The sequence below is a fragment of the Motacilla alba genome, chromosome 2 (genome assembly GCF_015832195.1).
Source record: "Motacilla alba alba isolate MOTALB_02 chromosome 2, Motacilla_alba_V1.0_pri, whole genome shotgun sequence".
NCBI lineage: Eukaryota > Metazoa > Chordata > Aves > Passeriformes > Motacillidae > Motacilla > Motacilla alba.
Window position 1 is genome coordinate 106,297,219 of NC_052017.1, and position 56,521 is coordinate 106,353,739.

The 56,521-nt window shown below is 38.3% G+C and overlaps 1 protein-coding gene across 3 annotated transcripts; it reads right to left on the reverse strand.

Annotated features, from left to right (window-relative positions):
- Positions 1-6,554: 6,554 nt before the first annotated feature.
- On the reverse strand, positions 6,555-49,498 carry SS18 (SS18 subunit of BAF chromatin remodeling complex). 3 transcript variants are annotated; one of them, XM_038128003.1, is made up of 11 exons: positions 49,148-49,498; positions 45,545-45,621; positions 44,194-44,278; positions 32,184-32,337; positions 25,620-25,841; positions 17,433-17,600; positions 16,617-16,721; positions 14,352-14,444; positions 13,508-13,630; positions 10,788-10,921; positions 6,555-8,645 (listed from the first exon to the last, which is right to left on the reverse strand). In XM_038128003.1, the coding sequence occupies exons 1-11, from the start codon at positions 49,214-49,216 to the stop codon at positions 8,619-8,621; spliced, it is 1,257 nt and encodes a 418-aa protein (XP_037983931.1). In that variant the 5' UTR covers positions 49,217-49,498; the 3' UTR covers positions 6,555-8,618. The 3 variants fall into 3 exon arrangements, with proteins under 3 accessions (XP_037983931.1, XP_037983933.1, XP_037983934.1); XM_038128005.1 differs by lacking the exon at positions 14,352-14,444 and having other exon boundaries at positions 49,148-49,493; XM_038128006.1 differs by lacking the exons at positions 14,352-14,444; positions 16,617-16,721 and having other exon boundaries at positions 49,148-49,496.
- Positions 49,499-56,521: the final 7,023 nt, after the last annotated feature.

Here is a 56,521-nt window from a genome sequence, read left to right on the forward strand (position 1 = left end):
TAGAAGCAGTGTACCTCTAAGTGTATAAAGGTAAGCTAGCAGGAAGACCGAGCCAGGAACATCATGGCAGTGCATGGTTGGAGGGCAAGAGACAACAGACATGAGCTGAAGCATAAGAGGTTCAGACTTGCTAAGAGAAGAAACTTCTTCACATGGAGGAGAAAAGTCAGTCAGAGGAACATGGTTCCAAGAAGATTGTGCAGTCTCTGTTCTCAGAAGATGGTCAACCTGATCTGAACCAGGCTTTGAGCAGCAGGTTGGACTAGAGACATCCTTAGGTCCCTTCCAATGTGTATTAGCTTATTATCTGACTTGCTTCCTTCTGAGAATGTCATCAGTCATCAAAGTTGTTGTAAACCACCAAATTCTCCCCTTTTCCCATCTGTATTGGCACTGGCGTTACAGACCCTCCCTTGTCCTTGCAAGTCTCCTGGGTTACATTAATCCTTTATGCTTATTGCTGTTTCTAAGTTACACCATCTATTCCTCCCCCTAAGCTTTCTATATCCTCCTTTTACTCAAACATGATTTTTTTTTTTTTTTGCTTTGAGAGGCTACACAGCTCTCAGTTTCATCAGTGTGCAGTATGGTGGATAAATAGAATATTTTCATGACCCTATGTCACAACTGTGGCACAACTTCCCAGAGAGCACTTAGGGAGCCACTCTCCTTGGACATTTGTTTATCTGGAGAAAACAGCACTGGTCCCTCCTACTATCAAGATATACTTGCGCAGAAGATGGTGGAAAGAAAGGTGTCCCAGTTTGGTCCAATGAGGTCAGTCAGTGCATCTGTGAAAATCTAGGAATCCTCATATAAAAGGATAGCAAACTCTTCTTGTTGATGGAGTCACAGGTGCTCACAGCACTAAAAATGGAGGACTCACTGCTGGGATAGGTTCCACACAACCTTACAGATTTTTCAGGCAAAATTAGCCAAAGCAGATTTTGTTGTCCATCTTCCTTGCAGTAGATTTTCCCACTCTTAAGTCATCAGTCAGTGAGCAATAGAATCAAACCTCTTGGGCACTCTCTCCCTCACAAGCAATGGTGCTTGGAAGATGCTGTGATCTTTTAGAAACTCAGGGAGCAGTTCACTATAGAGGTCTTCACCCAAAGGCCATGATTCCAAATATAATGCAAGTCCACTAATCCATAGCTATCTCTTGGGCTCAGAGCCTACTCACAACAATGGAGAAAGCAGTCACAAAACACACACCATGTCACAGATATCTCCCAGTATCTCCAGCAGCAATTCTGCCTTTGCATCTTCGTCAGGTGTCCAGGAGAGTCTTGCCTGCTACCCTTCCAGAAGATGAGCATGGTCAAAAGGTAAGCTGTCGTGGCTTACAACAACAAACAGATGGCTAACATGGTCTCATTGCTGTATGAGAAACAGCAGCAAAGGAGAGAGCTTCTGAATATTCATCTATATATACAAACTGTCTGCACTACTGATGCCATAACATCAAGTTACATACCTAGTCATATACAAGTTACTGAGTGATTAGATCAGCCTGTTGCAAGGACACAACCACACAGTCACCAGCACCACAGCATGCTCCAGCATCCTCCTGCAACAACTCTCAGTGAAAAGCAGGCAGCCCAAGAGGTGCTTTGACCCACAAGTTCGCTCTTACCAAATAGCTGATACAAGCTGGATGTGCAGCCAAGTGCCAAGTGACCAGCTGCTGTAAGTGGTCACTTAAACAGTGATAACGGAGCATAGTATCAAGAAATCCTGGACAGCCAGTCACCTCCATCATGCTTGGCCTGCAGATCTCATTCAGGTCTGTCACATTTTAAACTCCAAATTTCTAAAGTCAAAAGAACTACTGAAGCAGTCAAATCAGTTAGTCTCATGTTCCTTGTCAGCAGATTCTCATATAAGACTCCTGATTTTCTGCCTTCCTTTTTTTGCAGACAGACAGGCAGAAAACATGAAGCAATGTGAAACTGATGTGCAAATAACACAGGTAACTCAGAACTAAGCTTCTGAGGCAATAGAGTATCAGTGCTGTCTTTACAGCAAGACCACAGCAGCAGCTGTAACAAGCACCAATGAACACAGGCTCCATTAGACACGTTTGCATGCACACAAGGTGCTTGTAGCTGTGACAGATATCCTCGTACTCACCACATATCTATTTCGGTCCTAAAATCAACCTCTTGCCATCAACCAAAAACACTGGGGGATACAACAGAAACCTTCATGCTGCCTCAGGTTTGCCAAATGCACTTTTCCCGAGCCTACGTGGACACTGAAGCAGGAAATAAATCTTAAGCCAGTGTCACTCCAGCAAACACTTCGTCATACTCAGATGGGCCGGATCTCTGTGCTTATGAAATCAGAAACTCTGGTGTTTATAGGCAGAACCCTTTTCACACACCAGTAAGCTAAGAAGGCATTCCAGGATAAAAGGCAAACATTTTTGCCAAACTGGAAACAGTGTTGCAAGCAGATAGGTAGTTACCTAGGTGCCCAACTAAGAGCTAGCTCTTAAATAATCTGCATCCTTCCTGGGGTGGGACAAAAGGAAAAAAAAAAAAGAAAAAAAGAAGAGAGACAGAAATTCTGATCATTAACCTTTGAGACTAACACTGCATAAACTTGCCAAAAATCTATCTTAACAAGTAAGGCCATAATTAGCATTTAGAAAGAAACTCTAAGAACTGCAGCAGTTGTTTACATTGTAGCCCTGTGGAAATAAAGTCTAAAGGCTCTGGGCTGATAAAAGCCACACGTAGAAAAATGTCAACGTGGCAACTTAATACCAGAGACCAAAAATTCTTGACTTGAAATTTGCTAAAAGCATCAGGAAGAACAATTGATGGAACTTAATTTCATAAAAACAAAATGTGTGTCTCTACCAAGCCTGCCCTCACAAATGGTATTTTTCTATAAAAGTATCTGTAATGAACCTGTGTCAAGATGCCAGCGCACTTCTGGCAACACCAACTGCAGTAGGTGATTAGAATTTATGCTGTGTAAAATTAACTGTGAGATCAAATGAAAATTATGCACCAAAATGCAAAAGCATTTATATGGCAATTCACCTACACCATTTGTTTAAAAAGTGCCAAGGCAAGTGAAAATAACCCAGTGCCCTGAAGAGTTCACAGACTATTAGGTCTGGCTGTTCCAGCAGCTTCCCTTCCAGCCCCACAGCTCTTCCCACCAAAAACCCAAGGTGTACCTATGTGAAGCCACTGACATACCGAACTACCTTCATTTCCTAAGACAAACATGTGAATAGTTAAGAGAAAATTAGAAAACTTTATCTATGGAAAACAGAAAAATCTCTTGTAAAATCATCAGATCTCAAGCAGGGAAAAACAGGCATTCTGCTGGATTAGTCAGAATTTTCCGAAAAAATTACATCATGGGAAGCTTAAGATAGTCGAGTGAAAGTACCCAGCCAGCATCTTGCAAGACTGAAATATAAGTATTTATATCACTATTCATATTATTTTGGAGATATATTTCACCATAGCAAAAAAATAGCTTTCTGGATAGAACGCCTTCAGTTCAGCTCCAGTTTGATACTGGAACATACAACAGTCTTCTGCTAGTGCTGCCTGCTTCCAGGTTTTGCAGAGTGACATTCCTAATGTGACAATTGTAAAAAAAATCAAAATATACTCCCAACATTTACTGTCAAGGCACCAACAGAGTTCTACACTCTGGAACACTGGTTATTGCACAAAGCTGTGAAACATGAGGTTTCAACATTCTTTCAAATTAAGCTTTTCATCTGCCCGTATTTAATTGTTCACGTGAAATGAGGTTGCAGCAAAGTGGGGGTCAGGCTTCTCTCCAAGTAACAGCTGACAGGACAAGAGTCCTATTCTCCCCTCACCAACTTACCACACTGCACATATGGAGGTTTAGATTTGGTATCTGGAAAAAGCTTCTCTTCCAAAAGAGTTGTCAAGTGTTGGAACAGGCTGCCCAGTGAAGTGGTGGAGTTGGCATCCCTGGAGGTATTTAATAAGCCATGGCACTTGGGGACATGGGCTACTAGTAGACTTGGCTGTGCTGGCCTAATGGTTGCACTCACTGGTCTTAAAGGTCTTTTCCAACCTAACCAATTTTACATTCTTGTACATCTATCCAATTCATTTTTTAATCCTACTAAACCCATGGGACTGAGGCTGCAGTCTGCCATAAAGAAGCATTTATCAATTTCAAAGGTGTTGCTTTTAATCTTGGTCATGTTTTCTGTATCCTTACAAAAATTACACTATCTGTTATTTACTGCTGGTTTACACATACTGACATCTGAAATAATCCCAAACACGCTATATTTATCCTTGGCCGTTTGTTACCCGCTTACCTTTTACCTGAGCTATCTTCTTGATGTGGGAGAGACAAGGTTGAACAATAATTCTGAACTAAAAAGAATTAACAGTATTAGAGTATTTTGTTAAGCATTCCACAGCACAGCTTTTTGAGTATTTTGGTAGCCCTGTGACTCCTGACACCCACTGAACAGAACTTTTACTGTGTTAGCTGCTGGACTACTCCTGACAGCTGAATAGCTAGGCACGAGTGAAAAGGAATTATCTCACCCAGTACTGTATTTATAAACATCAGTAATTTCTTAAGTTCTGCTATGTATGTTCCATTGCATTTCTAGTTTTAAGTCCTGCATAATCTAAGTAGCAGCACTTCCACCTCATGTTGCTGTTGAAATACATACTCTTTTCTCCAATTTATTTTTAAGTGTTAATCAGTGATCCCTAGAGAGCTCCAGCATAACTTACCACCAATCTCTATCACTTGTGATACTTAGCATTTATTCCTATTACCTTTTTGCTGTCTTATCCCATTCCTAGTGCTTCACAGTCAACCTTACTTCATGCTTTTTTTTTAATGATAGCAGCTTCTCAAAGAACTTCAGGTTTTTGTGAACATAAAGATCAATTCCATCAGACTGTGCTATAAGTTGTTACTACAACTCTACCAGACTGAGAGTCAGCTTTTATTGTTTTGTATCTTTTTTTTAAATGAACATATTTAGTTTAGGTTGTTTGGGTTTTTTTACTTACTACTTTATCCAGGTATCTATTCATGTCAGAAGGTTTGTTTGGCTTTAATTTCACAGGATTTCACTCTTATGCTTCTGGTTTATTATACAGCAATTCTTGTTCCTGTAGGGAAAGCCCACTACTTTCTTTTTGAACTTCTTCAGGGCTTCTGGCAGAACTCCACCTAGACTTGCTGCAGTAAGTTTCTCTTAATTTTGTAAATTTAAGTATTCTTTTCAAATCTAAAATCTGGGGTTTTTTTATTGCATTGTAGTCTTTTAGCATCCTCTGTGGTGAAAACGGTAGAAATACAACGATATTTTTGCACGGAAGCCCTCACCCCTCTTTAATCAAGTGCATTTTCTCAAAAAGAAAAATCAATTACTTTACACATTTTAAGAGTAATTTAGGTCTGAAAATGGAAGTGTGTCTTTTGCAAAATGATACATTTAGCCTATAAAAGCAGCACATTTGCTCTCTTATGGCATACATTGTGAAGTCAATTTCAACTGAAACAAGGAGCCAGCTTCTCCCTTCTGCGAGTCATTCACAGAGCAGAAAAGGACATACAACAGCCTGAATACAGAAAAAATGCAACAGCAAAAATCATAACCCTATGATAACTAAAAGTCACTGAATGTATTAACCCCTCTTCTATACTCTTTTAACATTTTTATCATTTCTGCTCATGTGTTTGATTTGCTATGTCAGTCCCACTCTTATTTTCTATATTCTGACTGTAAAATGCCAATTGCAACACCTTTTTCACTAGTTTCCTGTTGGCTGGATTTTATTTAATAAAGAAGAATTACTAAAATGAACTTTGTATCTTGCCATTTTCTCCTGGCCCTGTCATGTACTTCTGCTTCTTTTGTTTAGGGAACACATGTTCCTTTTTAATATATAGTTTTAGTAGAAATACTTCTGCATGGAGCTAGCTCCTCTCAAGTTGTTCTTTTGGCATAGTATCAGAGGAATAAGGTAATTTTTGTCACCACCAATTAAAAAGTTTTACGAAACAGGACTGTTATAAAACAATTAAACCTTGCAAATGCAGTAGTCTCTAGGAGGGAAACCCTGGAGGAAATTCTGCTTATTAAAACTGCAATTTTAGTTTCCATTAAAAAGGAGAATAAGACAACAGAAGATGGGTTGGCAAGACAAATTATTTCTTAATGTCAGTTGAGCCTATTTCAAATGAGATAACGTATCTATACCAGGTTGGGTTCAACACATTTTTGCCTCGTCAACTCATTTATCTAATTCAGTCATCTTGATTATAGCCTCATGGACCTTCATTTTCAGAGAAAGAATTTCTTAACAAACAACCTACACAACATGCTGATTACTGAACAGTTAATTCTAATTAACTTGGCTATGGCAAGAGAATTTTGATAAAGTCCTAGACTGCAAATAAGGTCTGGTTATTCTGGCCAAACATCTTTAAAATCAAAACCCACAGCAGAGTCTCCAGATGAGACATCAGAGTGATAGGGATCTAATTTAAAGAAACAAATGAGAAAATTAAAATCACAAATAATTTATTCTTCCGTTAGAATTGATGGAGTACAGTTTTAAATAGCAATGAAGTACACAGTGGTGGAAAATTGGCACAGAACCTACAAGATTTTAATTCATAATGTTCCTCATGCCATATCTGTTCAAATCTTGATGTGTATTTTCGATTGACTTTAAGAAAACTGTTTTCCTTTTAAAAAGGATGCACAAATTTAAAATCTTGTCTTCCATTTATAATGTCACACATACTATGAACACGAGTTGTTTTTTATCCCCCGAACATTGATTGCAAACTGAAAAACCACAAAATATTATTTTACTCCTGGGTTAATTTTAGGTTTTATCATTTATAAAAGTTGCAAGGGATTCTTGAATGCATGTATTTCTGCAGAATAGAATATCCATTTATTTATCTGATACACAGTAGTAGGGCAGTTTCAAAACCAATTTTTTTGTGTACTGTTGTTACTGACCACGGTACTGCCTCTCTCACATGCAACACTATAAGCATTAATGCAGTTCCAAACAAAATTTGGCATTTGCCTCATCAACAGGTTTTATACTTAATGGTAGAACATCCCCTTGGTCTCATGTTAACCAGTAAGAAAAATGGGCAAAAATAAAAATGCCCCTTTTCTGAAGTTATTAACTCCCAGTTAGGAAAGTTGTCCTGGTTCCGGCCAGGACAGGGTTAATTTTTGCAGTAGCCAGGAGGGGACACCTCATTTTCAGGGGACCCTTCTAGGGGACCCTTCCAGGTAGTGTAGCATGGGGTGGAACCGGGCTCTGTGTGGTGAGCATCAACCACGTGTGAAGCCTTCACCTCTTTCTTGCACCCTCTGGCACTCGCATTGCTGCCGTTACCTTCATTTTCATTTTGCTGTTTCCAGTAAACAGTTCTCTCAAGCCGTGATCTTTACCTTTTGTGCCTCTGATTCTCCTCTCCAACCTGCCACAAGGGAAGGGGAGGGAGAGTGGGGAGCAAGTGAGCAGCATGTGGCTTGGAGTGTGTCAGTGGGAAGACTAAAATTGTGGGACACCATTCCTAAACCATGACAAAAGTTTAGATAGGTTTTACAAAGTCCTCTAGGCTATTTCGATACATACAAATTATTCAACTAAAGGTTAAAATACACTTATACAATACAGTCCTGTTCTCCATATTCTTTTTCAAGTTCTTTGCATACTCAAGCCAAGTAAAATTAACACTTGTCATTTTCTTTGTTATTGCAATTATTAAGAAGGATTACAGCTTGCTTATGCAAAGCTCTGACAAAACACTTGAGAAATAAAACCCAAACGTTTATCTTGTTACCCAAAAAATGTTGCAAAAAATTGTCAAACTATGTTAGAAACAATTTTTACAAAACCGCTTCACTCAGAAAAATTGGAAAGCTTAAAAAATTTATCTTTGCACAAGACTATATTACACTGTCCTTAATTATGTTCCCATTTAGATAACTGGGATTCTCAATCTTTGTATGTGAACCCATCAGTGACATAGAATGCTCTCCATCTTTTCACTGTTATCTTTATTGTACACCATTTCGAGACTAATACAATCAAGCATTTACCATGCCCATACCCATTTTAACAGTAGATTTGTTATCCTGCCCAGCGAGTAGTGTACTGTCTTGCATATTCACCACATGTAAAACATAATATACAAAATATTGCTGCTGTAAAAAGTGTGCATTTCCCCTTTCCCCCTACAAAAAAAAATCTGTGGAAAAAATATTAAATTCCCATAACCTTCATAAACATACAAAGCTGTTCGCACCTCTCAGTCTGTAACAGTATATTTGACATACAGTTCTCGACTCACTGCAAATTGTTATGTCACAGATTTTCTGTCCAATATTGCCATCTAGAGTAGAGATGTGAAACTAGTTTCGGAGAATCTACAGTCTTTAACAATTAACCCATAAAGACTGTATACCATAAAACAGCCACAAGATTTTTCCAAAATCTAGATGGAATGGGAGGTTCTCATCTCGGGAAGATGTCCACAGTGCTGAGGAGACAATATGGCTGCTAATAGATTTTGCCTACCGGAATGTGAGTACTTTTTCACTGTTGATAATTTCCATATTGACCCTAAAAAAAAAAAAATTCAAAATGCATAATTAGACCACAAGGCATATTTTCCTGCATTTAAAGCTGAAATTGGAAGACCATCCAAATAAACCATGATATTAAGAGATGGAAACAAATACGAGTAAACGGTATACTGATAGGAGTAACCAGTAGAGTTTCATCTCACTAAAAATATTTTGTGCTCTAATGTAGAAGTAAGACCAAAGACATGAATTTAAGCCCAGGAACTTAATTTGATCAAAAGAGTATACCTTTATATTCAGTAGGCTGCTGTGAAATTAGCAGAACATCATAAAAAAAATAATATGGGGATTACTTCCTACCTAAACTTTGAAGATTATTTCAAAAAGTCAAGGTCACCGAAATTCAAAGTAATTTAGGAAACTAACCATGACACAGAAGGAGCTAAAATTATTAATCTATCAAGCATGACAAAATAATGGTACATGTATTTCAAAACCAAGGCACATCCTCTGGTGAACATGAACAACTAGTCCACATATCCTACAGGAGGCAATTATTCCACAGATCAGATACACAGAATTACCACCCTTATTGATATGCTCTATTTCTTTTGACAGAATGTCATGTACTGCACAGGTGGACAGAGGTGAAAGCATCATATAAGCTTATCATGATCCTTCACCACAGGGTTCAAGGCTTGCAGAAAGAAGTACTGTGCTAGGAAAGGAACATGCTCCAAACTGATCCTGCCACCGTTCCATGTAAACTACTACCACAACAAGGCAGTATTTTACATTTTAGTTTTATGTTGCAATGTGAGTTATGTTCCATTATAATATAACAATCAGTCACAAAGAAAGAGTTTCACAATAGCTGACAGATGAGAATTTAAGCAGCATAATTCCTATGGGAATGGCCAGTATGAAAAAGAGGTCTTCTGTAATTGAGTTTCCCCACGGAACTTACAAGTGCACAAACTGGAGGACCACAGCCTATCAAAAGAGAGAATTATCCACCTCTACTGCAAGGAAAGCCAGAAAAAACTCAGCAAATTGTGATTAAGTTTCCTTGACCCTATACTGGCCATAAGCAAAGAATTCTCCTGTAGTTTATTGTTTTCAGAGGAAGCTACTGGTTCAGTGCATAAACATTTTATCTGTTAAATAATTAAAAGTAACTGCATCTCTAAACTACCACACAGAGAATTTGTTCCTTCTTCCTTGTCTTTTCTACTTTCTCTAGAAAGAAAGCCAACTGTTCTTCAAAATTGTGCACAATTCTCACTTCCTCAGAGAAGTTTTTCTTGAAAGTTCAACTGATCTTCTACTGACATAACAGGATTTTATTTAAACATTAGAACCTCAACTTTATTATTTACTTAATCCTAACATATATACCAAGGAAAGTAATAGTGTCCATTTTAATGATGTTTCTGAATGGTTCATAGTAAAAAGTTTGGATTTTTACAAGTTAGTACCTTTTACAGGAACAAAACCTCTTTCATCCTTTAATTTTAAGACAGCTTTTTTACATGAGCCCTTCACTACAACTCCAGCCTGAAGTTTTGGTGGCAATTGTTTGTTTGTTTTTATCTTGTCTTAGCAGTGATAGGAATGAAGCAGTTGATTTTCAGGTCACTTCTTTCCCATGTTCACTACCCCTTTATACTGCTCAGATAAAATCTGTGCAAAAACAAGTTCATGCCTTCCCATAAGCTCTGCAGCTGAAAGACCTCAGCTGCATGCCTCAGGTGCTTTTGCAACTGAAGAGGAAGATTATGATTAGGATTTGTGTTTGTGGAAAACAAATTCAACCATTTCTATTGCAAGAAGCAAGGGAAAATGATCCACCATGAGATTTAGAAACCTCATCTTTCATATTAGTCATTCACCATAATGCTATGAAACACATTACCTTCATTTTTAACATCCAAAAATACTGCTGGGAAGGCTTCACTTTGCCAAACTCCATTAAAACTTAGCAAACTCAGGAGAGAATGACTAATCACAATTCCATACAAATGATTCTTGGTAACTCACCAAGAAATAAACTCCATGAGAATTGTACATACATACCTGAAAGACCATGTCCTAAAATTTATTAATTTAAATGTCCAGAATCTAAGATTATCAACTGAGTGTGTAAGAATCCCAACTTTCTCATCAAATGGAAGAATACCTGGTCATATCCGTAAGGCCTCTGCTGTGGTGGTTGTGGTGGCCCAGGCTGCGTGGGTCTGTATCCCCCATACTGCTGTCCTTGTCCCTGTGGATAATTGGGATACTGGGGTCCTGGACCACTCTGGGAAGGACCTGGGGATCATTAAATTAAAAAAAAAAAAAAAAAAAAAAAAAGAAGAAGAAGAAAAAAAAAAAGTTCTTAAGATGTTGGAAAGAAGAGAACAGGAAAAACACTGCATTTTGCAGCTAACCAGGACTAAGAAATACCACTACTATTCAATTAGGTCTTTTGAGCGCCCCATCCCCCTCCCCCTGGAAAGCACCTTGGCTGCCAAGGCCTGTGCTCCAACCATAGAAACATTTACTTTTATTTATATATTCATTATTTAATATCAATGCATGTAGTTCCACGTACAGGACAGAGAAGAACAAGGCAAGAAATTTTAAACATGAGCCCTTTCCAGGATTTAGGAAGGCAGTCTCCTTATGTATGCCGCTTGAGTTCCAGAATTTTCTAATGCCAAGAGCAGCCAGATAATCAGCTATGTTTAACAGCTGGACTTTTTGAAGAGACCAGCAGTACTGTGCTGCCAGAAAGTGAAGTCTCACACCACAGCAGGCAATGGGGTGTCAGGCAAGCAAGTTATGTATGTACAAAACACGAGATGTGACAAGCAGTAAAAGGTATTGTGAGATGGAAAAAAGCACCCTCTACTCCATACTTCTTTGGTAATATTAACTTTCCAGAAAAAGTTCAGAAAAAACCCAAAACTTGGACTCTAGTATTTTTTGTCTGTAAAACAAGTAGTTCTTTTGCAAGTATAACTCTCTGTTACTATTCACAGGGACTTGGCCTGTCTACCACTTGAAGCTGCACGTTAACACCATCAGGCAGTGCAGTCATCTTCCAAACAAAATTATCCCCATCTCCTCCAGCACTGGGAGAGATGTACTCTTTATTTCACTGGCACTCCCTATGAATCCTCTGCAGTGGATCTGTTAGCATTTTCAACAACACTCCTTAAAAACTGCATCTCTATTTTTCAGAGCTGAAGATCTGCAGCTTTTCAGAAGGGCTTTTCTTTTAAACAAACCAACACTTTTGTTTCCCTCCCTTCAGAAGAAACAGATGTGTTTCTAGCAACAGTGATTCAGTGCTAGAGAGGGCTAGTTTGAGCTACAGGCATTGGACATTAAGATGACATCAGCTGGTAACTCCTTCAGTAATTCTGGACCTGTAAGACAGTGAAAAGATGACCTGGAGAAGAAAAGCTCCATAAGCTATTACCATTCTCCTCAGGCCTCAAATCCCCTTGAACTATGCAGTTTCACCTTTCCACAGTGAAACAAAACCTTAAAGATTGATAATAATGTCTGAGGTATTGATTTATTTCTGAAAATTAGAAAGCAATTAAATATTAAATTGAGCAAGAATACGACATCCTAAAAGTGCTGTGTTCATCTGATAAATGAACATGGGTTTATTTATTCATGGTAATTCTTTATAGCTGAATTCTAAATATCCATTGACACATTTCACAGAAAAAAAATGGGACTTCAGTAACAATTCCTGCTAAAAACCAGAAACTGAAAAATATGTTATTTTGTTTTACAAATTATGTTGGGTAAGTGGTGCCAAAAGATTTCCTAATCCCTTTTCTTCTAGTATTTCCTAACCCAAAATCAGGTTTTATTTCTTTACTTACAATGTTCAGAGCAGTGATCTACACGCACCTCTACTCTGACCTTTAGTCTGTTCCTATATTATGTTTAGTAGAATGTAGGTACAAGTATTACTTCAGAACTATCAATTCATCCATAAACACCAGAAGAACTTGGTAAATCTCAGTGGATCCTCTTAAAACTTAACTCTCTCAACATAACTGGATTTCACGTGAATCTGACATCTTATCTACATGGCAAACAAATTACCCGCGCATTTCCTCACATACACACAATGCTGAAAGCTTTAGCATTTAAGCCTGCAAAAGAGCTGAAAGCTAAAATACATGGAATTTATGGAATTTCAGGGATTCCTTCTTCTGTCATAAATTCACGTATATTGCTTTACAGTGCAAGCAAATAAATCTTAGAAGAACGGCACCAAAATTACATTCTACTGCTTTTAGTTTCCTTTTTGGGAGATTTTCCTTGAATCCAGGGACTTGTGGCAGAGGATTTCTCATTCCTGCCATGTAACAGAAAGTTTTGACTACTAGTGCAAATTCATAAGGCAGTTTCTTTAAAGGCGTGCTGTCAATGCTTACAGTCGTTTCTCTACTGATCAGTACAAGAATTTGAAAATAATGATTCATGTATGTTGAATGAAGTTTGAAACCAGTTTTTAAAAGACTGTTTTAACTGGCAAATCCACAGCTGAAAGTGGTTCTTTGTCATCTTTGTGAGAACATTTACCTACAGAAGACAGAAAAGACCAGTAACTTTCTGGGTCCTTCTAAATTACAGACACCCATTGCAATGCTGTTTAGTCACCCTTGGTTTTCTGTGCTTCCACAGTCTCCTAGACTGCCAACAGATCTAACTCCCAAAAGGCGCTGCCTTCTACGTTTTCTTGTCTCAGCCCAGTGAAACTGCAGGCACAGAGCTGTTCTGTCCAAGCCTGGCCTCTGGACATAGTCGAACAGGGATGGAGTAGCACACAACATAGGTCTCTCTTAGTCCTTTCTGTGACAGCTGTGTTTGTCCTCAGGCTCTTACCATAACCCTGCTGTTGTCCTGGATAGCCTTGTTGGCCGGGATATTGCTGTTGCTGTGGTGGATAACCCTGCTGTTGGGGTGGTCCTTGATATGCATCTTGCTGCTGACCATATTGCGAGTTTCCTGTAAGATCATTGCAAGAAAGCAAAAACTCATAAAGATACCTATTTTATTTTTTTTTTCCTTCTAAGATGCACAGCCAACAACACAAGAACAAAATGAAAATGCAATATTGATTTCAAAAACTGAACAAAACAAAGAAAACTCAAACCAAACAGAAGGAACTCGGCCAAACAAACTGCAGTTAAAGCCAATTTTGCAAAGTTGAACTGCAGCATTTTCAGCATCTCTGCCAAACGAGCATTACATTTACTGGAACATCACAGTCATAAGATCATGACTATGCTAAATAAAATAAAAATAAAAAAAAGACAAAATTAAGGACAGCTACAAGAGCACAGACTAGCTACACAAGATCAGCAAGCTGTTTCCTAACGGCACTATAATTATACAAAATATATACACACACAAAAAGATATATAACTGAACCAACAAATTTATGTTAAAATAAAAATATCCATTGAGGTAAAAAAAAAAATCTCTAGAGTGTTTTAGTCATTTTACTGTTGTTAGAATGGCAAATTGTGGTTATATATTTAAGGTGTTTGCAAGAAATTATTCTGAAGGCTCCAAGTTCCCTGCCATTTCCAAGACAGCCAGCAACTAGTATTCTACAAGAGCTTTGCATGGGTATAAGTTGTGTTGTGCAAGAATTTCTGTTCCCGTTGAGGGTGGGGGAGGAAAGGGAATGTATGTGCGTATGTGTGTGAAGGTATATAGATACCTCCTTCGTAGTAATGTTGTGAGGAATCCTCATAAGGCCTATCGTAGCCTTGTTCAGGATACGACGGTTGCTGATAACCGTAATCATTATGACCTACATCAATTCGACAAGAGACAGGAAGAAACGTTAATGGCCTCTGAGTGAAAACCCTAAAAATATTTCATTTCTCAGAAAAATGAAAAAAAAATTTAACTGGATATACATGAAAAAGAATTTTCAATTGTATTAGCCAAAGACTTAGTAATATGATTTCCTTTCATATTGAATTAACATGTGACAGGGGAGAAAAAAGGCTTAATGCAGTAGTTCTAGAAACATCACAGTAAGGGATGGTCTTAACCTTCCAACAATCCTTGTTGGGGGAGTCGGAGGGGGGAGAGTACTTCATCTTTCACTCAAAAAAAAAAATGAAAGCATTTAGGCCTTTCACATGTAAATAACCTGAATTAAATTAGAATGAACAAAGAAAGCAATTATCATACTTTGTCTAACACCTGTTCTGCTGATCTCCAATTCAAAAGCATATGCTAAAAGCAGTGTGAAATATAACAAATAAAGTTCAGTGAAGTTATGAACCATCATCTACATTAAATTCTGGTTTTGAATGACAGAAATACAACACTCTCAAGGTTTTCCCTACAAACAGAATTCCTATTTAAAGTCTTCAGAAAACTTTTCCTCTTACATTCCAGTCCTGAGCAGATTCATTACAAACCTTTTTACTCAAAGACTACAGGCATCTCTGATTAAGAAACCAATACATGCAGTAAGCACCCCACCTGTTGTTGTTTTTAGCACACATATATTTTGTATTATAGATGATCAAAATATATCTCATTGCTAACTTGGTCAGGAATACATACCAGAATTTTGTTTACATTTGAAATTAAATAGTATAAATTTGGAATAAAATTTTTAGATACAAGTAAGGAAAGGAGGAAACAGTTCTGAAACTCAATGGTTTTGTCATCAGGTCTGCAACTGTATAATATATCACTGACTGAATCTTACATGCATACATAACCATTAAAACAGGTCTTAAAATATTCTACTTGTATTCTACATAAGAGTAATAATGAGGTAAGGATAAAGATGACTCTTTCGAAGGAATAGATCCTAGAAGTCATCTGTGCTGCCACAAAGCTGTTGATGGTAACATCAAACTGCCCTTACTAGAGTAAATTGCCTGTAACGATTTAGTGTTCTTGTGTATACATAAGTGTTCCAAAATGAAATCTGAATAATTACCAGTTAATGCAACTTGTAAAACAACACTGCACACACACCTCCAGAAATTAACACATGTAAGCTTATACAGATAAGGCTTGATGTACCTTAAAAACAATTTGACGGAAATCGAATTCAAACAACTGACTTGCATCCCTTTATTTGCTGTGAGTAGTTGCTTTGGCAATTACACAGCTTTGCTTTGTATATATTTTTTAAACATTAACATCTACCACATTTCTTGAGCTTCATTAGATACCATTAAGTTGCACACATGGTTATCACAGTAGTCAAGAGTTAGCATCTTTGTTGTCCCAGTCTCTGCTCAGCCTGAAAACAAGTTAATTTCAACTTTTCTAACTTATAACACAATCCAATAGTCTTCAGCACTCCATATTCCAAGAGGTAGGAGGACAGATTTATGAAATTCAAAGTTTCAGTCTTGTCTTGAAAGCATTGAGGGGACATCTAAAGAGGATTCATGTTTTCAATATCGTCAGGGCAGGGACCACTTTATTCCTATATAAATGTTAAACTGAAGGCCCATACCATGTCAGCAATAACACATTTGTGCGACTTAGATGAAAACTAAACACTAAGTTTAAAAAGTATTTACAGAAAAAACCCACATCTGTTTAGCAAGTTTTTTCAGTTCAGTAAAATTTTTAATAAAAGGATATCGCCCCCTCTCTTATTGATAATAAAGTTATGACTGTTTAAATTCATCTCAGTCATAATAGATATGCTAAGGAACTCTCCATTCTTTGAGAGAAACAAATTATTTCCATTCTTTTGAAATACTAAAACTGTTTTTAAGAGTTTCAAATGGGAGTAATACAAATTACATGCTTTAAGTTGCAAATTTAACTAGTCGTAGTAACTTAAACTGTAGTAACAATTCTGAATTTGAAAGTTTTTTAAATGTGAGGTATGATATCCAATTACTATTCTTGCCTCATCCCCTAATTTTGGGCATATGACTACATTAGTATTGGGCAGGTATAGAAAATGGGAAAGTTAACATTTATGAGAGATTACCATCAGGGTAATATTGCTGGTTCATGCCTTCTGGAGGACCTTGTCCACCATGACTGTATTGGTCCCCATAATAGTCTTCCTGGCCTGAGTACTGCTGTGGTGGGCCTGAAAAACCACAACCAGTCAATACGTAAATAACTTGTTTTCTCTGTTATAAAGCCTGCTAATTTCTGATTTTAGTATGAGAAATATTTCTCAAATGTATTCCCCACCCATATCGTTGCATTACAGACAACATATGTAATCTGGTTTAGTTAAAAAAATAAGTAAATGTATCTATCTACATATACAAACAAACAGTTGTTTGGCTGCACTAGACTGAGATTAGATATACCAAACTTCCATTCTGAGCTCATTTTAGGAATATGTGTATAACAGACTAGGTTGTTAAAAATAAAATTATTCTTTGTTGAAAAGGACTAAAAAGAAAAAAGAGAACCAAAATCGTGGAACATTGTTCCTTTTTTATAACTGAATGAATCCAGAACCAAGTAGGTATTCTGTTCCTTTTCTGTACCTATCATTTAAATATCAGAATATCAAATTCTGCATCAGCATATCTGAGATGCGCAATTTCAGAACATATAATCTCAGAAAGAACCAAAAGAAAATAAACTTGTCTTCACATTTCATGGTGATAGCAGTAATCTCTTGCTGCAAGAACCACCCTTAAAATGGGTAACAAAAAGAGTGTGCAAACAAAGTCTGTCACACCAAATGACTTGATAGAAATTTGGTGTAAGCAAGAAAGTGATGTAAAATGGTTTTAAACACAGTTATTTAAAATCAATGCAAAATACTGAAGTGAATTCCTACCTTGCTGTGGTGGCCTGTATGGAGGAATCTGTCTCTGCCCCATCATGTGATTTCCTTGGTTAACTTGGCCCATCATTCCCATCGGTGGCTGCTGCCCCTGGTAATGCTGGCCACCTGCCTGTGGCATGTTGTATTGCTGGGAGGGAGGCTGCTGGTGCATCATTGGACCTGCAAAAGGAGAAGCAGCAAAAATGTCAAATACACAAAAATGATTTGTGACTAAACCTTTCCAAAAGAACACGGAAAACTCAACCTTTAAAAATGGACCAAAAAAGGCTCTGTATATCCACTGCTCCAGTAAGGGTTTGTGGTTTCTGGACCTATACAAATGTAGGTGAACAATTCAGCAGCCAAACTACAAAACAGAAATCAACCTAAATAAGGTTGCTTTTTAGATGATTTTTCTTCAAAACCATAGATATTAGTTTACACATACACAAAGATATGTGAAACACTTTCACCACTTTTTGTTTTAAAAAATATCTTCAAAAAAAGTGTAGGTGAAAACCTGATGGTGAAACCTTGGTAAGTCAGAAAAATTATTTAACATTTGTGATCTTCTCAGAGCATAGTTTCAATACACATACCTAGTTGCTGTTATATTCCATCAGCAAACCACTCAGCTGTTATCACAAAATCAACAATTTTGTTTAGCCTCTAAAGACAAACCACACAAACCAGACAGGCAATTACACAACAGGCATATGCAGAAGGCCCACAGAACACAGGCTCTGCCTGTCACTGAACAGTCTCGAACAATCTGTAACAAAAAAATCTTTCATACCTAGTTGCACCAAGTTTCAATGAACCACAGGAAGAGACCAGGAGAGATCAAGTACTGTCCATGTTTTACCAACTGACAAAATCTGATTAAGGCTGAACTTGGAGAAATGCAAATTTCAGTAATGAAAACAGACAGTTAAAGAGCACCCTACTGACACCACACAGCAATGAAAATGATGATTACACAATTTCATTATATGAGATTGCACATTAGACTGATACAACATTTAACAAAAAACAGCCTCTGTGCTTCCTCTGCAGTACCACTTCAGAAAACTTATTCCGGTATCAAAAACATGAGGAGGAAAAAAGTTGTGACAAGGAGCTAAACTTTTTTAAACAACAGATTTTTGTAATATATTAATTCAAACCACTTCACACATACTGCCCAGTCTATGATGGCAAAACCCTAAGCTTTCTTTGACTTTTTAAAAAATAATTTATTTTATAAACTTCAAAGACAACAAGAAACTAGCAGCCTCACTAAAAACTAAAACAAACCATGACATCACACATCAAACTAGCCACTACTAAGTGCCATCCAAGGAGAAAATGGAAGATATCCCTTCTTTCTGTATGCTTAGATTTTTTCATTCCATTCAGTATTTTTGAATAGCTACGTGCTGAAGCACAAGCAGAAAGTCCTGTGTGAAATTACAGTACTGGAAAATACCTAGATACAGCCAAGTGACAATGGATTTATACAGGCAAAGGAATATGTAGTCACTTATATACTGTCTATGCAGAATTATGAAGGAAAGTTATGACAAATTAATTAATGGTTTGAATTCACAGTGCATTAGTTAAATCCCATAAAACTCCACTGTGTGATCTCTCACTGAGAAATAAAGAGGCCTAAGCTTTATTTTCCTCTGAAGATAAATATTGGCCACTCTTAAGAAGATCCAGTTATGCTTCTGTCCTTCAGTATGGCAAGTTTCTGTGTCCTGACTTTAAAGTAAAAAAAGGGGTTAAATTCAGATGTACTTATTTGAATTATTGGCAAAATGCATTTCCTTTTCTGATCTTCTAAATGAGTAGGTAATTTAGATTATTCCATTTCACTGCTCCTCTGTTTGGAGGTACTGAGAAACATTAGGCAGTCTTGACAGAAAATAGAAACTTGTTGCCATAATATTCCTAGATCTCAAGAAAGCTTGTTAATTAACAATATTAATATTAGTCACAATACAATGTGATAAAATGTGTTGGGTCCCTGTGGTGCAATGTAGAGATTTTCTGTTTGCTTTTTAAATTAGAACTTCATTAACGCTTTGTAGAGCCACAATGAGAATTCACTATCCTGTATTAGGCTGTGTGTTGTCTTCATAACAGACGGCCTGGCTGCCTTCCAGTTTGGCTCTTCTTATTAAAAAGATACCTAAAAGAACCACCATGGTCTCTACTGCCTCATGGAACACAACCATTTTATACAGTGGTTTTGAGGGATGAGGGAACTTTGAATTTATTCTTCCATTTGAAAAATCTAGCCTAAGAGAAAACTACATTTATTCATCGTGTAATACTTAATATGACATAAAATCCCAAAATTTAATAAAACACTTAAGAGTCTTAATTCATTATCTACTTGGATATGGACAAACTTGAGAAGTGGGCCCAAGAGAACCCCATGAAGTTCAACAAGTCTAAGTGCAAGGTGCAGCACCTGGGTCGGGGCAAACCTACATATGAGTACAGAGTGGGAAACTCACTGAGAGCAGCCCCGAGAAGAACCTGAGGGTTTGCATTGATGAAAAGCTGGGTCTGATCTACCAATGTGGGCCTGCAGCCCAAAAAACCAACTGTATCCTGGGTTGCATGAAAAAACATAGGTGGTCAAGCAAGGTGAACCTCCCCTCTACTCTGCTCTGATGAGATCCCATGCAGAGTGCTGTATCCAGCTCTAGGGTGTCCAGCACAGAAAGACACAGACCTGTTGGATGGAGTCCAGAGGAAGGCCACAAGGATTATCAGAGGGATAGATAAGGAAACATTAAGAGAGCATGGAGCAGAGAATGCTGCAGAGAGACCTCACTTTGGCCTTCCAGTATTTTAAGGGGGCTTTATAAAAGGGAGGGAGACAGACTTTTTACACAGGCAGACAGTGACAGGACAAGGGGCATTAGTTTTAAATTGAAAGAGGATAGGTATAGAATAGATATTAGGAGGAAATTCTTCAGTGTGAGGATGGGGAGGCACTGGAACAGGTTGCCCAAAGAAGCTGTGAACGCCCATCCCTGCATGTGTTCTGGTCACCAGGATGGATGGGGCTGAGAAACCTAGGCTAGTTGTAGCACAGGCAGGGAGGCAGGAACTATGTGATCTTTCAGGTCCCTTTCAACCCAAACCATTCAATGATTCTATAGTGTTTTCTAATATTTGTGGCACAGATATTTACAAGCACCCTAAAACACAGCTCTTGAATCTCCGATCAAGTAACAACAAACAAGAAACTGCAGCAGCCCTCACCAAAACTTTATTGGTGTTTTTCCACGTTTGAAAAAAAAAAGCTTATTTTTGAAATGACAGTTTTAAGCCTTGTGTGAGCTATCTTAGAAACTATAATGCAGGGTCAATTTAACTTGACAAATGCTACAATTCAGACATCCTTAGTCAAATGAACCACCATCTTAAAGGTGTTTTAACACTGGAAGAAGTTTAAACATTATCTCAAAAGACAAGACTTTGAGGATATAAAACTTTTGGCTACTTCTAATGTATGATTCAGGCTGCAAATTAAAGACAATAGACGCTTCTCCACTTTATTACTCCACAAACTTCTCATCTCAAACTGAACCACAATTTCAGGTATCATTTTAAAAAAACTGTAACACAAAATGTCATAGAAAAAAATTCCTTAGTTACCAACACTGCCTTTCATGTTTTACTCCAGGGAAAGAAGATGAAAGCACAAGTTCTGTGGTAGCTGTTTATATCTTTTGGTTTTTCATGACAAAACTACAGTATCTTCTACAGCTAGACATCCTACACAATGCAGCTACAGCACGATGGCATTTCAGAACAAGGAGGCAATTTTATTTCCCTTTAATAGGCTAGATTTCAAAAAACACCGAGACTGCCCTGCTTTTTACATAACATCCTGACTACTGTAAACAGTCCAGGTACTGAAACCTAACAGTCTCAGCTTACATGGGAGTGAACAGATGGGAAAACATTCACAAAAGGTAGTCAAACTCAGAAATCACTTTATCCTGATCTGCCATACCCTGAATATATTTACATTTTAGCTAACATTGGATGTTCCTATCTTTATGTGCACAACAATACAACCGGAATCTACATCTGTCTCATCTCTACTCTTTCCATATCTTCATATTTGCTTGTAAGTGAAAGAGCTCTGAAATTTTAATGGAATTTTTTCCAAGGTTATATAAATGAAACTATCATTAAAAAATTTCAGTACCAGATTTGACAACTGGTATGCAAGCGACTGAGTCAATATGATCTTGTCCTGTAAAAGTCAGTTGTAAACTTGTTCTCCTCCCTTACCACAGGAAACATATAATGCTCATTCAATAGACACTGGGAATTTGACAACCTTGTGTCAAGCTCTTCTAGCATGGGAATGGAATCCCAGCAAAGCGATCTGACAAATGAGAAACAGTCTCTGGAATGGCCACACATACCAAACAGAGTTTCTGATATGACCAAGCTACAATTGCTTGATTCTTACTTATAAAATGTATTAATTCCACGATTAAATATTCCCTGAGTGTGAAAGATCTGTTCAACATAAAAAAAAGCGGAACTTCCATGCAAGTTTCAGGCTTCAGAAAAATTATGCCTATATCTTCCCCCCGAAAAGTCAAAAACTGGCAACACTTGAAATTTTTTTTCAACCTAAGTAGTTTACCATAGACAAAAAGAAATGCACCCATAAGAACATAGTTTCTTCAATATTCATTCAGTTCCTTCTGCTTCCTATCTTTTCCAAAAAGGTAGCCAATATTCCTTGCAGATGTCCCGGGCTGCTATATTAACTTTTCAATGAAGAGTCATCTACGGAATCTTCCTCTTAAAATATTCTGCTTTTTAAGTCCAAAATTACTAGAATTCCTCTTTTAAACTGGACTGACTATATAAAATCAATAGCATGAAAACTTTGCTCCTCACTTAAGGCATTCCTCTTGACAGCTTTTTATAACTAGTGCAAATCAATAATGAGTACAGAGTGAATACAGGAAGTAAATCCAGCAAACAGTCCTGTTACTATGCATTTTATTTCTTAATTAGCACTTTTTCATTTTTTTCTTGCTAACACCATCTGCCTCACAAGGTGTATATACAGCAAGATGTTTTGTTAGCAAGTGCATATAAAGAGGTTATGCTCAAGCATAACCCAAGTGTTAGAGCAAGCCTTTCTGAGTGTTATGGTGGTTTTATCTATTACATAAAAGTATGCTTCTTTTCCCCTAGAAGTACTGGCTTCATCCAATACATGGTAGGTATTACCCACTGAAAAACTGTTTCAATATTTTATTTCTTCCTAATAGTTCACGTGAGATGTGATGCCTAGTCAAACACTGAAGACAGAATTAATCATTTATTCATTGGTTTTCTTATGGCACCCATAAGTAATTTGTCCAAATCTTCATAATGAATACACTTTGACAACTCTCCTGTGAAAGAAATCAGATGGTGTTGTAATCTTACCATCAGATTCATTCCTCTACAGATGAGGAACCCACATAGGGAAAGACTAAGGCCAAAAACCTCTACTAATATTTAACAGCCAACTTGAGATGCTAAGACCTCATCTTGTGGAATACTTGGCATTATATTTAGCTAGTGTTGTTATTAATTGACAGATGTAGTAGGATCCCTCATTTTCAGTATACATCAGTCCTGCAAGACAAAGAAACAAAGCATACTTAGGGGTTCACAAATGTCTCCTGACCAACAACGCTGAAGTTCAGAAATTTTGGTTCACTTGTGTTTCTGAATTTTTGTACATATGACCAGTTAAGAAATTTTTGAGTCCTAATCTGTTTATTCCCCTTTTGTTAAATTGCAGTGGGTGCATTTCCTAGGAGCTCATTCTTGTTTCTCCACTTAGGAGAGAAGCCTGAAGTAGCCATGCTTGGCTGAGACATCTGCCCAGCCAGACTGGGGCTTGGCTACCTACCTCTAAATTTCTCATGGTCTCACAGATTGCTGTAGTTCTCTGCCCAGCTGTCTTGGAGTCACAAGAGAGTGAAGTTACAAAAATACTTCCTCTAATTTGTCATCAAACATCAATACACATGTAACATCTAAGAGTAGAAAATTGAGGAAATGTACTAAGCAGACCTGATTGGGAATCATTTAGATCAAAATAACAAACACCCCCATCTTCAGACTTAAGACTTCCTCTCTCACAGGTATTTGGAACAGTATTTTCATTTAACAGCAAATAACACTTTGTTTGCATAACAGACAAGTTTCAAAGCCTTGCTTTAAAGAAAGGGGCACGTGCACTCCTACAGTTATACACGAAGTGCTCTGTTTACTAATGTTTTTGTGAGACATTGAAACATTTTAAAGAATATAATTTTTCACCCCAATGGCCTCTCCTTCCGTGAAACCTCTGCAAAAAATAGAACCAGCCTTGAAGCAGACACTTGAAATGGGAAAAGTCTCAGCCTAAAGGGTCAAAACTTGGCAGAAATAGAGTTACACAATGCAAAAGCTTGCTGTGGCCCTAATGGCATTGATACCATTGTTCTAAGTAAAGATTTTGCTCTTGTTCTTGAACCTATAATTTGGTTAATACTATTTTATTCTCTATTCCCCAAAGTCACTTCAGTACCACTATTTGTTCAGCACAGAAATTTTTTCAGTTTATTTCTGCTTAGCTTCTAATGACCAATTTTCAAGTTTTAACAGAGTACTGAAAATACAACAGAGGAATATTATGTGGAAAAGTAAAAAATGCTACTTTGGGACGGAATCGTCTCCTAAATTTTAGGCCAGTCACACAAAATTGTTTTCTGTAGAGTGACTTACTAGATGGCTCCCTCACATATACTGCTACATAATTATTGCTAACTCTGCAACTAAAAAATCTGAATTGAAACAGCATAGGGCTTTTCCAAAGCAACATTCACAGAATTACTACACTATGTAATGCCCAGAATACAGAGATAACTTCCCAGTTCAGAGAGACAGTCAAAAGTATTCCCACTTATCATTTCCCCTACGATGTACCTATCTTTTGTTTCTTCCATTGTTATACATTAAGAAAAATGCTATTAACTATGTGGATGTTAAAGGCCTCAGATCTCCCCCTTTCTCTACTGGTAAGAAAAGTGCAGAAACAGCTTCTCTCATCATGACTTATTTTTAGCCTCTCATTAAGTTAGTCTTTTGTCTGTTTTGCACCTTTCTGTAACCTAATAATCAAACCGATCAGTATGACCTGGTCTGTCTGTACAGCTCAGGAACAGATGGTATCTACACATAAAAAAGTGGAGCTCTGGTTTGTCATATGTCTTCTGGCAGGTGCTATGTACAGATCCAGTGCAGTAACAGATTAACAGATAAGCTGAAAATACTGATTGCTGACTTGTAAAGCACCTCCGTAAGAATATGCAGTACATATACAACTTAGTAATTTGCTGTGCTGTGACCCTAATGCAATATTTTAATTCCACAATGTCCTTGCACTTCAACAAGGACATCAAAACACCATCAGTTTATGCAATGGAAATACCTTAGATACAAAATTAGCTTTGATTTTTACTATATACACAAGGACATTTCATGAAAACAGTAGGGAGTACCAGATTTGTTCCTGGAACTGAATTTTGCTTCTCTAAGACTAAACAGACATTCCATGCTAAAAATGCTGGAACAGCATGCAGCAGAAAACAAAGACTAACTAGGTATAACAATCTGAGGGCTATCTGACTTTGATTTTTCCATTTAACCAAGAGACTTAAAAGTAGAAATGTATTTTATCAACCTGAATGACAATAACACTTAGCTAGAAGTGTAATGTCTGAAAAAGACAAACAGTAGCTCCAGCTTATAACTGCTGAAAGTAGTTCCATTTCCAAATTCTCACATTGTACCTGAAAACAGTTAAATGTTTGCAAATAAACAAAAAGTCACAGATATACGGGAGAAAAGAGGTGCAGAATCCTCCAAACATGAGTACAGAACAGTCACAGAGTATTCTGAGATGATCCTTCCACAAGGATCACTGAGTCCACGTCTTGGGTAAATGGCCCACAGGGTGACTGAAGTCACAATTTTTGTGTTCTTAGCACCATGTTCTAAGCACCTGAGCCAATCTCAGGGTACAAACACATTTAGAGAAGGAAATCTACAAGATAAGACCTTTAAAAAAATTTGCACCCAAGATGTTTTCCTTTTACAGAAGCTAAGAGATACCTCATTTACCTTGGTTTGGTTGCATATTCATGTTTGGTCTGGGCCCATAGTTGCCCATCGGCTGTCCCTGGCTCATTGTCATCTGATTCTGCACTGGCATGCTCTGTGATGATGGCACTGAGTGATTATAGCCACCCATGGACCCATGGCTACTTGAAGGCATATTCATGGAACTGTTTGTCATATTGAGCTGGTTAGGTCCAGGTCCTTGCATAGGCATATGGTTGGGCCCTTTAGAAAGAAAAACAGGAAAAATAATTGTGCATTAACTATCATAAAAGCAGGTGAAAACAGTCATACTGAATCACAAAATTAAACAGAAGTCATTAAATACAATTACACGAAAATCAATTTAAAATACAGTTTACATATGAGTTACTCACTTTAAAAATAACAAAGTGAACAATAAAGTTCATCTCTACTACGAAGTACATTTTCTTTCGTTGAGTAACTAAAGCTACTGAAACAAAGGTGAATTATCATTTTATAGCTCATCTCTTTTATAGCTCATCTTTATCCATATCACACACAAAACTAGTCTTTTTAGTATTTGCATAATACAGCCTGAATTTCGTTCTGAATGGCAGAAGACCAGTGTAACAGAGAGCATGAACCTTCATCAGAGCTGTAATTGTTACAATGGATGTAACATTTCTGCGTATTCAAACAACCCATGTTAGACAATTTTTTTGAAACTAACAATGATTATTATTTTTAAATGCAGACAGTATTAACATTGGCATGGTGCAATTACACAGAATCATAGAAACATTTTGGTTGGAAAAGACCACTAAGATTGCCATGTCTAAAAACAAATTTAACACTGCCAAGTCCACCACTAAATGCTAACTGAGGCTAACTTTCATTCAAATGATTATACAGTTACCCAGAGAAGAAAAAGAAGGTGACAAGCACTCCATGGATCACTGATACAAGAACAAAGGCTTTTATGGAAAACCTGTGAGCCAAACTTACTCTACACAAGTGTTTTAATGCCACTGTAGATAAAAATGTAACCAAAAATTTGCTCGTGACAAGGAGACAACTCCTGAATTTATCTCCTGAGATGGGAATGAGAACAAATCTACAAATCTTTGTGGTAAGACATCAAGACTTTTTTTTGGATACTTCAATCATGACTTTTTTATAAGAATGACATGTAAATGGCAAGCATCACCAGACCTAGGCTGGTAAACACATCACCTTTGCTGTGAATACGTAAAAGAACAACCTTGGAAATCAGAGAAAGGTGTGAAAAAAGGAACAAAGGGAAAATGTCACAAGCAATGTGCTGCATCTTCTCTACTTGTAAATAAGGTGGAAAATTTCAACACAACAGAAAATCAATGCTTTTAATTTCTAATGGACCTAGCATTGCAGTGATTCAGACAGTATGAAACAATGTAGAATAAAAATGGTTGAAGAACGATTTAACATTTTTGATCATATACTATATAGCCAATATTCTGCAACTGTATTTGCAGATTACTAGAGTGGGGGATGATGACTGGAAGGACAGTCTCCAAATTATCCCTTCAGCTTGTGAAGATGCAAAGGAAAAGCAACTTGCTCCAACACCCATGTGCCAACAACATCTTTTCACCTTTTATTTCCCATCTTCCTGACCAGAGGCTGAATTCGGATTATTCTCTGAATTCCGTCTACTCTCAATGGGTACTTTAACAAGTACAACATTATAATACCATCTGGTCCGTTTACTCATTACTTTAGGTGGAACAGGTGAACAGCTACTAGAACTAAAATTAGTAAGAAGTGGGACTGGATACAACTATAACAAGGAAAAAAGTAGATGAAATGCATGGATTATGCCCATGACAAGCACCACACGAGGACCTCACGAAAATATGTAGAACCAGAGGACATGATAGACCAGGTCAACTGTAAACAAGGTAAATGCTGATATGTACAGTTAAGCTGCTGTTGCTTAACATGACACAGGTTTTTTGTTAAGCTAGAAAAGTCTAAGAAGAGGAATCTAAAAGAAACTACATTAGTAGAGCTGTAGGAAGGTACTGATTTGTTTACATATTTCCCAGTGAAAATTAAAAAAAAAAAAGTAAACACCCCCCCATATGTAAACAGCTCCTAAGTCGTTGGCTAATGAAAAAAATGCACTAATTTAGGGTAGAATTAAGGCAGAAATAAAGGACACAGAGAGCTTCACACAAGGTCACAGATACAATACGAACTGACTGAAACAAAAAGATGCAGAAGAAAAAGATAGCAATGATAAATGAACATGGCTACTAAAGCCAAAGTGAAGAAACAGAGAATAAGTTTTAAGATGTGTTTATGCTCTTGCCCTTAAGACACCTTACCGAAATAAACACAAATCTATTTTGTCAAAAAAGTGCAAAAGCTGAAAAAGGCATCAAACATGCAGTTCACTGTTCCTGCAAAACAAGGTGAGCAGAGATTGCTGATTTGTACAAAGGCAGATCCACCACAAATACAGAAAAAATAATTCAGTGAAAAGGATTATGCCCATAAGAGTACTAGAGATGCCTATGCTGCCCCTTTTCAATTCAACACTGCTCAATTCTGTAATAATGAGAACATGGAGACAGCTTAATTATGAAAAAGTGAGCTTGTCTCTAACCATGAGCTCAATCATGAATGTGCTCTGAGGTAAAGCTACAGTGAAGAAAAGCTTCCTGCTGTAGTGCCAAGCAACTGTGGCAGAGCTGCTAGAAGACTACTTTCCTAAGTAAAGGAAGGAACATACAGGGTTAGTGCCAGAAAGTTAGCACCTTGGAGTGGCTTTGTTTCTTTATGATTAAAGGAAGACACTGTTAGTGATAGACTTCAGGGAGTTAGGCAAGCACACAGGGGAGCAAGCTTTTAAAAACTGGTAACCTAAGAAGCAAAATGAGGAAGGCAAAAATCATTGCAAAAGATAGCTTGAAAAAATAACACACCTTCTCTAAAAGGTTGGTTGATATTCATGTCTCAGATAGGACTAAAACAGAAGAAAGCACTCATAAGAAAAAGCTGACATATGAAATGTAAGGTATGTGTATTTTCTGTGATCAAAATCTAGGGGTTTGTTAGTGAGAAGCTAGAAAACAAAAACAGAGAAAAACTAAGACCATAGGATCAGAAATCTTGCAAATGAAAAATAATAAAAAACACACTTTACATATAAGTTTTTTTATAATTTGTCAAAACACTTCATTGAGTTCTGTTGTGTATAAGGACAAAATAATTGATTTTCTTTTTTATATAGATACATGAAATAGGAAGATGAGAATATGAATTAACTGAGAGTGAATTAATGAGGCATGAAGTATGTATCTCCACTTTAAAGTAATTGCTTTAAATGCTATACTTAGATATATATACTTATAATTAGATTTGTGTTATAATGAAGTTAGTAGAGTAACTATCCTGAGTATAAACAGAAGTCCTTTTTCCTCTTAACCACCTTTGCATATGTCTTACCTCCAAGAAGGTGTAATCCAAGCTAAATACATTTGAGACTGCATTTGCAGGAAAGAAAGATTTTGAGAGAACTTGTTGGGAACACACAAACACCTGTGCTGTGGTTTAGAAATGCTATTCCCCAGTTTACCATTTCCACTACAACACTCCAAACCACACACCACTTTGCTCACGCCCCTGTATCCCCTTTCCTGTGCTGGACTGGTGAGGTGAACAGGAGGCAAAAAAAGTAAAGATTACAAGTTGAGGTAAGAAAAATTTACTGGAAACAGCATTGAAATAAGAAGAAGAACAGTAACAGCAACAGTATTAATAACAGCGTACAAGATGCAAAGGATTCACAGGCAATTGCTCACCACACAGAACCCCCACAATATCCTGCAGGTCCTGGCCATGCCTCCTTCTGGCTACTGCAAAAATTAACCCTGTTCTGGCTGGAACCAGGACAACCTGTTATTCAGGAAGGTGACCTACCCGTGCCACAACAAAGGACAGAGACCACTACAGCTAGTCTTACCTTTCAACTTTTTATATGTAAGAAAACAACCTCAAGAAATCAGAAAGATAACTTGCCCCCAGCACATCTTAGCTCATCATCTCCTTCCAAATACAGACCACCCTTACTTTGCATCACATAAACTCAGTCAAAATAACTCTTCACACAGCAATTTTTTCAGCTAAAAACCACTATCTGTCACAGGTACAAATAACACTCAAGTGTATCACCAGTGGAAAAAGGTTTGTCATGACTGTCTTCCCCGGCAAGAGGATACAGACACACATTTGTCAGGGGATGCAATTAAAGGCCCCAACAGCACTTCAGGTTCTGTATTAACCAGGACACAAGTACAAGAAAAATCACCCTTTGCCCTTCAGGCAATGGGACAGGTCTGTAGCAGAACTTTAAAATTACTCATTACCTGATGATCACTAGGCAGTTCTTCTAATCCTCTCATCAACCCCTTCTCTTCTGCCCATACTCAGATCTGTGGAAACCCCTGCTCAGATAACACCTGAAATCCTTAGCTAGCATTTTTAAGAGCCTGCATTTTATTTTTTTCCATGCTGGTCAATTGATGTCAGTCCTGGATTCTCTTGGTTTAAGATTAGTGACTTGACTCCTTTTATACAAATCATCTCTACAGATATTTAAGATTTTGTATCTGTTTTTTTGTACAAATGTTTATGTAAACACAGAGTAAGTGCCCTAAATCCAGAAAGCAAATGCACATACAATGCAGAAATTATTAGAAATACAAAGAGAAATACAGAGAAATTGCTCTGTGAAATACAGAAAGGCTCACAAGCAGGTAAACTAACACACACTTGAAAAGGTATGTGTAATTCAGCTATACACTTAACAAGAAGATTCTGTTTCTCTTTTTCCAACCTATGAAATTATTTTAGCAAGCCTTTCTGATACTAGAGATGCCCTCATCCTAAGCAGTTTATCTCCACATCCTCAGAGAGGACTTCAAACTGAGATGGAAAGAACAGAGATTCAAGAAAGGGAGTATGTTGGAGGAATGGCTAAATTAAAGCTTAGTTGGAAACTGTATTTAAGTATCTGTCTAGGTAAATACCAAAACAAAGCTATTTACCTTTCACATAGTTTCCTAAGAGCTCTTTTCTTATTCTATCTAATTACAAAATATGTATGTTTAAGGAGTGACTTTCCTCCCCCGTGGCTCTGCAGTGAAGTCATTATGCTCAAATTGTGACTTAGTAATCCTTTTCCTTGGAAAAGATCACTATAAAAACAATAATATGATTACACTTGAGGGTCAAAGAGACTGATTTTTGAGAGGCAATGCTATTCTCCATGGGAACTGATGGATCTTAGATGGATAAAGGATATCATAATCAGAATATCTCTGCCCTACTTAGGGAGCAGCCTATATTGCTCTTTACACTTCCAAATGCAGACCATGACCAACACGTATGATGAAACTAACTTCTCCAGATCTTTTACTGCACTTCTTACACATAGCCTCCGGAGGCTATTCAAGCTACTCTTTCAGAAAAGCCACCATTATCAAGTCCATTTTATCAAGATTTGCACAGAAATTAGACACTACAGCAATTGTTATATTTTTTACTTTGTATTAAGTTTTGCATAGTTATTACTGTGTTTGCTGTCAGGAAGGTTATCCTTGGCACCAGTGAGAGATGAATTTTCAAAGATCCTTTGACAATAGTTTCCTTCCTTGAAAGTATCAATACCTTGAGGAGCCTCCATAACAAAAAAAGGAAGGGATCCTGAACAAAAGCAATCCTGGGAATACAATATACAATTTTAAGCTGAAAGTCATTTCACATGAAATAGGCAGTATGATTTTACAAGTGGAAATTCAGGAAAATAGCCTCTATATAAAGAAGCATGCTCTTCCACTGCCTACTCCACTCTGATCCTACTGCTAAAGGGAATAGTTACCCCGAAGCCAGTATTGGTAGGTACAATGTGGAATTTTATCATCCTCCTTCTCTGCTCTGTTTCTGTCTTCCCAAGTACATTTCTTTTTATTACAAAACAGGATGGCATAGAAACTGACTTAAAATTTACACCTAGAACAATAATCTGGAGGCCATTTCTTTACAAATCCCTTACGATTCAACAAATCTTCAATAATAAAGAACACAGGAGATTAGTGGAAGCTGTATAAAAGCAATCTTTTTTTCTTTTAAACATTTACCCAAATCAGAAACAGCCGCTTTCAGATGTATCTATTTTATTATTATCTAATTATTTAGCTACAATGATTTCACATTATCTTTTTATGGAAGGATTTGTGTTCACTCAGCCACAGGCCAATACCTTTCCCCAGTAAGCCCTCTAAAGCCAGCTGTACTGCATGGTTTCAAACAGACTAAATTTAGCCAGTTCTGTTCATCAGAGGAATGCTGTGTGTCAGCTACATCAAAGCCCAAGGGCAGCCTGATAAACACTGAATACAGGTCACGTAGCTCTGTAGCTAACAAACTCTAAGAGAGCTTGTACTCGGGGGCATTCAAAGCAGTTTTGTCATCAACAATCTAGTATCCCTTGAGCCCCCATGTCGTTTCAGTTGCCAGGCAACGCTGGTGTTAATGTCTTAGAGGAGAAAAACTTACCAGGCATCTGGCCGTTCATCTGGTTCTGCATGTGTGGTGCAGGAGGGCCCCCACCTACCATACCATCTGAAGACATGTTGTGCGAGCGCGGGGGTGGGGGAGGGCCGCTCTGACTCATCCCGCCCGGACCCATAGGCATATTCTGTGTGGGTGGCTGAAAGGAGACAGTTTAGTCAAACACGAGAAGCAGTTAGTCTGACAAATATATTATATGTACATATGGTACAGCACTTGCCTATATTGTTCAATGGCGTATGAAAGAAAGCGCTGAAACGCATTTCTTTCTCTATCTGATATGTTTAACTCCTCCCAACATTAATTCTGGCAAAACGTTTAACACTTTAATCAATTTTACATGAAATATTACATGCAGACAACACCACAGCATCTTTGAGCACCACTTTAAAATAAATATAAAAAATAAAAATCAATGCCTCATTAAAAAATTACATCTGAACAGTTTAAGATTGCTGGAGTCACTCCCTTGCACACACACAAAAGCTTTCATTCAACAGAGAAATAAGTGTTCACTGTAATTCTCTCACATCAACTATTTGTTGCTGTTAACAGACCTTGCACTGGGACAAAACAGGTACAACATGAGATGAAAGCCTCTGAATGCTCATAGACCAGCAAAAAATTTGCACCTGGGTGTGGTAAAACACTAGCGATCTCTTCCCTGCTCTCCCCCAAAGCGATGAAGGCCTAGTTCATAATTCCATGCCAAACACCCCCTACAGACTGGAAGCACATTAGTGCTGGCCTCCAAAGGTCCAGAGACAGCTGCCTAGAAAGGATGTTTTTGGCAAATTTCCTAATGAAATTGTGAGGAAAATAACAGAATAACCTTGAGAGTTCAAAGAGGGAGAGCAAGAAAAACAATAAATACATGGGGGAATTTACTGGTAGGTTCTACTCATAGCAATGTAAGGAGACAGAAAACTGCTAGTAGCCAGCTTTGTTTTCCTACTAAAAACACCTGTGAGACTCTACGATCCTTCTCACGTACCTTAGCCAAGCACTTTCAGGGGAGTAAAAATCATCTCAGTGAGAGCAAATTCCTGGCTCTCTGGCTTTTGAGGACTCTGTCTACAGGTTATAACTATTAATGAAAAACTCTCCCCATGAGACAACCACATGTGCGTTTTTCAACATTTCTCTTCACAGACAGAACCAAGCAGGTGAACCCTAAGTTCCTCTCTAGTCCAGTCCCTGCCTATGCCTACACTATTCACCAGGTTTATAAAGACAAAACACAATACAGTAGTAAAAAATAAGGCTTTCCCAGTGAGTGTATGTTGGAGATGGTAACAGCAGGGCAACACAGACACACACATATATTCACTTGCCAGGGGAGGGGAGTGAATGGTAGTAATTTTCTGTCTCAACATTTCTTTAAATACCTCAAGTAAGTATTATTTTCCCTGCAGTACTTTAAAAAATTCTTCAGGAAATTAGTGAAGCCTTTTTTTTTTTCAGCAGGAAGAAGGAAGGAGATGAAGAAAAATATAAGCAAGTAAGCAACTTCTCTTACTAAATTCCTTTCATTCCTCCATGATGAAGAGAATAACATTTTATAAGCAAAGTTCCTTCTTCAGCCTACAGCAGAAGCGGCAGGAGGTGGAGAAGGTAAGAGTGAAAGGCAGCTCTACCCTCCGAACACTGACTGAAATGCTGCTCCATTCTGCTTGCTCTTCCTCCACTACTGAGCAACCAAGGCAAGGCTGCATCCCCTCAGTTAAAGTCTTCTGTCCCTTCACCTTCAAAACTCACTATCATCCTAATTTTGCATTTAACAGAATCTAACAGAAATTATCTAAAACTGATATACCAAGAAACAAACAAAAAAGAAAACAAACAGACAATTTTCATTTTTATTTGGAAAGTATGTTCAGGAATACTATCAAAACCAACACACTTGGTAACCTCCACATGAACAGTCAGAGCTCAGAGCCTGTCCCATGTCAGCCCCAAAGAAGTCCCATGCCAAGAAACTGAGAGCAAAGTAAAAATCATCCAAGCTGAAATGTTTTTAGAATTAAACTTAACTTCTTCAATTTCAAGTATGAAACATTAGAAAGTCCAATGAAGTATTAAAGAAGATCAGCTCATACCTAGGTTTTAGCTATCCTGCATTTGATATTGTACAAACATGGGCATGTCCTTATCTGTGGAAAGAGTGACAAAAAAAGCTCCAAGGATTATTTAAACAAAACTATATATATTCCAACTCTATTTAGCCTGAAGTTTTCAAAACAACTATCCTTCAAGAACAACACTGCAGTTATCAAAAAGACAGCATGAGAGAGTGCAGACATGCAAGCACAGGGAACAAAAAATTGTTAAGGACTTTAGATACAAAAACCTGCAAGAGACTTCACAAACCACAGAGAATTAAGTCAATTGAGGGAGCAACTAAAAACACTCCAAGAGGTACTATCAGAAAGTAGTTCATAAAGAGGAGCTTCTGGATATGGAAACAGCCCAAAGACCTGTGTGAATCCATATCAGATTCTTGAAAATAATGCAAGAAAAAGGTCCAAGACGCTAAAAAAAAAAAAACAACCAATCTTCCATTAAAGGAAACTACCCTATTAGATAACTAGAAGGTAGACAAACACTATACCTCTACTTATAAAAAAAGTAGTAGGACCAATACAGTAAAGTCAAACCGTTCTAATTTACTAGAAATTTTTAAAAATATAATTTTTAGAAATACAAATTTTAAATTTTAAAAATATAAATTAAACCACCTAATTAACAGAAGCCTCTTAACACAAGTTTTTTGACAAAGCCCTTTGGAGCCATACATTATCACAATGGCACTGATCAGAAACTGCCCAAAGGGAAGTTCAAAGAGTGAAGGAACAGACAGAGCCCTCCTGAAAATATTTTAGTAAATGTCAACATGTGAAGCTACTGTAACATTACTGAAAATGTGGAAGAAAGATGTGGATAAATATATGGCAATTACACAGAACTGTAAACCACTTTCTTCAGAAAGAGGAAGCTCCTACTGCCATTAATCCAGAGAAAAAGTAACAAACAAAAAAGAATTTACCACAATCCAGAAAGTCTGATAAAAACTTTGGGTAAAAAAATCCCAAGCCAAAACAAAAAACCCAACAAAATTAACAGAAAACTCAAAACCCCATAAAATCTATGCATAAAATACCTGCAAATCTATGCATAATACCTGCGGTCACTTTCTGATTATCTTCAGTAATATCCAAAGTCAGGAAGAATACTAAAGAAAAAAATGCTGATGTATTTGATATGATAATACACATTCAATTTGGGCAAAGTAATCTCAAAAAGATACTGTAAAAATAGCAGGATTCTAAAGAGAGGTAAACAGAGATTAATAACTTTGACTGTTTCCATGTGAAACAGAAAAAAGGACAGATTTTTTTTTTCTTTTTGCATATAAAGGAATATAACTTAAGAGGATATGACAAAAAGACAATTTAATGTATGATACATACAAAAAGTAGATCATCCAATTTATGGTTTAACAAGAAAGAAAACCTCAGGAGAATAGTCAGTAAATTGAAGAATAACATTAAACATACAAGACATGCCATAAATCACATAAATCTGAGGTGTTCATCAACACAGTATGCTAGAACTATGTTTAAATAAGATTAAGAGATAATTACCCATACATATATGCAACAGAAATAGTTATATAGGATATTACATAGGATATTTTAAAAGAGCATTCCAAATCTTTTTGTCAGATCATAAACCAATCACTACCTGATAGTAATTAAAATGAAATGTCTCCTGCAGATATAATTATTCCCCAGTGAAATTCCTCCAGAGTATATTTCTAGTGGATGCAGACAGAAGAAAACAAGAAAAAATTGCTTTTAAATGGTAACTTCCCGATTTCTATTGGACTTGATCCAGACTTTTACAGCTAATAAACTTCTTTAAATTAACTTCAATTTAAAAATCCCACAACAACAAAAAACCCCCACCCAGCTACCTCAACTAGATTATTTAGTCTTTTTTGTTCCTTACAGAAGAAAATTGACTATCCCCAAGAATATGCACTACATATAGCAAAGACTTTTTAAAAGGCAAAATGATCACACAGTATTCAAAAGAAACAACCCACCCTCTGCAAAAGAAAAGCCACCCAGAATGAACCCTAACCATTAAGCCTAGATACGAAGGGTGAAATGACATCCAAACACAGTTAGGTTAACAGAACCAAAGGAAAGGCTACTTCCCTCCTTTTGCTGGAAGTGTGACAAAAAGGAATGAAAATGAAAATCACTGCTGATTTTATTCCAGTTATGTAGTAGAAAATGTTAAATATCTTACTTCAGTAAAAAGTAAATTAAAAACTTAGAAAATGTTAGCTTCACTTGCTAAACGCTAACTTTTTGCTCATTTCCCCAAACACACAGATTACACTTAGAGTAGCTATGAGCATTTAAAATTTATCAGAGCATGAAAAGAAATAATTATAAGCTATTTAGTGAAACTCTAGAAATTTGAACTGGAAAAAGACTGAAACTGACTCAACAGTTGCAAAAAAATAAAAAAAGGAGACATGAAAAAAAAATTTATATTTTAAATGACAAGTTCCAGCAAACTAAATCCTACTAAATCCAAAAGTTATTGAAAGCATGCATTAAAGACAACAGCTACACTGCATTTTTAGAGGATTTTCTTTTAAATAATAAAATAGATCAAATACAAGACTCAACAATAAAATCTCCTAGGGTGAAAATGCGTACCTGAAGATGGTAAGATTTTTCTTACCACCACCAGCAGGTTCAAAGATTTGTTTAGGGAACATCTATTGTTATAAAAACTGAGGTGGAATATCAACTCAGTCACCAAAAAAAAAAAAAAAAAAAAAAAAAAGGGAAAAACCAAGAAATACTGTTAAGCACATTAAAACACAATATTACTAATCAATACAACTAGTAATAGATACTTAAGGTACACTATCAAAAATACAATTTTCTTCAAATTCTATCAGAATTACATTTAAAAGCTACAGGAAATGCAAATATAAATAGCCCTCTTTTCTTTCCAAGAGAAGCCTTAACTCAGGATTTAATCAATCATCTTTGTTTTCAATTCTCAAATACCATTTTCTGCAAAGCAAATCACCCCTTCCCAGGGGTTACTCTGCCCTGCTCATATCACATTGCTAATATCACAGGACCTGTCCCAGTCTCAGAGAGCAGTACTCTGCTGATAGGTGGTGATGGCACCTGTGGAGGTACTTACTGAGGTGTCAGACTGGGAAATATGATCGTAAAGGAATATGCTTTTGAGATTTGAAAGAGCAGAGATTTAATTGGGCTACAACTCTTCCTCTACAAGGTACAGGGTATTCTAGTACTCAGTGTCTTCAGTGAAAAAATAAACACCTGTATCAATTTTCAGCTAGTGTAGTATTTGGGGGTAGGGAGGATTTCTACAGGAAAAACATTTACAATCATTTCTAAATAGTGAAGTTAACTATAAATGTAATTTGTACTCTCACTGTTGGATTACCAGTTGTGACTCAGAGTAAAGAATTTTAAATTTAGAATGACAGCCAGTTTATACATCTTGATTTACATCAGTATCTTCAAAAATCAGAGAAATTATGACTTAAACATTCTGTTTCAAGAGGAAATTGAAATCTTTAATTGTTTCAAATTGCCTATGTCAATGCATAAAAATATTTCACTGTCCCAATATTCTTTACCAACATTTTAACAAATAAAAATTTAACCCTGAAATATCTGATGTCTTCTTAGCAATAGCTACTTTGATACTTATAAAAATAATCCTCCACAAATTCTTTGGGGGGCTGTAGTAGAACTAAAAATTACTTAAATCAGAAATTTTAAAAACTGTATTAATTCATATAGGTTTATTAAGAGTGACCATGAATGACTTAACTGTGGATTAATTCTATTAAGTAAACTATAAACTATTAAGTCAGGGATCACTGAATTATAGAAACCAGACAACTCCTGAGGTGCTCTGTAACTCCCCCATAAAAAGCAGTTCCTATCTGTCCTCAAAAGCTTTGTGTTCCACAGCCCTTGTCTCTTTTGCTGTTAAGATGATTTAACGTTTGGTCTGATACTTACAAGTTTGGCTTGCATTTAGTAGCCTAAGAGAAAAAAAAATCCACCTCTGTTCTAGCTAAAAGGCTTTATGTAAACTCACCTAAAGCAGAAAGAATCCAGCAGAACTCTCACAGCAAGGCACTTGGGAAAGAGCAAAACCATACAGCCTCTGCACCTATGTTACCAGACTACCTGGTACAGCTCTCAAGAAACAGCCTACAGTTGAAAAGGTATTTATTGTGCAGATACTGCACTACAGAGAGGCAAATGACATCTTTGAGTATGAAAGAATTACACTTTGGAGCATACTCCACATTCAAGCTGCCAGTGATTTTTACTGATTTCTAAATCAGCCACAGAAGTTCATAGGCAATAGAAGTAGTTTTCTGTGTACAGTGCACTAGCTCCCCGTGTGGACACACCTGATTAACAATACATGCAAAGTAGCCTACAGAACTCAGAGCAATCCTCTGGTTTAAAATGGCAGCTATTGGGCTCCGAATTCACTCCTAACATCCTAACAACAGAAATTCCTGCATTCACTTTTTTTCTTAGTGTAGTTGCTGGGTTAAGAAGCTCCCACCAGTGACTCTTATTTCTAACAGTACCCTTGCAGTTGTGCCAACACAGCCGCCTTCTTCTCTTTTATAACATCTTAAGGAATTATATTTTTTTTCAAAACTATTTAACATTTAATCAGAGCAATTATTCTTCAAAATCCAAGCTCCAGTAATCACTAATAGCTCCCTTGCCTCTTGACAGGAAACATTCAACCTTCCTTTTGCTCGGTTTCTCTATTAATCTAGTTTACAAATAGTTGAACTTGAACTGGGCATGGACTTGTGTTCTGAAAGGTTAATGCAAAATTATGCAGCATACTCCACATACCAGAGATTTTCTGCTATGCTACCTGTCCTGATTTCTGCTGGGATAGAGTTGATTTTCTTCCCAGTAGCTGGTGCAGTGCTGGGTTTTGGATTCAGTAGAATAATGTTGATAACACGCTGATGTTCTAGTTGCTGCTAAGCAGTGCTTACTCTTAAATCTAAGATTTTTTTGTTTCCCAGGCTCTGCCAGCAAGATGTGCAAGAAGCCAGGAGGGAGCATGGTCAGGACAGCAGACCCAAACTGGCCAATGGGATAATCCATGCGACAGAGCATCAGACTCAGGCTGGGCACTGGTCTGTGGTTTTACTGTCTCATTTTTAATTACAATTATAATCTTATTGTAATATTTTATTTGAATTATTAAACTGTTCTTATCTCAACACATAGGTTTCATCTTTTTTTCTGATTCTCCTGCCCAGCCCACTGCACGGGGAAGGAATGTGTGTGGGGAAACCAAGCAGTTGCATGGTACTTAGCTGCCAGCTAGGGTTAAACCACACCACCACCACAGCTATCAACTTTACCAGGCATTTGGTGCATAAGTGGACAAGAATCTCATTAATTTAGGATTCCTCTCATCCTCACTAATAAAACTCTTACTTCACAATTTTATTTTAAAGTGTGAAAACTGAGCCATACCTTTATTCTCAGGATGCCACCTTGTTTTTTTCTTTTTTCAAGAAAAGCCAAGTCAAGGTAATTCAATTAACATATATTTTAGACAGCTTTTGTGTTTAAAATAATGGCTACTAAAAAAACAGAGTGCACAGCTCATTTCTTAAGACATTTTTTCTACAACCACATCACAAGTACATTAAAACCATAGATTGAACATAACGCCTTTGAAAAATAAAGTGTGTAAAATTACATGAGAGTTTTCATTGTTTGAGTGAAACCATGCTTGTATTGAAGATTCCTATTTAGCCTGCAGAGCTCCACAACTTAGAACCATTAAACATCATTACTAACACTTCATGAAAGCTTCTCTTCAAGTTAATTTTTGGAAGTATTTTATTATTTTGTGTATGGGCAGCGGTTGTGTTTGGTTTTGGTTTGGGACATCTTTTTGTATTAGTTTGGTTTGTTATGGTTTCGGTTTTCTCCTGTCTTTTGAAGCAGTTACTTAGAAAAGAACCAGCATTTCAGTGCTTGTTGAGATTAGATGGACTCCTTTCTAATCTGTATGACAAGTTTGGGAACAGCACAAAATAAGGGATTTCACAGGTGCTACAAAAAGCTTAATTTTTGAAAGAAATAGCTCAAGAAAAAAGATATTTCTGGTTTGTAATTAGAAAGTTTATTAATAACCTTTACAAAATTATGAAATTTAGAAAAACTATTTAATGCAATATCCAGATTCTTCTATGACTTGGACACAGCAAGTTTTCTTGGAAGTCATTACACATACAGACTGTAACTTAGTACTGGAAGAAACTGGCACTTCCAACATAAAAGAAAGCTCAATGTTACACAAGTGAGTAATAATCAGAAGCACTTATTTTCAACACCTTGAAATACACACTGAAATCTCATGCTCAGCATGCTGACAGAATGTAAGAAAAACAGAAAAAAATCACTTCTTATACTAAAAAAAAGAGGGGAAAAAAAAACACTCCCCACAAAACAAAAACAACAACAACAAAAAACAACCCAATAAAAACCCACACACCAAATGTGTTCCCAAATAATTCCTGCAGACCTCAATATCTGCCCATTATAAAATGGAAAGTTTTCCACTACATACCAAATAAACTGACAGTCATGGGTTGTTTCCTTAAAAATATCTGGCAAAATGAAGACATACAAGAGAGGGAAGATGTCCAAATAAAAAAGCTGGGGGTTTTTTTATTCAGTAGTCTTCAATGACTTTTTAAGGGCACTAAAAACACTTCAGAAAACAAAAAAATATAAGTCAAGGAGGATGCTTGTTGTGCAGTTTCAAATTTCACGTGTTTAGAAACAAACACACACAATACCTCACCAGCACTTCAATTGCATCTTTGCTCTCTACAGTTCAAGGACATCAATACCTTGCTGTAGGCCTCCCTCAAAAGCAGCACCAGTAAAAAATCACAAGAAAGCAAGTGTTGCATTCCTTATGGTGCAAAAGCCCTTTCTGGGAATCTAGCTTATCTTTACCATCATAAGGTGAGGGTAAAGAGACTCTTGACTGTGATCCAAGAATACCAGCCACAACTCAGAAAGAGACAGCAAAATGTTACATCAACTTCACTTGTGAACTTAGTCACTGCTCTAATCCAGCTGGGAAGACACTACATAACAGCCCTGCTGTTCACACAGCTGAGAAAAGACTGGTTGACTCTAGAACCTCACACTTTGTCTTTTCATGTGAAAGAAGGTGCCTTACCCAAAAGTAATAGTTTAGTACTCTAGCAGGCATATAAGACCACAGGAGCTTTCTTATGACACTGGATTTTCAAAGTTTTCCTGGCTCCCTTCACCCAGACTCTGCAGCGCTTGCTTTACCTGTTTCACCTTTCCACACTTCCAGGTCCCAGTTATATAAACATTTCTCTGCACAGCACTATAGGATCACTACACTTTTTGTTCTCTAAGGCAATACCACCAGAGTTTCAGAAACAACATCAGTCATTCCATTAGAACAGTGAATTCTGAAAGGCAAGGGAAAAGGTACGACAGCCAACTACAAGCACTTTTCCTAACAATATAGAGCATTAAATATAAGGAATACTGCTAGAGGACACAATGAAGTTCTCATAAGGTTGGAGTAATTTTTGCTTGTATTAAGAATTTCAGTGAACCTGGTAACTTATGTCTTATATTCAGTGTGAATGATATCTGAAGAGAAGCATTCTTTTTCCAACCTTACTTTAACACACAACTATTACTTTTTATGAAATGCTTTGAAAGTTGTGGAATTTCTTGAAAGCTTATTTACCTGATTAAAAAAATAACAGGATAAAACTTAAAAAAGAAAATTTGGTCTACTGGGGGGAACAATCTTCCCAAAATGAATAGATGAGACACAACCTAACTTCAGAAGGTATCCAAACTCAAGGTCTCCTAACTTCTGTGGAAAGAAAGTGCACTTGGAGTAGCATAAAACTGATATATTTTAGTATTAAAAACAGTGGATGTCTACACACAGAGTATCTTGCTCTGTATTTACTGTTACCATCCATACCTTGAATTTACTACAACTGATCACCTGCTGATTCATAAGCATGGTGAAGAGAATCATACTACCTCCAAGTCAGCACGAGCCTCATCAGCTCCTACCTGGAAAACCACTGGAGGAAAAGACTATGAAGTAGCTCATCTTGCATTGAAAAAAGAAAGATAACATGATAGGTCACATGTTCCCAAATTCTGTTAGCTAAAATTTACTAGATATATACTAGCAAGACAGAAAGAATTTAAAGAATATTTTCCTATAAACCCCAACAAAAATCATCTTGTCTGATTATGCTACATTTTGGGACAATCTTCGAAGATTGTAGGTCAGAGCATCTACATTTAGGTAAGACTGAAGATGAAAATTTCATTTAGTATTTTTGAAAGAAAACCCAAAGAAGCCCAAGAACCTTTATTCCCTTCCTCGCCTGTCCAAAAGAGACTTTCTCTACCCACTCAAACACACACGCTATGCTATTTTTCTCAGTACCATGGAATATTCCTGTCATTGAAGATCAGAAACACACTTCTGTACAGATCTGCAAAAGCATCTCCCAGCCTTACCTTCATTTTCTTTTAGGAAGAGAATGTCATCACATTCAACTTTAACAACAGGGCTGTCCACCAGGGACTAGGATAAGGTCAAATTCATTTCCAGTTATCATCAGAACCAGGATACGAATTAAGCCTCCAAAAACATATTAGTTGAGGAACAGCCCTCTTAAAGGGTTCTTTCCCTCCCCCTCAGCTACAAGCATGGATTTATAAAAAGAGAAACTTCTACAGGCACAACAGGTTGGACATAATAAAGCATTGTTTCTATAGTCCTCTAGGTACCAACTTGAAAGGATGCTTCGCTAGTAGCAATGATTGGAGAACACTTCTTCAGAGACCAAAGAAAAGTAATTCAATTTCAGTTGGTGAAAACTCATATCTAGGAATGGCTGTTTTATAGACATTCTTTTTAGCTTCATTTTGCAGAAATGAATCAAGACTATATTAATTCAAGAAAAGTCTTATTACCAAAAAACAAAGAACTTCCTTGTGTTACTCACAATGAACTCCCCAAGCTTTCTGATTAGCATAAAAAGCAAACAGACAGCAAGCTATCTTTACGCTGCTGTTTCTTTTCTTACTGCCGCATAAACAATGGAAAAAGGGAAAAATTTGAGGCATCTTACAAAATACAGAGTTCAGGAATACAGATTCAGAAAAAAATTCAGACTAAAAAAAATAGCAAGTAATATCCAAGACACGTAAAGTGATGCAGTGTTTCAAGGGCCTCTGGGCCCTTACTTCTTTTGTATTATCATAATCCACCTTAAAACAAGGTTGCTTTCCAATACAGGAGAGAGGCAAAGAATTTGAGACTCACCTAGAAGGTGGAAAAACAGCAAAAAATTTACCCAGCCTCATTCCACTGGGGCAAGAGAATGAATTATATTCCAGTGAAAAATAAAAAGACAAAGAAAAAATCTCATTCCCTCACCTTTTCCTAATCTAAGAGGAAAAGAGTACTGCTGTAGTTGACTAGGAACCATACCACTATAGTTTGCAGCTGAGAGGGAAAAACAAAAAAAGGAAAAAAAAATCTGTCTTTGAGGCAGACCAGATAGTTGAGCATTGCATATCTAATTCACAGTAAGAATCTGCATTTAAACAAGTCAGAGTTCAAGCAATACCTAAGCAGTGAGATTACTCCAAATAAAGCATAAAGAGAGAGCATCATGTATTTACTGTAGAGTATATCAGAGGCCAAGTGTTTGGTCATTATTTCAAACATTTGGTTGGTTGGTTTTTGGTATGGGTGGGTTTTGTTTTACCTTCAGGAATTCAAATAAAATATATTTCCTACTTTTACACTATTTTGTACTTACTGCTGGTAGTAGAGACTGCATGTTCTGGTTGGAGTCAGCTATAGTGGCTAGGTAAACCAAGTTTGTATGCAGCATCTGCTGGTATCTATCAAAATAAACAAAGCAAAACAAATCATAATTCATAAATACAGTAACATTAGAATTTACTTTAATTGCACAAATGTAAAGAAAGCTACTTATGGAAAACAAGACTCAAGAGACTTACAAGAGTACCATTACTAAGAATCTTAACCCTTCTCCCTCACACTTATCTATTATCCAGTCTTTCCCAGACATGTCTCCATCATATCTGTGCCTAACTGTACTACTGTCTTGCTATGAAAAAAATCTAAAGCTGGGTGACACTGTTCTCACTTATTTCACTTCCTGCCTTAAACTAAATCACCAGAATACATACAGGGAGTGTGTTTGTGTCTGGTGTAATTTCCATCACAAACCAGAGAAAGAGAGCTGCTTATTATGTCCCCATATTCAAGATATCATAGATTTACATGACCACATTTCATCACATCTCATTTCATCCAGAGGTTTAGAAGTTTGCTATGGAATATTTTTTTCTGATAGAGAACCACAGTCCTGATTCTCAGTATCTAGCCCATAGTCACAAAAAACAACCTTGAAAGCTGGAGCAGATTACAAGTACATAACTACAGGCTTGCAAACAAAAGTAGTCCCTTAAACCAAAAGCAGCTATTATTTATGATCCCACTCCTATTCCCAGATTACCAGTTCTCTTGGCAAGGGAGTAGGACATCCCATCTGTCCATATTTGTCTGATTACATGGGTGCCATCATCACCTCATGCCAGAAGACTAATGGGAAAATAACACTCCTTAACAATTCACTCCTTCTATAGTTCTCTCAGATAATTCTCCAAAGACCCCACTAGACAGCAAGTCTATGACAGATATTTTGGCAAGCTAAACTTCTACAACAAGCCTGTTTGTTCTTGGCCAAGTGAAAAACAGGTAGTTTTCAAACATGCCATCAGGAAGAATAAAGGTCTATTTTCCTACATGATTTTGAGAATTTTTCAAACAAAACTACCTCTTCCCAACGATGTAATTACAATACAGAAGAAGAAGATCTTTGTTAGACAGTCCTTGTTTTTATGAGCATCATCATCATGACATCAACTCGCAGTAGGCAAGTTGCAACAATTCAGTGACAGAAGTTATACTCACAGAACAAATAAAACCCACCCACCCCCCACAAGGATTTCAAGTGTAGTATCTGTAGCAATGGTTTTCTCCACAGCAGAGCTGTCCTGTAAGGTAAGTTAAACAAATCAAGAATGATGATCTAGATGAAAATTCACCCAGTCCATAGTAGGTATGGATTAAGGTCTTACTGAGAGCATTCAGAAGTCTTTCCCTTGTTCTGATAGTCCATTATACACTGGATAAGATGATTGTTTTCATCCAACATCTGAAACAATAAAGAAGAAGTTTGAAGTAAATTCCACGCTCTTTTCGGAAAGAAACTGAAGATAAATTTGAGTCTTGAGTAATGCTCCCCTTAGTTTTAAAAAAATAACAAAAAATGTTGTTATCCTGAAAGTTCTACTTCACCACTTATTTGCAAAACACTGTTATGCTCCCATTTCCTCCCTCTGATCAGTTTCACAGGTTTTGGTTTAAGGGTTTCACAGTACTACCACCAGCAGCCACATTTGTGAAGTATCCTGTTCAAATACCTATGCTGATTCTGCACCAAATTTTTAGGAAGTTTTAAAAGTTTTCTGCATTCCTTCATTTGATTGCTAACAAGAAATTCACATAAAAGTCTATGCCCCAAGCTTCCCTTTGCCTTCTAAAGTCTGCAACTGCTTATAAATTTAATTTTAAAAGGCACTGAAATTGTTAATTGATGAAAACTGAGCTGACCAGATTTGTTCAAAGCATATGCACTGGAAAGCCAGGCAATATTTACATGAAGAATCTCTAACTAAGCTGCATTTTATAAATATTTGGTATAATGGCACATTATGGTTTAGGAATGGTATTGCCCAATGTAGTATTCCCACTGAAACACTCCAAATCATGCATCCCTCTCCCTTCTGGTAGGGTGGAGGGGAGAACTGGAGGTACAAAAGGTTAAGACCCCCAGTAGAGATACCAAAAATTTACTGGAAATACCAGTGAGATAAGAAGCAAACAATACCAGCAAAAATACTACTAATGGATGGTACAAGAGGGCAAATCATTCACCTGCAAGTGCTCATCACACAGAGCCCCCAACAAAGCCTGACGACACCACAATATGTGACCCCATCCCCCATGCCCGGAAAATGGAGTGAGGTGCTACAGAATAACCTCCGGGTCCATGCCTTGAGCCCTCCTGGCTGCTGCAAGAATTAATCCTGTGGTGGCCAGGACCAGGAAAGATGAACACAATAAATCTATCATACTTCAGCAGTGTCCATGAAAATGAACACCTACTAATTAATTTTCTCACCAAAAAAAGAGTAGTTCTAAAAATCACAGGAAATGGCCAATTTCACAACTTTCTACAAAAAGTTCATGAAGTCAGAGTGTTCCAAGCTCTGTAAACAGGGAAAAAACACACAGCCTGGTCTCCTGGAGTGCATGTGGCCCACACTCACCTATCTAGTTCATGCTCTGCACTCTGATCAGGCAAGATTCAGCAGAACCGTGGCTAATCTGAGCCTCCAGCCAAGTTATCCAAGTAAACTTAAAGAAATGGAACATTTACTACTAAATGCAAAATTCTGCATCAATTTACTCCTTTGCTTTCTCTCAGGAAAGCTAGTTTAGATTCCTTTACCCAGCTACTGATTTTCACAAAACCAGCAGAATCTTAAAACATCCCACAGATTCTCTCCTTCTTCCAAACATGGCTGAAACTAGCCATGACTAGACTCATTCTTCCACAAGAAAAGCACAACATCATTCTACAACCTTTTTTTCCCTAAAAAAATTCTACAGGGAGAAAAAAAAAAAAAAAAAAAAAAAAAAGAAGTTGTGACACTTTTTTCTGTACCTAATCCATCTCTACTATGAAAAGAGTACAGAGTCAGAAACCTTATGCAGCTCACTCAGGACTTCTATCCAGTAAGAATGAGTCAGTCAGCCAAGTTTTCTTAAACTTTAAACAGTAATTCACCAGAATGGACCAGAATGATCCCAGTGCAAGTATTCTATCTGAAACTGCTGGACCTGGAAACACATTAATTAAGCACTAAACACAGACATAACTGCAGTATTTTCAGCTACTATGTGAGCCTCAGAAAACAGGCAAAGCTACAACTGCACTCTCTGAAGAGAATCACAAACTCACTGCTACACTGGCACACAGCACATGTACTAACTTCAAGTTTTGTAAGAAACACAGTGGCCATTTTCATCAGAAAAAGGAAAAAAGGATATAGTACCTTTGACACCAAAGTCTAATAGAGCACTTACAAAGGAAGCTGTGAACCAAGGCTCTCCTCAGAACACCTCCCCCAAGGCTCTCCTCAGAACACCTCCCATAGTCCTGAGGGAAGCAGCAGATTCTTAAGGCTTAGCAGACAAGTAGACCTCGAAACTGCCCATTAGACGGTAGTATTCTTCATTGTAGCCATGTAAGCCAGACCTCTTGGGAAGGAAAGGACCAGAGGGGGGCAGGAATGCTAGGGCTAAGAGGAAAGGGAACATGAAGGAATATAACTGTATCCTAGGTGGGGCTGCAGACAAGTTTCACCAGTTTAACTGAGTGTTTGCCGAGCAAAAATCGGGATAGTTATAAACATCTACCATCGAAAGAGAATTTAGTTTCCAGCTGGATGAAGATACCTTCAGGGCTTTTGACAACTTAGGTACATTACAGAAATTCTTTAACTTTAACTCTGGGATTTTGCAGACGCATTTCCTGGTACAGACGCAGGAAAACTTTATCGTCTGTATTCTCCATGTGAACCTCAGCATCCTGGAAGGTGAAGGATACACACTACCTCTGTGCAGCTTTCCACCCAGTGGATATGTATTTTTCATCTACAATTCCCAAGCACTGACTTCTCCTACAGTACCCTGGAGATTCCCATTACAACTCTAGGGTCTTCTTGAGGTCCATATCGCTGCAACACCTGCTTTGTAGAGGTTCTAATTCTCTACTAAATCAGAGGCTAGCTGTATCTACCCAAAGGACTCCTCCACAGAAGAAGCTGGTACCAATCTGAAATCTGTTTGATCCACGACCACCCACACCAATGACGGCACGAGTCTTAAGTTCCTAAATACCACACAGTTGCCAGTGAACTTGAACACGCTCCTTTGTTGCTGCTATGCATTATTATTAATCCTGCATGTGCTTTTCTTTGATCGCTTTAGCGAGTTAACTTGCTCCCTCCCACACAAGCTTAGGTGGAGTCGTCCGGAGCCGCTGTCATTGGCTCCGAACGCGATATTCTTCTTCAATCACACCTAAGGCTTACTGGGAGGCAGCCTTAACCACCAGGTCGACCAAGTTTGGGAACTGGAGCCGCCTGCTACCCCGCAGCGCCCGGAGTCGGGCAGAGGGTCTGGAGCAACCCGGCTGCTGTCCCACTGTCAGAGCCCCCCCCCGCAGGAAGGACTTACTCGACTCCTCCACTTTCAGGCCGAGTTCTCTCGGTTTAATTCAGGCCCGCGGGGGCGATCGGGGTAGCCCAAGGAGGAAGAAAAAGGAGGGCTGGAGGCGCCCAGGGACATCGCCCGCCTCCGCCCGGCGCCTCCCGCCGGCCCCGGGACCCTCCAACAAGTGTCCAAGTGCAGAGAGAGGGGCAGCGCCCCGCCAGGGCCGAGCCCCGGGCACAGGGAGTGCGGCCCGGCCGCCTCCCTTCCCCGCCGGGGCCTCGGCGCTCCGGGCCCGAGCCGCCGCCGCCGCCCCCGTTCCCCGCGCGGCAGGAAGCGGCAGCTGCAGCCCCCGGGGCCGCCCGGGCCGGGCCGGGCCCTCCTCTTCGCGCCCTCCTCACCTTCTGGATGGCGGCCGGCGTGATCTCGCCCTTGCCCCGCTGCCTCGGGGCCGCGAACGCCACCGACATGTCTGGCGGGTGCCGGGAGGCTCCGCGTCCGCTCCCGCCCGTTCGCGCGCGCGCCCCGCGGACCCAGCAGTGGCGGCGATCCGGGAAGAACGCGGCGCGCGAGGGGGCGGGGGAGCGCGCCCGGTGGGACGGCCCATCCCCATCCCGCCGGGGGAAGGGGTTAAGGAGGACCGGCGGCTCCTCCCTGCTTTTACCCCCTGGCGAGGGGGCGCCTCGATGAGACCGTCGCCGCCCCGCACGGCCCGGCCAGAACACCTGGACCGAGAGCCGACCCTGAGCCGCTTCGAAAGTGATCCCCCCCGCACAGCCTCGTCACGCGCCTTTCCTGTCTACCCCTTTCCCTCCGCCGCGTTGGTACGTTCCGGCCCGACGAGCCTCATAGCAGGGAAGTGGTACGGTCGACTGGGGGGGAGGTGACGGTGCTGTGGCGCGCACGTTGCAGGGGACACGCTCGGGCTGTGCCGGGCGGCAGTCTCTACTTCCCCCTCTGCCCCGTGCCGCAGTTGGTTGCACCCGAGGAGGCCGCTCTGGCGGCAGCGCGGGGCGGAGAGGGACGGGATGGGAGGTGCTGAAGGGAGGCGCTGGGAGTTGGAGGGGACTTGATCTGGAGCGCGTCTCCTGAGGAGAGCCTGCGGAAAGGGATCCTGTTAGTCTGCAGAATAGATGATTCATTAATGCATGTACACATCTCAGAGGAGGGTGCCAAGAGAGTGGTGCCCAGCAACAGGACATGGAGCAATGGCCATAAACTAGAACACAAGAAGTTTCCTCTTCGACGTGAGGAAGGACTTTTTTACATGGAGGGTGGCAGAGCACTGGAACAGGCTGCCCAGGGGCTCGGGGCGGCTTTCCCTGAGGGCGGCTGCAGGTTCCCTGCCCTTAGAGTGAAACAGAGCAAGAAGAAGCTCGGTTGCAACATGAAACATAAAATTACAAACGCTGGAAGCCCTGAAACCAGCCTTGATTTGTTTCAGTGTGGCCACTGGAGGGAATCTCGTCACCGAAGAGCTTCATGAACAAGTTTGTGAAGTCTAAGACAGACTTTTGGAAGAGTGAAGAGTTGCAACAGGCAATGGGTACAGGGACATTGAAAGTTCCCAGTCAAAACATTTTAAACCTTCTTTTTCCTGGGCACATCCATTGCTCAGCCTGTGTGGCATTCCCGTGCTGCACTACAGGCTGTGGGTACAGAATTCCTTGCCTTTGGCCAACTGGTGGCTGCTCTTGCAGCTGGCCAAGGTGTGTGTGCTTCCATGACTGGTGGGACACTGCCTGCCCGGTGACAGGATACCACAAGATGTGAATCTTGATCCTTACTTGCTTGCTCTGTTTCTCAGCAGTTTCTGATGGAAGGCCCTGGCTCTTCCCTCCAGCCCTAGCTGGCCTTTTTGGTCACAGCACGCATTTGTCAGCAGCATCCATGGCCACCCCATGGCTGTGCAGCTGCTTCCCAACTGGCATGGTCTCTCCTCACACTGGGTCTCGGCTGGCTCCTGTCCCCAGCCCCATGACGATTACTCGTGCTGGTTCTGCTGTCTGAGGATGTGCTGTGACTGCCCCTTGCTTTTTCCCTTTGACAGCCAATTCCTGGGCTTGCTGGCTCCAAGCTGTTGTTGCATTCCTACAGCATCCCACTCCCCATGGCTCGCCACCTGGGCCTGATGCTCTGTGTTACCAGAATGACACTTCTTCTGCCCTGTCTCTTCAGATTACACAGGACCCAGAGTTGATGTGATGCTAATCTGGCTTGCTTTTCTCCAGGAAATATCTGTGCCTCAGTGCTCTGTAGGTTATGCTAAAATGGAGCAATGCCAGCATGTCCATTACTTCGTGTTTCTAACCATTTCAGTCATCACTGTGGTCCATTTTTTGGACTATTTTGGTCCATTTTTTCTGTCTGCTACACACTTTATCATCACCGTCATCATCATCATCATTGTCACTACTATAATACTTGTAGGAAACCAAAAATAAAAAAAGAGAATTTGAAGAAACCATATTTTTCTAAAGTTGACATGCTTCATGGTGATCTATGGTTATTATTACATGGTCTTGGAGTGAGCTCAGAGAGTAACTGTTGTAGTACCTGTGTGTTCAAGTTGGTACTTTTTTAGTTACTAAAACAGCAGCAAAGAACCCTACGAGTGAAGAATGCATGAGGGCCATGGCCAAATCAGTGTGTCATCAGAACCAACCACCTCCCACCCAGTTAATAACAGAATTATGAAGACTGTTGTTTTTTTTTAGCATATACTTGTCCCTGGAGAACTGGTGAGGCGTCTGAAAGTGTCCCAAGGCATAGCAAACATGTTCCCATGAAATACACTGAACACTGCAAATGCCACAAAATGTTTTTCCTTTTTCACAAGTGTGATGTCCAGATGCCATGCTCTGGTTACCCGACCCCTGTGTATAAGGTACTTTGCACTGGGGTGTCTTGGTGACAGCAATGTTTGAGACAATGTGGGTTAGATACCAGCCACATAAACAGTGCTCTTAGGATCTGACTGTTCCATTTTGTTCTTCCAAACTTTCAGGTTGGCTTTTGAGTTGAGGGGGAAAAAAAAAACCAGTTTGTGGGAGGCCACAGGTGAGGAACCGTAAAACGAAAGGAGTAATTTCCCATTTTATTTCCACAAATGGTCCAAACTAAATATGTGAATTCTTTTAGTACATTCCTATTTCCATGCAAAATACAGGACAGCAGTGTTTGAAATGCAACTCTGTCAGTTTTTAGAAGGAAGATAGAAAATCATTCATTCATAGTCATTAAAACTATCTCCTTTGCCTCATTTTGTCTGAGGATTAAATAAAATTCTTCCTTTTTTTGCCATTTGTGATGTTTTTTTGTTCATGTGTTTAACATTTTGGACTTCCACATTCATAAATAGCAACAAATCTAAACAAACATTGAAAAAACCAAGTTTGGAGCTCGGGTTTTTTCACATGCAAAGGGAAATTCACATTCAAAATCAACATTTAAATAATGGCACAGATGCATACAAGCAGGGAAATAGATAGCTACAATGGAAATGTGCCACATGTCTCAGAACACATAACCACAACAGGGTGTCTCTTTTATGACTTCCTTAATGCACTGCAATATGCCTGGATATCAAAGGACATATGGTATATTTTCCCTTTAATTGCACATTTCTTTGCTCTTGTGAGTTACTCACAACCTTAACATTATTTAATTGTAATTTAGATGCATAAATCTCAGTCATCATCAAGAGTTTCAAATGCAAATATGTTTCAATGCGATCCTATTTCCACCTCTATTCCAACTTTTGTTAGTGTAGTCTTTCTTTTTTTTGATGTGCATTTGAGTATGTCATATTTTTTTGGAGAGAGAAGAATTCAGACAAAGGAGGATGAGTCCTTTTCTGAAAGACTTTTTCCTATGTTTCCAACTCATATTTCTTAGTAACAAGTTGTTTTCTGCCACTTGTATTATCTGAATTTCCACAGAGTCACAGACATTTCCATCCAGAATCTACAGAATGCTGATTCATTAACATTTTCAAATGTACATTCAAAATTTAAAAAATTTAAATGTAGCATTTATGAAGCTATATATGCAAGAACAGGACAGCAAAGAATTTTATGGTAGTACCACTTCCTTAAAAACCTTCATTACTGCAGGTCTTGGTATGAAAGTTAAAGATTCTTCCTATGAGCCAGATGTTTCTTAGACAAAGCTTTTAACATCTTTTTTGGTGAGACCACCTAATTTTGTGATCTCACCCCAACTGACACCCACTTTATAATAAGAATGATAACTCAGGATCTACTGATAGTAGATAGGATAGTGGTGAACTTGAGCCTCTTTTTCAGGGTGGACTCCTTTTTCATCTTGAAATTAAAAAAAAAAAAAAGAGAGAGAGGGTGTTTATACTGGTGTTTTGTAACATCAATAATACCATCAGGTAACAGAGCAGATCCCAAGGAAGAAGGGTCTTCTGGTAGATGGGTAGATGAAAAAGGAAGATGGAAAAATGCCATTTTTGGTTTAGTATTTCTTTACCAACTGAACTTGGTTATCTCATAACTTTTTTGGGATTTTCTACATGCCCAGTGTCTGTGTTAAGTCATCTTGTGGCAAAATGAAGCTTGCACCTGAAGGTCTGCCTATGTAAATGGTTGATGTTCAAATTCTGTCTATTTAAAACCCAGCAAGTTGTTATCAAAATGTACAACAATATCAGAGTGGTTTTTAGGGTAAATGGTTCTTTTTGCTTTAAAAGGGATGATGCTAACAGAATAAATTTGTCTTGAATTTATTTTGCCAGCTTCTTGCCTGATTGTTGGAGGTTTGTTTTTTTTTCACAGAATTTTGTAATTTCCATTCTGCATTGGCAATTGCATGGAATAGTAATAAAAAGTAGCACATGAAATGCAAGCCTATATGTTCCAGTATAAAATGAAGCACTCAAACAGCACTGCACACTTCAAGGATATTGTGGCTCTGCCACATTCCAGAGGGGCAATAACAAACCCAGAAAAAAATCACTGGGATGCTAAACTTTTATTTTACTACCTGTCATTTTAGTCTGCAAATATAAATATTTAGAATAAAGAAGCTCACAGCAGGTTCAGCAGTTTGCACTAATGGGAGTAAGTGCAATATCTGCAGTGAGAAAATCTTTCCATGTCCTGATTTTATTCTTCAAAAGGGAATCTCCAGCTACTAGGAACATATGCTATAAATAAAAAATAGCAGAACATCTAATCTAAACCTCCTTAGAGCTTCAAATTCCTCAAGTATTCTTAGAGGTTAATATTTTATTTTATGGCACAGAAGCAAAGTGGTACAGTTCACTAACTTCTTCCATTTTTGAACATCAAAAGCAAAGCAAGAAAGACAAACATGAGAAGGCACTGCCAAGCCATACTGAAGAAAAGGTAGCAACGATCTGGAAGATCACTGAACTTTCATATCTGGTAAAAGGCAGCACATTTGCAGTGGAGAGTCCTACTGTTCTTCTGGGGACTCTCACTTCTGCGTCATCTGCATCATCTCCAGCATCTGCCTTCTGAAGACTCATGACCATGAGGGACAGAAGAGACGACTGAACAACTAGAGGGCAGTACTTTCACCTCGTCACAATTCCCATCAACTTCCTGAGGGGAAACAGAAAGTGCAAATTATGTCGAGTGTGATTTCCTTTCAGAGACTCTGATCCCATGAGGTAAAGAAGAACCCCCTAATTCTGCTGGCAGTGCTCTTTCCCGTGCTGTCCAAGATGCTCTTGCCCTTTGTGGTGAGGACACATTGCTGGCTTACAACCACCTTGTCCACTAGGACTCCCAGGTGCGTCTTGCAGGCATCCCCCAGCATGAGCTGGTGCAGGGGGTTGGTTCTCCCCAGGTACAGGACTTTGCTCTTCGCTTTGTTGAACTTAATATGGTTCATGTATGACTATTTTTTCAATCTGCTGAGGTCATCCAAGAGCAATGGTGTTTTAACAAGTCTCGCTCTTGGAATATCTGTGAATTTGCTGAGGGTCCAATTCCCTGCTGTCATCCAGGTCAGTAATGAAGAAGTTGAGCAGCACTGGCCCCAGCAGTGACTCCTGAGATGTATCACTGTTGACTGGTCCCAGCTGGACTCTGTGCTGCTGATCCCAACTCTGTGAGACTGACAGTTCAGCTAATGTTCAGTACACCTTGCTGTACACTTCTTTAGTCTGTAGTCCATCAGCTTGCCTATGAGGCTGCTGTGGGAAATGATGTCTGAAGACTTAACTAAAGTGGAGACTATTAAAATACCCCTCTCTGCTCAGGCAGTATTTCTGTATTATTCCTCCAGATTGCCTGTCCTTGCTTCCACCTCTGGTATGCTGCATTTTATGTTTGGGTTTTGTCAGGAGCTCCTTGCCCATGTTCATCCATGCAGACCCCTTGCATCTATGCATGTGTGTTTCTTTTCAAGAAGGAGCAAAAAGGAGGAGAAGGAAGATGCTTTGTGTGAGTGTAGTCTGTAAGAAGAGGGTCCCAAGGCAGAGAAGGTCTGCTGTGAAAAACAGAAGAAAACATAAAAAAAATAGTAACTATGTTGATTTCTGGTATTTCTTGTAAGGATGTAGCAATGCTTTTTACCACTTTCTTTTCCTTTTTTATCCAGCATGAAATTCTAAACCATGCCTCTGATACTTTAAAAAAGTGTTATCCCATAATTTCAATATATTCTTTTCTAAGTAAAATGGCAATATATCTTACTATAAGTCAGTCTGAAAATCAAGTTGAGTTTGCTCTTGGTATCAATAAGAAAAATTCTAAGTTAAAAGACTAATTAGAAGCCTTGCTGATGGGAATGGGGGCCATAATAATACTTATGCCTCTTTTATATTGAATGTATAGGAACAAGAAAGTTTTTTTTTCCTAGACTATAACCTTCATTATTAAATACTACTAGTCTTCGAGTAATGACAAAATGTGGGTTTGTGTAATTTTCTAAATATATTCACAGTCTAGCTATTAGTGTGTATATATTTTTGAAGGAATAAGGTACTATTGCTCAAATAAATTCATTACCCCATTTTGCTCTTTGCTACTCATAAATACTCTCGTCTTCCTTAGTCATTCCAAGTGAACCTTTGATTCTCCATCCATGATGCATCATTTTACCCTGTTGATTTAGCTAGTGAGAATAATTCTGTTTGGAATAATTATCTTTTGTAAGAGTCAGTATTTAGATATCAATTAAAAATACTAAGCATGGATTTTATTTTTCTTTGTCTTTCTTAGAATTCCTCATAGTACTTGGTGAGCGTCAGCTTGGACAGTTGATTAGATACAGTCAAGGAAAATAAATTATAACCCACGAATGAAGAATTGAAATAACTTTGCTCTCTGAAGAAAGGAAACAAAAAATTTGAATTAATCAGAAATTATGACAAGGAGAGCCAAATGGAAGAGAGAGTGGTCAAATCTGATGAGGATAAGCAGAATAAACTTTCTATGTGTATTGATATTTATTGGTTTAGACCTAATTTTTCTAAGCAATGTAAAGAATTTTAAGGCTAGAACAAAAGATAAAATTTTGGTGGACTGACATATAACACAAAACTGTCTATAAAAACTTTTTGCCGGCATATTTTAAAAAAGAAGTTTTATGAGCTCTAAACCAAGTATAGATGGATAGATTGTATATACCTATTGGTTTTTTGGTACCTATTGGACTTTTGAAAGAGCAAACATTTTATATTAGAAGTATGAAATCATGGCCTGTCATTCTTCTTACATGACCAAAATATCAGCTTATGTCTTTTAAAATATTACACAATTGTCTACATTTATACA

Excerpts from the sequence above, each read along its gene's own strand:
- SS18 (XM_038128003.1), bottom strand. The coding sequence starts at position 49,216 with ATGTCGGTGGCGTTCGCGGCCCCGAGGCAGCGGGGCAAGGGCGAGATC. Across the intron at positions 25,842-32,183 it reads GATGAACGGCCAGATGCCTG|GGCCCAACCATATGCCTATG; the intron begins GTAAGTTTTTCT and ends TTCTTTCTAAAG. Across the intron at positions 13,631-14,351 it reads ACAACATTACTACGAAGGAG|GAAACTCGCAATATGGTCAG; the intron begins GTATCTATATAC and ends ATGATCTTACAG.